The sequence below is a fragment of the Caretta caretta genome, chromosome 8 (genome assembly GCF_965140235.1).
Source record: "Caretta caretta isolate rCarCar2 chromosome 8, rCarCar1.hap1, whole genome shotgun sequence".
Classification (NCBI taxonomy): Eukaryota; Metazoa; Chordata; order Testudines; family Cheloniidae; genus Caretta; species Caretta caretta.
This window is the reverse complement of record NC_134213.1, coordinates 5828465-5899225: the sequence shown is the minus strand read 5'-3', so window position 1 is coordinate 5899225 and position 70761 is coordinate 5828465. Positions and strand designations below refer to the sequence as shown.

Here is a 70761-nt window from a genome sequence, read left to right as displayed (position 1 = left end):
GGTAGCTAGGTGCTGACCTCACAAGACTCACTGGGGCTCTCTATCCTACCTTGCAGCAGCCAGTTAACTCACTCGCTGTTCCAGTTCTGGGCTCCCGCACACAGCTTTGCTGATGGAACTCATCCAGTCCTGCAGCCTCTGCAGAGTAGCCCAAATAGCACATATCATCCCGTATGATGTTGATGAAGACACGTCTTGACTGTGGTTTAGTTAATTGTAGTCTAAACATTTTCAAGGAACAACAAAAATAAACCAGAGCCCCTCTGGATTTTCCAAGTCTTCTGTAGCTCCTGTGAACCGGAAGAGGCTACCGTGGAAATTCATTGACTCTGAATAGTCTGGCAGGATAGAGTTATTTCTAGTCACTTTATTATTTCTTTATGATTTTTCATAGGTCAAGAATCTACAGAGCTGAGCCAAGTCATGTTAGAGCTGTGTTAAGAACCTATGTTCTAGACAAAGCCTGTACTTAGACAAGGACACATTGGCCCAGTACAGTTTGACCCCCATTCCCACTGGCTGGCCACAGCATGGGAGTTCAGCCTCAATTCAGTTTATACCATCTTTAAATGACGAATCCAATTCTCAGCTGGTGCAAGCTGATTACAGTGGAGCGATGCCACCTTGTACCAGCTGAGGATTTGGCCCACTCATTTTAAAACATGGACTATTTTGCCAGCCTCTTATTGTATCCAAAACCTAACTTTGCACGTTAAGAGAGACTAATTAGGGAGGACACTAATGAATATGGCTAATAATAACCCTGAGGTGTAGTTTATCAGTTTGACTAGAGGTTAATTCCCTGAGCTAGGGAGGGAGTGGGAAGCGGGGGGAAAGCACCTGGTAAGGTCTCTCAAGTTCACACTCTGCTACAGATCTCTGGGGAAAGCAATCAGTGCTTAACTAAGCAAGCAGTAGCCTTGGGATCTTTACTGGTCTGGCAATGACTGACTAGCAGACAAAGGCACAATATGGTGTGGCAATATTGATTATCTTTCTGTTATAATCTTCTTCTTCTTGCTCCTTTCCTTTCCAACTTGTTCTATACACACAGACAATAAGAGCAGCAAGCTCAGGTGAGTAACTATAAAATATTCTGGGAGAGAAAATGCAGAGGTTAAGGGTACATTTAGCTCCAGCTCGCAAAGAAAGTGGTGGCTGCATGTAAAAAGAAAATCTAAAGAGATATCTCGGCTTAAGTATTAAACACTTTCTCGAAATTGAATCGGGACTTGCCTACACTGGAGCAAATTAGGTGTGTTAACCACTATTCCATCCCCGTAGGGTAGTACACCTCCAGCTCACATGCCCATGCACACAGATGGTCCCAGTGTTGCGCAGCATTCCAAGCACCATTTGGGTTAGACTTTCTTTGATCAGTATTAACCCCTGCGTCCTCCTCCACTGTGCTCATCTTCAGAGGGGAAGGATAGCTTTGTGATTAATGCACGGATCTGGGAGTCAGCAGATCTGGATATCCCAGAATGCCTAGCTCTTCCATAGACTTCCTGTGTGATGGAATGGGGCTGTGAAAGCAATGGGGCTACTCATGGTAATAAAGTTATGCACATGCTTAAGTTCTTGCAGGATCAGGGTCTTAATTCCTGTGCTGCAGCTTCCCAGCCGTAAAATGGGGAAAATAATGTTTCTCTGACCCTCTGTCTGGCTTGTCTCTCGATTATAAACTCTTCAGGTTAGGGACCGTCTCTTAGTGTAGATTTGAAGCTTTTAAGGCTGCTCACATCCAGTCTGACCTCTCGCGTAACACAGGCCATAGGAACTTCATCCAGTAATTCCTGCAATGGATGGAATTATTCATCATTCATACACATTCGCAAACGCTATCCAGCCCAAAGCCTTTGGATGAATTACAGCAAATCTTTTAAAAATATATTTTAAAGACTCCAAGTGTTACAGACTTAGCACTCCCCTTGGCAATCTGTTTCAATGGTTAATTACCCTCACCATTAAAATAGTTGCAGCTTATTTCCAACTTGAATTGTTCTATGTCTGTACAGCGCCTGGCGTAATGGGCCCCAATTTCAATTCGGGTCTCTAGGTGCTCACTGTAATGAAGATATTTAAGAAGAAGAAGAATTATGCAATGCTATCCTTTACAGGGATTGTTGGTGGAATACCTCCAGCGGTGCAAAGTGTTCCTGGTTCTATGCCACAGTGCACTTAATTTTCACTGTGTATGTTTGATATTTGCATTTCTCTCAGCTAAGAAGTAAAGTCTGTCTAACTTTTAGTTTAGTCCCTTTCAGAGACTGCAGAAAGTAGTTTATTTGTTTAGGTTGTTTTTAAAGAAGAAAAAATATAGAAGTATTTCTGTTGGTGTGAGGTTTAATAACAGCTTGGGGGTTTTTTTAGATGTAAAGCTAAGCCAAAATTCAGTAGACAATCTCTTTTAAAAAGAAGCAATAAAAATGACAGTAGGAGAAACATTGAAAATATACCTCCCACGGAGGCAGAGTTGTTTTTTGACTGCTTGTTTTTCAAAGTTTTCCAGTAGCTGCCCACCTGCTCTTCAAGACGCTCAGCTCTGGGTAACAGCTTCAACAATGCTGAGCTGTGCCCTGTTGTGTGACTAGATGCTATAGAGTGGACCTATTGTCTTGTAGTTCCAGGCATCTGTGGGTTTATCAAGGTGCAGTTCTTTTAAAGGAGAACTGAAAAGGGGTTGCTAAAAGAAATGTAAGAATAAACTTGTTTAAGATCCTGCATTGGTAAGGCTTCGATTCATCAAAGCACATAAGCACCTGCTTAAGTTGATCCCTGTGCAGCAAAACATTTAAGCACGTGCTTACCTTTAAGCACGTGCGTTGCTGAATCAGGGCCTAGTGTACTATAGGCATGTAAACTGAGAGACATGTTTTTCAAATTGGAGCCCAGAGGTGGTGCAATGTCTTCACTTTTTCACTGTCTGGCTGAATTAGGCTCTGGATGACAGCAAGCAGGACTAAGCTGAATCCAAATAAAACAAGAGATGATGCTGATTGGTTTGGGGAACAAACTGCAGAGCTTGACAGGGCTGGTTGGCTCCATTGGAGAGATGTGCCTTTCCCTTGGGATTTTACTGGTGAATCAAATACCCCCAGAGGCTGCAGATACAATTGCCCTCCAAGGAGTTAATGGGGTAATTGCATCCTTTTCTCTACAAATGCAGAAATTTCCGCCTCCTGGAGCCCTCCAGCTCATGATGGTCTGGCTCTCCCTGCAGACTACCTGGGAGTTTTAGCGAGCACTTAGCGTGGCAGCCTGCATGCTTGGCAAGGTTGAACAGTCCTTTCAAAAACGTGTTGACTTCACACGTTGAGACTGGCATAGTTTAGTTCCTAGCTGCCTGAGCTGTGGTCCCTCTCCCCACCCACAGCCTCTGATGCTCCGATCAGCTGACAAGCCCTAGATTAATGGCCAGGGCCTGGTGATAGTGCTTTCCCAGGGGATTTCCCCCATTGCCTTGGCAGAGCTGGAGTTTGTTCATAAGCACGGCACAGTGTAAAGTCCTCCTGTTTGCTCAGGCCAGGGCTGCTGCAACGATTTGTACAGTGGGGGTGCTGGGAGCCATTGTACTAAACTGTCAACCCTGTATATAATGGAATCCACTTCAAGATGGGGGTGCGGTAGCACCCCGAGTACTCCTAGTTCCAGCACCTATGGTTTAGGCTTTTGCCTGAGCCATATTAACACCGACGTGTAGCTGGGTTTTAGGATTGCTCAGGTAAGGGGGTTGGGATTGTTCCCCTGTGCCTAGGTATTCATTAATGCAGGGGGAGCTGGTGTCAATCCCTGGAATTTTGTTCTATTAATGAAAATATGAGCAGAAGCTTAGGCAGAGGGCATGCGCCTGTCAACTGAATTACACATAAAATGAACGGTGATAATATCTATGAATTTTTCACGTGTAGAACTTGCTCTCTGTCTTCTTAAAAAAATTGGTCCCTAAATGGTAAACAAATATTTTTTGGGGGGAGGGGACACTGGACTGGGACTCCAGAGACCGGATTTCTCCTTCTGGCTCTGCCACTGACCCGCTCTGTGACCTTGGACAAGTCACTTCTCTTCTCTGTGGCTGTTTCCCCTCCCAGCCTTTGTCTGTCTTGTCTATTCAGGCTATGTCCACATCACTCGCTGCTTTCATGGCATGCCGCGTACGTGCCCACGTAGCCCTGCTAGCATCAGGATCAAGAGCAGTGGAGTGGCAAGGCACTGTGTAGGTGGGTAAACACACATCTGAAGGGGGTGGGTATGTATGCGAGTACATACCCCACACGCTCTCTACTCGCCCAGATTGTGCCTCCCTGTCCACACCGCTACTTTGAGCAGTGTAGTGTCCCTCTACCTCCCCACTACGGGAGCCCTTCCCTGCTGCAGGGAAAGACTCCTCCTCTGCGGGGAAAGGCTCTGGCGGAGGGGAGCTGCAGAAGCCTTTCCCTGCTGCGTCCTCACTGCCAGAGCCTTTCACTGGCACGTGTAGCTACACACCTCAGTGTGGATGCAATCACGGCAGCCACACGGATCCTGCACACTGCTGAAAGTGGTGGGTGGTGTAGACGTAGCCATCAATTGTAAGCTCTTTGGGGCAAGGTCTAGCTTTCATTATGAGTTTATATCACACCTAGTGCAACTGGGTTCCAATCTTGATTCTGGCCTCTAGGTGCCTCTGGAATAATAATATCTTACAGCCAAATAGGTTTAAACAATCTCCTTTATGATGTGCATTGCCACTTAGCATCAATTAGAAGAGCCATGCCATCTTTCCGGTGCAGAAAGAGAGGATTCCATAATCTAATGTGACAGAGTAAAGCAAAGGAGGGGAAAAGAGAGACCGTAAACACATAGCCAGTGAGATGAATCTGATGTTTTTATGTTAAACTGTACTGCTGACTTTCAGCAAGGGAAAAAAATCCTTCAACTTTCTGGGTCTTGCCAGAGTGAGCAACCTCAATGCTCACTAATCAATTTTTTGTGGGCGTGTGTCAAGGTTCCTTCCCCACTCTGAACTCTAGGGTACAGATGTTGGGACCTGCATGAAAGACCCCCTAAGCTTATTCTTACCAGCTTAGGTTAAAAACTTCCCCAAGGTACAAACTTTGCCTTGTCCTTGAACCGTATGCTGTCGCCACCAAGCGTTTTAAACAAAGAACAGGGAAAGAGCCCACTTGGAGACGCCTTCCCCCAAAATATCCCCCCAAGCCCCACACCCCCTTTCCTGGGGAAGGCTTGATAAGAATCCTCACCAATTGGTACAGGTGGACACAGACCAAAACCCTTGGATCTTAAGAACAATGAAAAATCAATCAGGTTCTTACAAGAAGAATTTTAATTAAAGAAAAGGTAAAAAAATCACCTCTGTAAAATCAGGATGGTAAATACCTTACAGGGTAATCCGATTCAAAACATAGCGAATCCCTCTAGGCAAAACCTTAAGTTACAAAAAGACACAAAACGAGGAATATACATTCCATCCAGCACAGCTTATTTTACCAGCCATTAAACAAAAGGAAATCTAACGCATTTCTAGCTTGATTACTTACTAACTTAACAGGAGTTTTAAGTCTGCATTCCTGATCTGTTCCTGGCAAAAGCATCACACAGACAGACCAACCCTTTGTCCCCCCTCACCACTCCACATTTGAAAGTATGTTGTCCTCTCATTGGTCATTTTGGGTCAGGTGCCAGCTAGGTTATCTTAGCTTCTTAACCCTTTACAGGTGAAAGGGTTTTGCCTCTGGCCAGGAGGGATTTTATAGCACTGTATACAGAAAGGTGGTTACCCCTTCCTTTATATTTATGACAGCATGTCCTCTGTGATGGTTTGAACTTTTTTTTCCCTCCCCTTCCCCCCTTCCCCCGTCAGGGAGGATATGTCTCTTTTGGCAATGCTGGGGAGGTGGGAAAGATGTCAAAGGAAAGATGTAGATTTCATTTTAAAGTGAGCTCTTAGGAATTGGTCTGACATTTCTGACAAAGGGAAAGGTTACTGCACACAGCTTTTCCACTCCTGTCTCCTCATTCCTCTCTTGTCAATCACAACTAGGGCTGGTCGAATTACTCAGAGTAAATGGCTTACTCCCCACATACACTTATCCTGGCACAGAGGTCAGTGAGCCCTATCTCAGCATGGTGCACAGTTAGGATGACCAGAGAGCAAGTGTTTAAAAATCAGGGCAGGGGGTGGGAGGTAATAGATGACTATATAAGAAAAAGCCTCAAATATCGGGACTGTCCCTATAAAATCGGGACATCTGGTCACCCTATCACAGTCACCTGGTCACGGGCACAAATCAATCTGTGTCTCTTGGTTTTAGTGGAGCACACAACTTATGCCTGCATGCTGCGACAAGATCTAATGTTTGAACCACTTGGGGGCAAGGAGTTTCACTCCCAAAATGAAACTCAACTGAGAATTGTGTTGGTATCTCCTGGAGGGCCCTTTACACACCTTTGTGATGTATACACATTGCCTCAAAGCATCTTTTGCCTGCTTTTTCTTTACTTTAGGGTCTTGCTGGAGGTCTCTTTGGAAGATGAGTATGGAACGGTGACATCACCCTTAGCTGCTACTCCCTCAACTGAGGGCTAAGAAAGGTGACGGGGGGGGGGGGGGAAGTGATCAGCACCTGCTGTATCTAAGCTAATGAAAAAAGCAATGCAGGGCTGTGATGAGACTTAGATTGCTGAGGGCAACCTGTATTGATCCCTAAGGTGCAGAGGCTTGTAGGAACTATTTAAATACCAGTTTACGTTAGAGTGGGTAAAGAAGGGAGAACAGCCTGGGTGGTGATGGGAGCTCCAGGAGGAGATCTGCAGGTACAAAGCCAAAGAAAAGGAAGAGAATGATACAGTCTGTTCACCCTGTCAGGAAATGAATGCAGTTAAACCAATTGGTCCTCTAAACACTGCTGAAATGGCTCACGAGTTGTGCACTAACGGGAGCTTATTCCTCAGGGGCACGCTCTGTTGCCATCTGTTGAGAAACAGCTCTGAAGAGTGGTTTGATTCAGTTCAGGGAAAGAAAATCCATTGTGTCAAACCCATAAGTGGATGGAATTGGCATCCCTGGGAGCCAGGCCTGGCATATCAAAGGAGAAGAGGAGGGTTTATTTAGCCCTTTCAGAAGAACAACCGCAGAAAGGAATTTAGGCCCCTTTGGAAAGGCAAGGTTTGTTTTGTTTAGCTGTTTTCTTCCTCTCCTTGTTTGAAGATGCTCCAGCAGACACAAGTTAGGGGTTAGATCCCCCACTTGTACAAACCAGTTTTGCTCTATTGAAGTCAACAGGCCTACATTGACTTACACTGAGAACCTGGCCCATGGAATTGGGACAGCTTTTGTTTGGACACGTTCAAGGTGGGAAAGACTCAAACTTGGAGACTAAATTTTTTTTAAATTAATTAATTTCTTTATTTTATTGTGATTCTGAAGGGCCCAATTCTGACATCCTTATGAAAGCAAAAGCCCCATCCATTTTCATGGGACTTTTACCCAAGTAAAGAGTGAGCAAAAACTTCAGGATTTATCCCTAGATTCTTGAATAAAACAAACATTTCCAAGGTTCTTCTTTCTAAACAGATAAATGAAATGAGCCCCGGTAGCACATCACTCTCGACAGGTAACCTGCGCCATAAGGGATCGAGGGAACTGATCCAACTGATCTTACCAGCAAATGAGATCGGAAACTTCTCAGTGCTTTGAGCATGTCGAGGCTCTCTCAGTGAGTAAAGAAAGCAGCAGGTTTAAAGCAAGTAGCCTCCTTATACTATCGAGGAAATGGAGAGTTCTGGTGGATGAGACACTAAAAGAGGAAAAAGGCAAACAGCAATTTCTTTGTCTCTGTCACAGCCACATGCTTTAGGAACAAAAACATTCTGTTTGCTTGTATCAGACTTGAAGTGTGTTTCGTCCTGCATATAGCTTCCTTCCTTGCCACTTTTTGGTTACTGGTCCGCAATAAAACATGTTAGAGTGATGCAAAGCTAAGGGATGTCTAGATGCCATGGTTTATGGATTTAACGCCTCTGTCCTTCATGTACCTGGGGTTATCCCCCTCCCCGCCCCATTTAAAAACTATTCGCTTTCACTGGTTCTAACTCTGAAATAATTGAGGAGGGAAGGAAATAAGAAACTCACATCATCTCTTGTTTCTTATGCTTATTTTATAGCTGTGGATTAGGTTAGAGCCCGTCTGGTCCATTATGGACCTGATCCAAATTTATACAAACAACTGCCACTGACGTCAAATGGCTTTAGATCAGATCCTATATGCCATGTTGGATTACCATATGCCAGGAGAGACATTAATATCTTGGTCTCCAATCCAGCTTCCAAAGGGAGTCCTTTCATTGATTTAATGGAAGTTGGATCAGGTCCTTCGAAAAGATTTAGTGGAGGGCAACAAGGATTATACTGCCTTTCAGAATCAGAATTCGGAACCAAAGTTTGTGGGGAGAGCTGACTGGAAAATTTCCACTGAAATGAAATTTCAATTAAAACCAGGGGGAAAAAATGTCAGTGAAAATGTTTACAAATATTTTTTTCTTCCAGTTTTCTGACTAGCTGTGGTTATGAGGAAGAGACTTTAGGGTAGACAAATGGAAGCTTTCACCATTATGAAAAAGTTCACTGCACTTGATAAAAACATGCTTCACACGGCTAATGGGGGACAAGTTCAAAAATGTGGAGAATATAATTTAAAAATTAGGAGCAACAAGAATTTGGGCATACATATTTCACACAAGTAATGAAGCAGGTTCTGTTTAGATTGTAAATTCATCTGAACAAGAACCTTATCCTCATATTTTCTGCAGAGGAAGAGTTGAGTTCTAATCCTGACTGTGCCACTGACCCACTGTGAAGCTTTAGATAAGTCACTTCTCCTCTCGGTCTCAGTTTCACTGTCTATAAAATGGAGATAATAATACTTACCCACTGTATCAGGGCCATTGCACTTTAAGGGAGGCTATAGCCCATGCAGTGCCCAGCCCAGTCCCATTTCAGCACAGAACAAGGGAATTCTGGGAGCTGTAGTCCCCAGCAGGAATTTAGGAATTGTAGTCTGGAGCAAAGCATTCTGGGGAGGCGTGTCACAGTATATATGGATGATCCTTCGCTGAGAACACAGTGAGATCAGACTTGCTGTGGCGTTTTCTACAGAGAAGGGGAGGGGATAAAAGTGCATGAGCATCCATCTGTCGAAAAGGCAAGACTTTGGAGGGGCTCTTCTGGTTGAAAAGTAGAGAAGAAGGGAAGTGATGGTGTCCTTATCAGAGAGAAGGAGGTTTGAAGAGGCTGAAAAGGTAAGGAGCCCAGGGAGGTGTAAGTGTGTAGTGGAGTAAATGACTGAGCTCTTCTTCAGGGAGGGGTGAAGATTTAGATCTTGGGTGAAAGTGAGAGGAGGACTGTCTGGCAGGGATGAAAGAAGCAGTGTGTGCAGTTGCTCTTTTTAGGGGCTTAAGGCAGGGAAGAGATTGGGAGGAAACCCCAGTCTCTGTTCTCCTGCATCAATGGGAAAACTACATGGAGCCTGGGAAAATAATAATTGTGGCCGGGGAGGTGGGGAATATGTATTCAGGACTGTTTCCTTTTCCTCATTTGGCATCTTCCTGACTCTAGAAGGGTTGGCCTTTTACATGCCATAGGGTGCAGAGGAATTCAGAAATCAGATGGAGAAGCTGAGGCATGGCTGTACCCTGACACCAGTAAGGTAAGAGATCCACAGCAATCCTCTTAAGAGTGAGCTTAACTCATCAATGTCTATACAACGCTATGGACATGCAAAGTACAATATAAATGGCTGAGTGCTAATATTTTTGCATGATGTAAACAGCAATGAGAGAGAAAAAGTTGTCACCCAAGTAATAGTGGGAAAGAAAATGGGATTATGGTAAACCAAAAAATGGAAATGAGTGTTAGGTTTAGAGCTGAGTGACTAGTAGGAAAAAGTACTCACAACTGTGCTTGTGAATTCTCACTGTCATTTGATTTACATTGTTTTGCCGATTGTTTGCAAATACTTGTGCAAGTTATGTTCTGCCCTTGCAAACTAAAAGTGAATGCTGAGCCCTTGAACAAGATTTGTTTAATCAAGAAACTAAATTTCTGCTTCTTCCTAAATAAATAAATAAATGAATGAATGAAAACCTGTGATTCATTGCATGTCAAATGAGCTATAAAGGTCAAGCAGTCTAATCAGGGAACAGAAACAATACTATGTGACTTAAGTGACCAGTCACCCAACTCAAACACTAAACACTGAATAATCCAATGATCACCTACTATAAACTCTGTGTAAAAAAAAAAAAAAAAAAAAACCCAGAGGCTGAAATGGATTTACTTGAACTATTCACCAAGCGATTGTGTATGAAGAACATATGCTTAAAAGTCATGATCAGTTCATGGATTATTCAGGAATAGAAAAAATAGCTACATTTGAAAAATCAATTCAGTACCAAAAAATGACTAGCTCTAACTGGCCTTTTTTATTTGTTCCTAAGCCTTGTTATTGTGTCTGGTTAAACATTTTAGTCAATTTTTTTATGGAAAAATTAAATTTTGATAAAATGAAAAATTTCAATTTTTCATCAGAAAAGAAAAAACTGAAAATCTTTGGATGCAAACAGTTTTTAGCCAAAAGGTGGCAGAAACAGTATCTAGCCAAAGTATCTAGCTAAAATTAAAATAAAAAAAGTCTGCTGAAACTTTGACAAATTTTTTTTGTTTTATAGCAAAATTTTAAGCAGATTTTTCCCTAGCGATCGTTGTTTTTTATGTTTACATGTTCTTCACTCACTTCAGTGGGAGAAGGACAGGAGCCTTGAACTAAATTTGATGCTGAGTTCTTGGAATCATGTGATCTGTAGATTTGCAGCTCCTCGGTTTTGCTTTGAATCCATATGGTTCAAAACCATAGGAAAACATTCCCAGGAAAGCCTGCATCTGCTTGGCAGATTGCAAAGCAGAGCTGCTGAACTTCCTTATTAAGGGGGTGCTGCTCTTTGCGAAGATGAGACAATGGCTTGGTGGTGACGGGATGTTGCTGTTTCTTGCTTTTGGCCAGTTGTATCTTTTTTTCAGATTTTATAAGCCCCGTGAGACCCACCATACTTGGGCAGTAACTTCGCATCTCTCTGGGTATCAGTAGGAAACTTGCTTAGCTGGCAAGGAGTCATCTTTTCCAGCTGGGGGAAGGTTTCATTCTAAAAATAGTGGTGTTCTCAGCTTACCAAAAATACGACAACAGCCAGAAAGAAAATAATGCAGTGGCCATTCACTTTAGCCCCAGTACTTTCTGTCCAGCCAGCGTACCTTGGTATGTTGTGTGGTGAGCATGGAAGTGACTCACATCAGTGACAGTCCTGCATACCTCTGACAGCAACTGTTAATTCCTAAATTAGGAATGAAGAGAAGTCCATCTGAAAGGCTGTGTCGCCATAGATCAGACCAGTTCAAGCAGCTGCTGGGTTGGATCCGCTCTCCTCTTAATTCATTTTTTCCTTTTGATTTGCTTCCTCTGTTTCATCTGGAAGCAGCTTCAGTAAATGGCTTGGCGGCAGGGAGAGCCTCATGCTAGATGTGCTCTGAGCGCTGTACAGAACAATTCCTCCTCTTTCCGTATAGCAGACTACGGATCAGTGTGCACAAGCAGCTACAATAAACAGCGCTAGCCCTGCTTTATGAACAGCAAAACACAGCGATTTGCTACAGAAGGAAGAATTAGGGAAGGAGGCAGGGGCAGAAAGAGGTTTCAAAATTGCACAGTCTTTATTCCCAGTGTTTGCAGCTGACTAGCTGCACCCACCCTTGCTGGCTCCTGAGGTGAGGGAGTTCTGTCTGAGGCATGGGCTTGGTTAGACAGCCGAGAGCTGCACCCTGTGTAGTGGCCACGGGACGCGCTGTGAGGATAAATGCGCCAGAGAGCGCTCTGTTTTCCCCTCCCGCCTCTATCGCGGTGTGGCAGCTGAGTTTGTAGGCAGTTTAGACAGATAGTACGGCGAGGACCGGGCCTGATTGCCTCTGTCTGATTTCTGCCTTGGATGTTCTGTGTGCGCCACGCTGGGAGAGCAGCAGGTGAGGTGACAGGAGTGATATTTTTAAATAACAGGTTCCCTGTATATACTCAGTGCCTAGTCTAAAGCCCACTGAAGTCAGTGGGAAGGGATTTACCCCTCCCCCCCTTTTCTTACAATGGACTTTGAATCGGGCCCTTCACTTTGGTTTATTAATAGCAATACTTAGAACTTTTAAATCGCGGTAAAAGCATCTCCTGATTAATCTTCACTCCCTCCCCCCCAGTGAACCGCATACAGAAGAAGAATATCCCTATTTTGTAAGTGGGGAAACTGAGGCACGGAGCTGCTAAGTACTTTACCCAAGCTCACCGAGTCAGTAACAAGAGGCTGGACTTCCTGACTCCAACTCCTGTTTTCAATCTGCAAGACCACACTGCCTCTTAGTGTTGGGTGAAATCTGTTTCTGACCTGTCTTATGTAATGCCCATCTTGGATTTGTAAAAGGACAGCTAAGCCTCCATTTTGGATACCCTTCTCCTCAGATGGTTTAGTGCCCTTTCAGCCTTTTTCAAATCAAGGAGGGGAAAGGTCAGGGCAGCTAGAGTCATGTGACAGCCATAATCTGCCTAGCAAGGGCAGGTTATTTAGTGCGGGGCACGCCTGTCACTCAGGGCTGTCCATCTGAGCGGCAGCCAGTGCCCCACACCATTCAGCGAGCTACCAGGAGCCCCAGAGGGACCAGGGACTCATTGGACTTTGGAGTCTTGGTCTCTATTAACATACTTGCACTCAGCTGCTACACACTGTTAGTGAGCACATACTTGCACTGGACTACGAGTCAAGCAGAGACTGCGTGGGCAAGCACTGAAGACCTACCTGAGGGAGAAGATCTGCCCAAGAGGGAGAAGACCTGCCCAGAGGACCTGTCCAGAGGGAGAAGAATACCCAGTTCCTGAGTTCCTGTTTGGTGTCCAGCACCCCTGATTTTCACCACTCTACCTGTCGGTATCCTGAGTTTTTGTCATTGTGTCCCTGTCTTCAGGATATGGTATTGTAATACCCATTGTGGTTTTCCTCTGTTTTACATCCATAGGTTAAGGGCGTTTAAGGGTTCTGAGCTTCATGCTCTGGTGGTGACTGTTAACAGAGTGCCTTCCTTATGTTGTTTATTGTCTGAAGGGGGTTCTTGTCTAGTTTACTGACTAGTGGCATAATAAATATTTGTGTGTTACATCTTATTCTGCCTCTGTCTTAAGAAATCACCCGATGATAGATGCGGGAGGGGGTGAGATCTGCAGACAACCCATCTTCTGATCTGTGTAGACCATAGTTAAACTGTTTTGGGCTAACATGAGGGTACGTCTGTTCTGCAATCACTGCGTGTGATTGCTGCTCGAGTTGATGTACCTGAGAGAGCTTTAATCTCACTAGCTCAGGTACCAGAACAATGAAGCCCAGAACCTGGGTACTTCCACAGAGGCCTAGCCTAAGCTGAATTTCATGCTGCCACAGCTTCACTGCTCTGGGATCCAAGCAATCTAGATCAGGGATCTCAAACTCAAATCACCATGAGAGTCACATGAGGACTAGTACATTGGCCAGAGGGCCGCATCACTGAAACCTTTTCATACAAAGATACAAAAGTATAGTCAAAAATGAAGAGTAATATAGTATGCTATTAAAAGTCAATGTATTAACTTGTTAAAACCTGTAATGTGAAGAGGGGTTTTAATAAAATATAAACACCTGTAACTATTCCTTATGTGGTCCGTAACAGTGATGATGCTCTACACTAACAGTCTATCAACAAAGCTGTAATGGCAGGATCTTTTTGAAGTAATTATTCAAACAAAATACCTTGCCACTTTTAACTAACAATCTTCCCAACTACTCACAGCAAAGAATCATACATGCTGAACTTCATACCTCAGACTGCTCATCTAGTCCATGAGGCCAGGCCTCTTCCCACTCTTCCACGCCCCCATTCCAGCCCCTTCCCCAAATCCCTGCCCTGGCCCCGCCTTTTCTCCACCTCCTCCCCTGAGCATGCCGCGTCCCTGCTCCTCCCCTCTCCCTCCTGGAAAGTCCTAAGTGCTGCCAAACAGCTGTTTGGTGGTGGGAAGTGCTGGGAGGTAGCTGGAGGAGCAGGGATGTGGCACGGGCAGGGCGGGGAAGGGGAGCTTGGCTGCCAGTGGAGTTGGCGTCTATGGCAGGCCGCAGGAAATAATTCCGCGGGCGCATGTGGCCCGAGGGCCATGTGTTTGAGACCCCGATCTAGATTAAAGCTAGCTCCGGTATGTCAGCTCAGGCTGTAATCACATTCCATGACTGCCATGTAGATGTACCCTTCGTCCATTCAAGGTAAGCAAATATCAGTGAACTGGTAAATGTAAAGACAAACTGCTGTGTAGACCATGCCTTTAGATTAGTGGTGTTCAGTTTTTAGCAGCCACACAACCACTTGGTTAGAGAGGAGAGTCCCAGAAAGCCACACAAAAATAAAACCTGTTTAAAATGAGACCCTGTTTGTTGACACTATTAGAAAACAGACGTGAGTCCAAACCAAACACCTAGATCCAAACACGCTGCAAACCTGGGGGCGGGGCGGAGTTTGGATCCCGATTTGAACTTTGCCGCTTGAGGCCCAGGCTGCTGTAAATTAATCATGAACCCTGAACAAAGTAGCTAAGTCAAAGGTGCAAAGTGAACAGGAGTCATTGGAGCTGAGTGAGAGAGCTGCCATCCAAAGTCTGCTAATAGCCTGACGAGTCTTGTCCAGTTGCTGTCAATGTCATTCTGCATATTTAACCTGTCTGCCTATGTGTCCCTCTATTTTACCTTGTCATTTTGTTCCTGGGGCGATAGCTGCATTGTCATGGGAATGTTACACGGCAGATCATCCTATCCAAGAAAGGAGGAGGTGCAGAAGGGTTCTGACTAAGCACCTGTGGTTGAGAACTGTGGGTTAAGCATCACTGACAGAGAGTGTAGATAACATGTTACAGTAGTCAGTTGCTATTCTCTCTACGGTGACTTCTCTTAAAATCTTACATGTGGCTTCTAGAACTCCTGATTGAAAGTGGTGTGTGCTTTCAGGCTTCGGTGTTCTTTAGGGGTTCCAGTATTATCTGTTTTACGTATATTTCTGGGGAGTAGTATTTATTAATTAATAAAAACAGGCAGAGAAAACCTACCCCAATGTCTCTAAAGATCACAGCATTCTCATGCTTCTCAACCCTCCTCATGCGAGGCTCTGTATCGATCTTTGTCATAGACATACAATAATCCAGGGGGTCACTATGCAGCTCAAATAATAGACCTTGCTTTCTCATGGCGTTTTGGTTTCTGGATAGTGCAAATACTGTACAATGAGAAGACAAGAAATTCCAGTGTTTGGAATGGATAAATGGCCCCACAAGGTGCAAAAAAAACCCAACAACCAGGAAAACCACACAAATATCAGCACGGGCACTGACTTTCATTTTTTTGGGTGGGTGCTCCAAGGCCCTGCTTCCTGCCCCAACGCCCCACCCCTACTTCTCCCCTTTCCCCACCGTTCCACCCTTGCTCTGCCTCTTCCCACCCATGCTCTCCGCCCCCTTCCCAAGTGCCTCCTGCCACTGCTGAACAAAAACAAAATTTCAAAAAATCAAGACTTTTCATGGTTTCTGCCCAACCCTACAGTAGAATTACCGTGGAATCAAGAAAAGGAGTACTTGTGGCACCTTAGAGACTAACCAATTTATTTGAGCATGAGCTTTCGTGAGCTACAGCTCACTTCATCGGATGCATACCGTGGAAACTGCAGCAGACTTTATATACACACAGAGAATATGAAACAATACCTCCTCCCACCCCACTGTCCTGCTGGTAATAGCTTATCTAAAGTGATCATCAGGTTGGGCCATTTGCAGCACAAATCCAGGTTTTCTCACCCTCCACCCCCCCACACAAATTCACTCTCCTGCTGGTGATAGCCCATCCAAAGTGACAACTCTTTACACAATGTGCATGATAATCAAGTTGGGCCATTTCCTGCACAAATCCAGGTTCTCTCACCCCCTCACCCCCCTCCCAAAAAACCACACATACAAACTCACTATCCTGCTGGTAGTAGCTCATCCAAAGTGACCACTCTCCCTACAATGTGCATGATAATCAAGGTGGGCCATTTCCAGCACAAATCCAGGTTCCCCCCCCCCCCCCCATACACACACAAACTCACTCTCCTGCTGGTAATAGCTCATCCAAACTGACCACTCTCCAAGTTTAAATCCAAGTTAAACCAGAACATCGGGGGGGGGGGGGGGAACAGGTAGGCTACCTTGCATAATGACTTACCTTGCATAAATCCCAGTCTCTATTTAAGCCTAAATTAATAGTATCCAATTTGCAAATGAATTCCAATTCAGCAGTTTCTCGCTGGAGTCTGGATTTGAAGTTTTTTTGTTTTAAGATAGCGACCTTCATGTCTGTGATTGCGTGACCAGAGAGATTGAAGTGTTCTCCGACTGGTTTATGAATGTTATAATTCTTGACATCTGATTTGTGTCCATTTATTCTTTTACGTAGAGACTGTCCAGTTTGACCAATGTACATGGCAGAGGGGCATTGCTGGCACATGATCGCATATATCACATTGGTGGATGTGCAGGTGAACGAGCCTCTGATAGTGTGGCTGATGTTATTAGGCCCTGTGATGGTGTCCCCTGAATAGATATGTGGGCACAATTGGCAACGGGCTTTGTTGCAAGGATAAGTTCCTGGGTTAGTGGTTCTGTTGTGTGGTATGTGGTTGTTGGTGAGTATTTGCTTCAGGTTGCGGGGCTGTCTGTAGGCAAGGACTGGCCTGTCTCCCAAGATTTGTGAGAGTGTTGGGTCATCCTTTAGGAGAGGTTGTAGATCCTTAATAATGCGTTGGAGGGGTTTTAGTTGGGGGCTGAAGGTGACCGCTAGTGGCGTTCTGTTATTTTCTTTGTTAGGCCTGTCCTGTAGTAGGTAACTTCTGGGAATTCTTCTGGCTCTATCAATCTGTTTCTTTACTTCCGCAGGTGGGTATTGTAGTTGTAAGAAAGCTTGACAGAGATCTTGTAGACATCTTCATCATCTGGACCCATGGAAAAGAAGCCCTTGAGGAATTCCACCATGATTTCAACAATTTCCATCCCACCACCAACCTCAGCCTGGTCCAGTCCACACAAGAGATCCAGGGTATGTTCTGGTTTAACTTGGATTTAAACTTGGAGAGTGGTCAGTTTGGATGAGCTATTACCAGCAGGATAGTGAGTTTGTGTGTGTGGTTTTTGGGAGGGGGGTGAGGGGGTGAGAGAACCTGGATTTGTGCAGGAAATGGCCCAACTTGATTATCATGCACATTGTGTAAAGAGTTGTCACTTTGGATGGGCTATCACCAGCAGGAGAGTGAATTTGTGTGGGGGGGTGGAGGGTGAGAAAACCTGGATTTGTGCTGCAAATGGCCCAACCTGATGATCACTTTAGATAAGCTATTACCAGCAGGACAGTGGGGTGGGAGGAGGTATTGTTTCATATTCTCTGTGTGTATATAAAGTCTGCTGCAGTTTCCACGGTATGCATCCGATGAAGTGAGCTGTAGCTCACGAAAGCTCATGCTCAAATAAATTGGTTAGTCTCTAAGGTGCCACAAGTACTCCTTTTCTTTTTGCGAATACAGACTAACACGTCTGTTACTCTGAAACGTGGAATCAAGGTGGGCTTTCTCCAGTTGGTTACAATCCATTTGCATTGTATACGGTAGATGGGCTTTTAATTGTGTCCCTAACCTCCTGTCCTCATAACACCTGAGAGAAACTGAGCTCCTATGCTGTTAGGAAAGCCCAGGCACAGAATTTCCTAACCTCCAGCAGTGCATTTTTCCCAGAATTAGACATAATTCATTTGTCCTTTTGTTAGAATATTTCCTTTAGGCTCTCGATTTGGACAGCAGCATAATAGGAATCTTTTTGGAAGGATATCTCACATTTGGTCAAAAAGAAACCCTCCCCCACCCCCACCCCCCTTTTCCTCTAAAGGCTAATAATGGCTGATTCTGATGTTGGAAGGTTAACTGCATTGCTATCAAATGGCTTACTGTTTCTCCCCTGTGTGCCCAGAAGTTGAGGGTTTTGAGAGATACTATTAAACATACGAAAGAACTATCTAATTCAGGCTGGTCTGCATCTCGGTGAATAGTCTAGGTACATGGCAAGAATGAGAAGAAAAGTAATGGCAGCCAATGGCACACTGTGAGACCCCACTTCCCATAGCTGTGAAGGTTACATGTGTCCATAAGTCAGTGGTGTCATCAGAAAGGTAATTGGAGTGTTACCATCTGTCCATTACTGGTGGATAAAGATGAGCACAAGTCATCACCCAGACCCCGCTCCTGCAAAGATTGGAGTATGGCCATAACCGACTGGGCCTACTCGGGTGCATCGAGTCAGGCAGGTTCACAAGCCTTTGCCTGAAATGGTGCCTGCAGAACAAGCCAAGTTACAGCGGCCCACACCCCATTCTCAAACGCAGAGAAGCTTCTAATCTTAATTGTGTTTTCCAAAATATTAGTCCCAGTTGGAAAACTGAATAAATGAGAGTTCCTGCTAAGTACAGCCTTAGAGTTTCTGTAACATGTGAAATGCGCAGGGAAAGGGGCCTGCCTTGGGATGTCAGAATACACAAGTTAAGCCTTGTTAAAGGAACATGTCAAAAAATGTAGATAGGTCTTACTTTAGTCTCTACTGACTGGAGATATCTTAACATTTATTATTAACACAGAATGATGAGCAAGAGTCCCAACCTTGCCGCCTTACACTTGGGAACCAGCTGTTCAGGTCTTCTCAAGATAGAATGGAACCAGTCACAAAAAACACTACCAACCACAGAGCTTTAAAGGTACCATTACCAAAACCATGAGTGACTCCACAACCTCCCTCCTCACAATGCAAACAACAATCCAAAATCAGGATCCATCTACAACAAAAAAATAAATCATGTATAAATGGAGCACCCTACCCAGAAGGGCTCTGGGAGGAAGTTTTGGCTTTTAAAGACAAGGCCACTTGAATAAGAGGGTAGGGCAGTGCCATTTGGCAGCAGCTCCTGGAGGTACACTGAAGACATTATTTCCAACCCAGTTGTACATTGTGAGCTTTCATTGCCAAACACCTGTAGTTCCTCACGTAGGCACCAACTTCTGGAGTTCACAGGGGGTGCTCGACCCCAGCTCTGCCCCAGGCCATGCCCCCACTCCACCCCTTCCACCCCGCCTCTTCCCACCCCATTCTGCCCCTCCCCTGCCTCTTTCTGCTCCCACTCCTCCCCCACCCAGTGCCTCCTGCACACCACTGAAGAGCTGGTCTATGGAGGGCAGGAGGCGCTGGGAGGGAGGGGGAGGAGCTGATCTGTGGGGCTGCCGGTGGGTGCCGAGCACCCATATTTTTTTTCCCTGTTGGGTTCTCCATTCTGAAAAATGACCATTTATTCTTACCATGTGTTTCCTACCTATTAACCAGTTACGGATCCATGAGAGGACCTTCCCTCTTATCCCATCACTGCCAAATTGGGGGTGGGCTTTTGCCTCCCTACCCACCCCCATGGACCCATAATCCCCTGTCTGGGACATCACAGTTGCTCACTGTGGGAATGACTATGCCAGCACCAGTAAGATGGTGGCTTCCAGCAGGATAATAACTGGCAGGAGGCAGATGAACCTGAAGAAACAAACAAACATTTGGCTTTTTTAAATCCAAACCCGTGTTTTCATGTCAAAAGTCCCTAGAGAACACCAATAGGGAGTGAGTGTGGCACACGACCCGAGACAAGTGAGAGCGTGTGTTGAAGAACGTTTTTCAGAGATTTCAAAGAGTTGTCAGCTGCTCTTTAAAGCTGTAGGCGTTGCTGCTCCCCCCAGCGGCTGGGGGTGCTGGTGGGGGGATTAATCAGTCTTACAGGGTTGGACTGGCAGGATCTGGGGGGGTTTTATTGGTTTTTGTTTTTTAAATGTCAGGGAGCGTGTCTGCTGATTCCTCATGCATACGCTGAGTGACTGGTACATTTCCGAGGGGAAATGGTTTTGTATTACATGTCACAGACCGTGTGTGTCGTGCTGCAGCATGTGCAGTCCGGGCTTATTTGGCACTTCCCGGGACGTGCTTCTGGCCTGTCTCTGTAAATCTGATTCCAAATGAATCAGCATCAAAGATGTTGGACCCTTCTGTTGCAATGAAATCATCCTGAGGTTTTAGAGGGATATAGAATGGAACCTCCAGGTGGCTTTTCATAATTGTAGGGCTTCCCCCTGCCAAGTTCCTCATGTCAATAGCCTACTATAGCCGCCTGGGGAGGAGAATAAGGTGAGACTGTACGTTGCCCCAATTTTTGATTAACCTAGTTACACCACCTCCACTCACTGGGCTGCAGCTGTTCCATGCAGCCTCATGCCAAATCCACCCATCCACCTCCAAGTTTTGGTCTAGCTGGCAGCACATCTTGAAAGCCCCAAATTGAAATCTTCGATCCTTCTGTTGTTTGTTTTATTCCCCCCCCCCACCCCCCCCCACACAGGGGTTCAAGTTGCTTCGATGATATCAGATTGTTCTTGAGAACTGTACTGGTGGTTTATTATCTTAGTCTTTCTCATGAGTACTGGCTTCTGGCACTGTTGCAAGGTAACTTGTTTTCTACCTCTTGCTTTTATTGCTCAAGTTTCTAAACAAATTCTTTTGGGCTCAAACTTTCCATGCTTGGTCTCAGCCCTAAGGTCAATTATTGTGGGAAGCTAGTACTTTCCATCTATGCCGCACACAGCAGGTCAGTATGGCTAGCCCCATTTTACATATGGGGAAACTGACTCACAGAGAAGGGGAGTGATTTGCCAGCAGACCAGTGGCAGAGCCAGGAATACAGCCCAAATCTGCTGAGTAACATGCCATGTCCACTGGGCCTCACTGGTTCCCCTCAGCCATTTCTGAATTATCCCTGGGGTCATGGGGCATATACACTTTTTGTACACGGATAACTCAAATGCCATTGAACTTCATATGTGGCCTAAACGAGGATGTGGTCTGTGAAAGTAAAAACAATCAATTTGCTAAGAAATAGAGCGTGTGTACATGCTGCAATTTTTTTTAAAGTGTATCTAGCATAAGAGACTATGGAGTTGTGCTGAAAATCATGTAAGTGTTGTGTCGTGTTGAGCTAGGAAGATCACCTGCCTCGCGGTCAAGCTGAAAACCGATGGAGCTGCATGAAACACACCTGAGCATCTCCACAGTGTCACAACCAATTTGTTCCTCTTTCTTTTCTTTTCTGTCTTGTAAGCGGGGTTCAAAAAAGAACTAGATAAATTCATGGAGGATAGGTCCATCAATGGATATTAGCCAGGATGTGCAAGGATGGTGTCCCTAGCCTCTGTTTGTCAGAAGCTGGGAATGGGCAACAAGAGATGGATTTCTTGATGATTCCTGTTCTGTTTATTCCCTCTGGGGCATCTGTTGGAAGACAGGATACTGGGCTAGATGGACCTTTGGTCTGACCCAGAACGGCCATTCTTATGGTCTTTAAAAATAAAGTAATTTGGAGACTGGAATCTACATAAATGTGCAAAGCCAACACTGTGCATGAAAACACTAAAGGTTGAGGAGGTGAAAGTGTATGAGTTCTCATTGCACTGCTAACGTACCCTCATTGCATGCACGTGCATGTATTCACAACAGTCTAACTATGGTAGCAATGTGTAGCTAAGTATACTTGTGGGCTGGTTTCACTCCATACCCCAGCACTGGCGCCCTGGTGGCAGACCACCGCCCTGCTTGTTGACACACAGTTCCTGCAGCCTCCCCTCTATTAAGGGGCCCACAACCAGCCCCAATTTAGCAGTACTATCTGAGCAGCAGGTCCTGGATTCAGGGGAGGCCCAGGCGTTCCCTGGTAGCAAGGCTCCTGGCAGAGATAAAGGCTCAAACTGCATTCAGGCATTGCCTCAGCTTGGTCATGCCAGCCTTGTGCTGGGTGCATGACACAGGGCAGGGAGATGTGGTCACAATTTAGCCCCATTGATGCCCTGGCCAAGCCCAGATCTCAGGGGCTGGTTCTCTGTGTTTCTTATCACACTACGCAGGCACCTAGCACAAGAAAACACACACACACAAATGGTATCTCTAGTGAAGCTGAAGAGACAGCTAGAAACATAAACTTTGCCCTGTCCCTAATGCCCCTGGCCTTCCTCAAAGTGGCTAGGATGTCTGTAGGAGCCCCTGATACAGTGACGAGATGCTGATTCCTTTTGAAGTGATAATTCCCCAGTGGCATGGGTTAATTGAATGGACATATTTCATTAAACAAAGCTTCGCCATCTGGTCTGCCCCAATTATGAATGTGAAAAAGAACAAATTTCGCAATTACAACAGTGCAAAAGATGTCAGTGGTTTTAAATGCATGTAAATAGCCTTTCCAGGAGGCAGACCCCCAGCCGCGAAGGTCTTGCTTGCATGCTGGGCACAGATCTCCCTTGCCACCCACTTCTCCCCATGCAATAACATCTCGGCTGGCAAGAGAGATTGATAACCGGGGCTGTTTTATAGGACTGTGTCTGACCTGTGTGTAATGCAGCAAAACAAGGGAGATGGATTGCGGTCTGTTGTGCTCAAGTAGATGGATGTTACAACAAGCGCTCCTTTATGAGTTGCGTTTGCTTGTGAGGTGTCGCGGTTCTTCATTCCAGGGAAGGTTGGTTCCATGTAAATATATCACCTAAGCATTTACTGTGTGTGTGTCTCAGAAGGAGACCATCTCTGAATCTCAGGTTGAAGTGGTGATCAGGAGAAGATGTAATGGATGAGCCCCGACTCCTCTTGCTTTACTGTTGCCCTGGCAGATGTTCAGTCACTTTGCTTTACTCTCCTTCCCTATTTTCTTTGTCTGTCTCTGCAGGAGGAAATAATTTAAGGAGTTCTTCCTTGTCGTTCCATTATCACTTTTTCCTAACTCATTGGTGTGCAGACACCAACTGAACCCCATGCAAACTCAGTGCCTGCTGACAGGCCAGCTTGACCAAATTTGGAACTCAGGGTTGTTCACCTGCACCACCTCTTTGCTGACGTCTCCTAGCGTTTGCTCAGTTAAATTAATTTAGTGGTGGTGGAAGGTGCTGGCTTGAGGGCCCTTGCGTCTGAGAGCCTCTGTGCACAGAGTCAGCAGCCACAGTGCAAGGTAATCCTAGGTCCCTCCTTACTAATGTACCTCAACCTTGATCTATAAGGGCCACCTCTAGATGTGAGATGGAGCTTCAGTCTCCATGGTTCATTCAATAGTTAGTTTGTGAGTGTGTGTTTTGGAGGGGGGGGGGTGAGAAAACCTGGATTTGTGCTGGAAATGGCCCACCTTGATTATCATACACATTGTAAAGAGAGTGGTCACTTTGGATGGGCTATTACCAGCAGGAGAGTGAGTTTGTGTGTGGGGGGGCGGAGGGTGAGAAAACCTGGATTTGTGCTGGAAATGGCCCAACTTGATTATCATACACATTGTAAAGAGAGTGATCACTTTAGATAAGCTATTACCAGCAGGAGAGTGGGGTGGGAGGAGGTATTGTTTCATGGTCTCTGTGTATATAATGTCTTCTGCAGTTTCCACAGTATGCATCCGATGAAGTGAGCTGTAGCTCACGAAAGCTTATGCTCAAATAAATTGGTTAGTCTCTAAGGTGCCACAAGTACTCCTTTTCTTTATTCAATAGTTAGTCTCTCTGCCAAGGCAGCCGACAAGGTTGCTAGTTAGCACACATTGGGGTTGTGTTGCTGAGACACTTGCCTGCTGAGAACAAGTCTGAGAGGCCTTTACATGGCTTTGCTATTGTGATTTCTTGTGTGTCTCCTCCATGCGCATCCTGACAGCCACAGAACCAATTCTATGATGCCTGCGGAGTCACTCTGGATTCACACCAGGGTTGCACACATTGTGGGTTTGATCCTGCTCTTAGTTGTTACACTGGTGCAACTCCATTCACTTCTTGATTTATACCAGCCGGAGATCAGAATAAGGATTCTAAAGCTGTTATCAGTGTGGCATTAGATATAGTTATTTGGATTACACTAGCACCCAGAAGCTGGATCAGAATTGGAGGCTTCACATGGCACAGGAGGACAGGCCTTGTCAATCCAAATTAATTATAATCACTTTTATTTTTGATGATGAAAGTTAAATTGAAAGTGACAGGGTGGCAGCAGTGAGGTGGTGGAGGGGAGATGGTTACCACAAAACTGGGTGCAAGGAAGAGGCTAGGAGGGAAGATTATGTTTAACAGAAAATCAAAAATAATAAATTAAAGAATTTTTAAAGTACAGGGAACAGGTTTTCCAGTGCTTTAACTCTGTGCTGTTAACTCTTTGCTTCCTGATGAACCTATTTGTGGTTGAGGAAGAAGACTTTTCTAAAATGGGAGGGGGAGCTTTGTTTCAGAATTGTTTATAAACTGTAAGATTAAAGAGCCATGCTTTCATGCCTTCAGCCATCCACACAGTGAACTAATGGTCAACTGAAAGCCACCCAGTGTTCGTTGATTACCTAGGGGTGGTGAAGGGTGAGTTTTTTCCCTTTATTCCCCGGACAGGTTAGAGGAAAGTTGGCAAAAGTATATGCAAAAAGTGGGGCCTGATCCAACTCCCATTAAAGTAAAGGAAAAACTGCCCCATGAATCCGAACTTACAGAAGGAACCACTATGTGGACCACTATTCTGCTGATGTCTGTGAGACCCTGGCTGGCAGTAGGCTTCCATGCTTGCACAGCTCTTTGCAGGATAAGGTCCTATGCTCCCAGATGTTCTCTCTTTAATTAATATTTCTTAATTAGTTTAGGTCACTGCACATCAGGTGGCTACAACCAAAATCAAGCTAAAAAGTAAAACGCTAGTTAGAGGGACATGTAGATAAACATCCCTGGTAATTTGCAGCATCTCTGGCTGACACAGTATTTTTGGTTACCAATTTGTCCAATAACCCAAGACGCTGTAGAACAAGGGGAGAGAAAACTACAAACCAACAAACCCCAAGTGGCTTGCCCTACACTGCAATAGGAGACCCTTTCCCAAGGCACTAGATGGGTTTGTCATGACCCTTTGGATGCTGAGCAGATTAGTTCTTCTGTCACCATATCACTGCTATTCTCTGTGTTCCCACCAATGATTTTAATTGAAGTGAACCTCACACACACATAATGAGCAGAGTGCTTGTCACCAACCTCCTTATTATTTTTTTATTTATTTTCTGTCTTGCAAGCCAGTGGAAGTGAGTCTGTTAAACAATTAGCTTTTCATTTCCCACATTTACTGTCGCCCTCAGGTAAAATTGCACTGCAGCTAAATAAAACCTCTGGAAATGAATTGTAGACTCGATGGCCCTTAAGCCCTAGAGGCATTTAAATTCTGGATTAAGAAGTAGGATTATTGCTTTGAAGAAGCAGTTAAGCAGAATTGCCTACAATAGGCCGCTTTTATTCCTGAGCTCTTTTAGGATGGGCACAGAGGAAATAACTCTTTTGTTGTAGCTTTTTCAAACTGGTCCTTGGATCAAATGTCCCTCACTAGTTAAAATGCACACTTCAAAGTTTTATCCCATCCCTCAATCACTTTGCCTCTGGCTCCTTCTGTGTAGCATATAGCAAATGCTTGACTGGGGCATCCCCAGGGGAGCTACCTGAAGGCAAAGATCTCCCTGGTGGTTGTTGTTGATTTGCTTTTCTAAATGGAAGAGCGCTACAGGGTTTTTATTTTATTTTATTTTTTGTTCTTGCTGCTGTTTCAATGCTCTGCTGTGGTTGGCAGGTCCATCTGCCATGGTGCAGGGGCACACAACATTGTCCTGCATGGAATGGTTGTGAATGGGCACCAATTTGGTGTTGTAGTGACCCTACTATTGGTAGAAAAGATATAGGTCCAAGGGAGGTCAGGTTCTATTCTCACTTAGACTGGGATCCTGGCCCATGAACTGAGAACCAAGAAAAGCTCTTGCAGGAAATAAGGCGTGAAAGAGGACGGGAAGAGGAAGGCATAGTAAAGAGTCGGGGAACAGGGATTTTTTCCCTTTTATTAACTCTTCAATAATACTGAGGCTATACTCCAATGCTTTCTCCGTTCAGACTCAAACCTCCTAGGTTAGTCCGGGCTGCCCTCCTGAGATAACAGCAGGCCAGGCACTGTGTCTGCAGTTGAGCTAGAGACCAAGGAAGCACGTCCCCAGTTAACTCTGCTGTAGGAACAATGGCCATGTCTTTGACTGTGCCAGGGAAACAAGGGAAGTTACAGCCAGCAAGAAGGTACTGTGCTGATGTACTGCTGGACATAAATGTGACCAGAACAAGTTGTGCAAAGACTAAGAATAAAGTTAGGCTTCAGACAGGACCGTCTGGCATCTGAAAGTTCCTGGAGGAAAGAGCTCCCTCTATCTGGGCAGAAAAGAAATTTAATGGCCTTTTGATTGCATCCCTGCAGAAAACCATAAGTGGCATTAGCCCTCAGCACTGAGGGAACCCCCCTGGGATCACTGACGAATTAATGACCATGATAAGTTTTCTCCATGAGTTTTAAATCTGGAATGGGGAATTTCTGGCATGTTGAGCCCACTCCATACTGTATAGGGGGAGCCATGACACCCAAGTGGTGATATTTTCAAAGTCAGGCTGCTTTTTTTCTAAGCTCCAAAGCTTTTGAGACACCATCAATGTCAGTAAGAAGAAGAAAAAAATCTGATTCTGTTCAGAGCCCGTCACTTCTGAAAAGAGGCAAAGCCGATTTCTTTCCTTATTTCTTGACTTTATTGATCTGTATTGTGCCTACCACTGCAGCAGTGAGATATGTACAGAGCTATAATATGTTCAGATTAGTAACTTCGCTTGAGGACAGATCTTAATCTACTGTAAAGTGGTGTAGGTGTACTGGCCTATTTCTACAGTTTAACAGGAAGCAGGACCGTATAGTAGTCAGAGTGTGGGATCATAGAATCATAGAATATCAGGGTTGGAAGGGACCTCAGGAGGTCATCTAGTCCAACCCCCTGCTCAAAGCAGGACCGAATCCCCGCCACTGGGATTAGATGTTGGCCAACCCTGAACTCTGCCACTTGCTCGCTGTCTGGTGACACTCAGTGGGGCAGGCTATGTGTAGTTAGTCTGGGAGTTGGAGAAGCAATCAGAACAGGGTTTGGCTTGTGTCCAGTGGCCGCATCTCAATAAAGAATCCCCTTGATATTATTACACCTGAATTCTGACTCTTCTCTCCCACGAGGGACACTGCGCCACCCAGGTATCGATCAGAGATTCTCAAAATGTGCTTCAGATCTTAGACTGTAAAGTACTTCTATGTTTGTACAGTGTCTAGCACAACTGGACTCCAAGCCCAATCAAAGCCTCTGGGTGCTACTGTAATAATAATAAATGCCTACCCTCTGACTCACAGATGTTAGAGAAGGATGGTTGGCCAACTTCCCCTGAAGTTCTTCTGCTGTAGTCATGCACATAAAGCTCCAGATATCAAACCCTTTGGGGTAGCTCAGTCTGACGCATGCAATGATTAATAGCTACGGTGGGGAGGAGCAGTGCTGAACGGACACAGGGTTCATGGTTGTCTGATCAGTTGTCTGATCAGTTGGCAAGAGCAAAGGAGACAAATGCCCAGTTTTGTCAAAGAAGTCGGGACAGGGCCTAAAAAGGGGACTATCCCAGCCAAAACGGGATGTATGGTCACCCTATCTCTCTGAGACAGTCAGCCAAGGTGCCTGTTAACAGCAGCTGTGGTAGTATTTCCTTGTAAACTGGGGGGGGGGGGGTCTGTCCACTGGGAACTCAATGGGGAACACTGAGTGATTTCCCATAGGCAGCCGAACACCCAGTAGTGATTTCTGATCTCTGCTCATCTGGGTAATAATCTAGCCAGTCACCAGGAGACCAAATTCTTGGTACCATGCTACCTACCACTTCAGCCATTTGTGTCTCTTGTTTGCGCATGCTCCAGTTTTTCAATGTCCTTTTTAAAATGCAGACGCCAGAGCTGGCTGCAGTATTCTGAGGTACTTTAGAAAATGTTACCTCTGGGTTGAGCCCATCTGGCCCACAAAAACTGAGCCCTGGCATATTCTACTTGTCACAATAGTTCCACTGCCTCTCATGTAAGCACGCTCTGGGCCAGCTCTTCAGCTGGTATGAACTGGCATTGCTCCGTGGATCTGGCGCTCACAGAGTAGAAGCATTCTATGGAGAAGGGGAGCAATTTCAGCAAGACTTTCTGGCCACCGGAGATGGTTTCAAGGTGCTCCTCACCCAGGCATCCAAAGAAATCCCCACAAATTTACATTTTGCTACTGTTTTCAAAGTCATCCTCCATCCAGCTGGAGCAGGCTGGTATACTGGGGCTGATAGAATTTCACACAAACTCCACCTGCTTCTTATAGGTGTTCAGTGCAAGTACGTGGCGGTGATGTCATATGGGCACCGGCATTTACTGTGTGTTTTTCACACAGTGTGTTGCTCAAGACTCAGCCGGGCTGTGTCAGAGAAGCAGCACCAAGTCTCCTTTTCATATTGATTTGTTTCTTTTCTGCAGAGCAGAAGGAAGCCTGAAACATCAGTCCCACTTCTCAGGAGGCAGGGTTAACAGAAGGTCTAGTCAGATGGTGTGTTGGACAGATGGCTCAAGGCTAACCCCTCAGGCATTGCTCACTGAAGGACGAAAACAGCGCTGGGAAATCTCCAGCCTGGGCTGATGTCTGCAAAAGAGAGAAGAGAGTGATTTATGAGCAGGCAGGCCTGGAGCCTGCATGTGATTTGTACTCCAATGAGATGAATCCGTCACAGACTGCTCAGTAACTAGCTACAGTTCTGGACCCCTCAGACCATATCCTCTTGTGTGATGCTCACAGCAGCCTATAATGGTGAGTGTTCATGAAGAGGTCAGAGTCCCTAGTAGCAAGCAGTCTGACAGGGTTTAGCATGTCCTAGCTGAATTGGTGTATTGGCCTAGTCCAGTCTGGCTTGGAACAGCTGTGACAGTCTCAATACTTGGAATTGAGGGATTCCTGAAAGGAAGGGAAATATGTGATGGTCTTTCTCTCTGCTGGTTGGAGGACTGGCAGGATACATATTTATTATAGCTACCAGTGACTGGCAATAGAGGTGTTTCTTTAGCTCAAGTTACAATGCTACAGGTTTTGGGAGCTAAAGGACTGTTTGGATCCTAGCACACTAGCTACCATATAGTTGAACCTGTGATTATAGTTTATAGGTTATATGCAATGTTTATAAAGATGAACATTAGATTATACCGCTTGTCCTTTTGAGTAAATGCATATACCCGGGGGGGGGGAGAGGAAGGGGGGGGAGAATTGTCCTGTCCTATGGTTTTGCATATGCAACAGACTGTTTCTGCGCACACAGAAAAAGGAGGGGGCCACCAGGCTATTGTGTACGGAGGGAGGATAATTAGTTGCCCAGCACCTCAACCTGTGCTGCTATGGTGTGCTTTCTTGAACCATATTACTCAGCTGCTAGATGTCTCTGTGCATGGTATAGAGTTCAAGGCAGACTACGGCCCCTGGTAAACGAGGGAGACTGAGTTGGAGCTCACGCTGTGTGGGAGCTTGTTTGCTGCTCTGCAGTTTGCTGCATTCTTTAATAAATGCCTCCTGTTTAAAATGTTCTATGATTCCATATATCATGACAGTGCTTCTGAAAGAGACACGAAATTGGGAATGGAAGAAGAAGTGGGTGGGACTGAAATTATAACCCAGGCCTTCACGATAACACAAACGATAAAACTACCTAAGTAATCACCATGCAAACTCATGGAATTCATTCTGTAATGACACTGTCAATAATGAATGAAGTCAGAAATGATCAGGGTAATTTCCTACCTCATTCATTATTATTTGTATTGCGGTGGTGCATGAACAGTGTGTTCATGGGGTAATCAAAGATCAGGACCTCATTCGACTAGGTGTAACCCACACACCTTCTGCGTGTGGTGTTCTGTCCAGCTAGTAGCACCAAGACCACTTAAACAGACAGAGATTGAGTCTGCTCTACATCCTTAGCTAACAGGTGGCTTTTAGCTCAGGCTATAGAGACTCAAGCACTAAGCTCAAGAGGTCCCTGGTTCAATCCTGCCCACCGATGATCGGGGTCTGTCAGCATTACATAGATACTGTACAAGCCCAGTACAAAAAGATGTCCCTGCTCCAAAAAGCTTACCATCTAAGTACCCCTGTGGAAACCTGTTGACACAACGTATGGAAAAAAAGTTCTGTTTGGAAGTGAAATGGAAATATTCCTGGGTGGCACATAATCTTTTAGCAAAACTGTATAAATATTGCTTAGATTTCTAGAGTGGGATTATTTTTCTCTTGCATTATCCTACCCTTGGCTTTACTATAACTTTTCCTGCCTTCTTCAGGACCGCCTGAGCTCAGATTCTGAGGGATCAGTAGTGTTTTCCTCGAAAAGACCCTGATGACATTTGTAGTTCTTTTGCACTAGTGACAACAATTTCCAGAGCTGCTGTGATTTGCCGTCCTTTGTACAGCAGTGAGTGGAACATTCTGCTGATGGTAAAGCCGATTTAATGTTCCGTGGGCCTCTTATTCTTACAGTGGTTGAACATAGTAATAGCAATGGTAATGTAATGTTCCTCCTCGGCTAGAAAAAAAGAGTGCAAAACGACCTTTCATCTATGAAAGTGAATGGAAATGAATAGGAGGTGTGTGCCTAGAATCCAACAAGCAAAAGGAAACCCACTGAATCTCTATCGTTGACCAGGTCTCTCCCAGTGGTAAACTGGGAGTGGATGTCTGAGAAAAGGCCTCGACCTCTGAGCTTCAAAATTTCAGCCCTGGTCTACACTACAGAGTTAGGTTGATGTAAGCTGCCTTACATCAACCTAACTCTGTAAGCGTCTACACTAAAATGTAGCTCCTACCAATGTAATTTGCCCAATACACTGACTTCACCTCTGTGAGAGGCGTAGTGCTTAGGTTGATGTAGTTAGGTCGACGCAGCATCAGTGTAGACATCGTGTTGATTACATCAACTGTTGCTGCCTTTCAGAAGCCGTCCCACAATGCCTCACACTGACAGTGCAAGCCCTCCTGGTGAGGACACGCACCGCCGACACAAGGAGTGTAGTGTGGACGTGTAAAACCAATTCAATTACTGCGGAGGCTGTATGTTGACGTAACTTAGGTCGACTTAATTTTGTTGTGTAGATTGGCCCTCAGTGTGTGTGTGTGTGCGTGTGCACACCCAGGGACCACTGACATTTTCCTTTTACCTTTCCTCTTCCTTCTTAGGCGTTCTAACCTAAAGCTGGAGGACAAGGAAGATACTCCCCCCTAGGTGCAGTGTACTGTAACTGTAGTTACACATGCCTGTGTCTACACAGAGGGGACCAAATATTCTAAAAGGTCACCTGCGACCCACTAGTGGGTACTGCAGGTAGCTCTATGTTATGTTATACTCAGGAAAGCAATGTTAATTTTTAATAAGACGTGCAGCCTTTCATCTTTAAGATCGCTGATTTCAATCAAGGCTGGCACAGTTTTACCTGAAAGTTATTACCATCTAATGATTTTTCCGTGGCCCATCTGAAATGAGGTAGGTGGTCTCTGCTCCATTTCTAGAGGACGTGTGTTCATATCACAAACCCTCCACCACAACTGGCCCCCAGAGAGGCCACGAGCTGAATGAGCTTGGACAATCAACTACCCTCTGAACACCAGAGGCCATCCCCCCGAATCGGGCTTGAAGCATCTTTGTAGAGCATTGGTAAGGAAGCTTTCCCTGCTGCTGCTCATACTGTATCCAGTCTGAGAATAAATCAATGCTGCAAGTCCCCAGGACTGTCAATCTGGCATCCTTCACCGGTATGTAACACACTCCCTTAAAAAATAAAAGAGGGGGAAAAAGTCATTCAATTTTCCATGTATTGGTAATCTCTCCAAAGAAGACACGTCAAGACTACAGCTTTACAATCTGACCCGAACCCAACAGGACCCAACCGTGAGTGTCAGTTTCAGATTAGGTCATAAAACAACCAGACCGTTTTGAGCTTGGGTCTGCTCCCCTCCTCCTGCCCAGGGGGTCAACACAGCAGCAGTTGCATGCCCTGCTCCCTGCTGCCACCTCAACGCTTTGTGTGTGCTGTAGCGAGAATTTGCTACCAGCCCATGCAGCCATCACCGTGTCGACCCCATGGGCAGGAGATGGTGGCATCGTCTCCAGTTTGGGAGGCAGGGTCGGGTCAGAAAGCAACTCAACTCTCTCGGGCTTGGGCTCAATTTGGGCTTTAAAATGAGGCCTGAGCAGGCCACTAGTCAAGATTAGGAGGCCAGCTCATTTGCTCCAATTCTGAACGTAACCAACCTTTTTGGCATTCTTTTCCCTTGGACACGCTGACCCCAGGGAAGCGAGAAAAGACGAAACAGGGAGCCTGAAGGTATGTATATTTTTTAAAACTGACCAATGGCAAAACGCAAGGCAACCCTAACCTCTGTTCAGCTGAGGGTGAGAAGCGTGATCGCTTAATTAAGGAGAAGGTGTCACATGCTCGTTTCTTAAATCCTGCTAAATACCTGCTTAGCAGCATTATTGATGGGCTTTCCCCATGCACATTGAGCTGCTAAGCTGCTCCTAGTTTCCAGCAAGAGGTTAAAGGATTTATCAAAGCTCCCAATGAAAGCCATACTAACTGGATTAGCTGTTAACATGGATTTAGGCTTTGAGTCGGATTAACCCCAATTGCTCAAAGTAGGTTCCTGGTGTTCCTCTTTTCTCTTCTTTTTCCATTTTCTGTTTGTCGAGCTGATCAGGATGACAAAGCGAGGTACCCTTTTGTGCTTGGCTGGGAACAGGAGGGTGCAATGCTCTCACAACGCTGGAAGGAAGTGGGCTGTTGTCCTCTGTGATGTAAGGAGTAAAGTCCGGGAGGCAACAGGTTACTTTGAATTGCAAGACAATGTATCCCATTATAATATGATTACTTATTTCTTTATATGGCTCCGTAAGTGTGTGTGTCAATAGACATGAGATAAAGGCAGGTGGTGTGGCCTAATAGATGGCTCATTGAACTGGAGCTCAAGAGAGCTGGGCTCTATTCCAGGCTCTGCTGCTGGGGGGCCTTGGGCAAATGACTGTGCCTCAGTTTACCCATATGTAAATAGAGACGATACTGACTTCCTCTGTAAAGCACTTTGAGATCTACTGATGAAAAGTGCTCTGTAAGAGTGAGATGTTATTATTATTATTTATTAAAATGAGGGCAAGCAAATAAATAGGCCCTGCCCCAAAGACCTTAGAATGTAGAGGAATCAACAGGATGAGCTGTGGTCTTAGCGATACCCAGAAGCTTGAAGATAACATAACCAACTTAGAGAGATCAAGAGGGCAAAGATGCATCTGTTTGTTTCTGTTGGGTGAGTAACCACCCTGAGGGAAAGATTCTGCCACCCACATACCTGGGGTTAGTCCCACCGAGAAAGGCTGGCAGGATCTGGTCTCGATCATTTCATGCATTCAAAGCTGGAGAACCTATTTCGGCAAACACTCCGCAATCTACATGTGAGAATACTGCAGAGAAAATAAAGGGTAGGTCTGGGGTGGCAAATGCACCGTATTGCAAGCCCAGCCACATCAACTGATCACCAGTCCAGTAGAAATAGCTAGGGAAGCGAACCAAATACTCTCCAAGCAATTATTTGCCAGTGGGCTGCTTTCTCAGTTTTTCTATAACACCCTCCAAGAGCCACTAGTAGCTAGGGCCCTTTGTCTTCATACCCACATGCTTTCCCCCTTGCTCTCCCTAGATGTCTCCTGATCCAGTCGGGGCAGACATACTACCCTGATCCTTTCTCATCTCCTTTAAACACAGATCAGCTCCTCTGTACCTTTTAGATCCCACGCTCCTTTTAATCACATCTCCTCTTACTTCCCCGCAGCTGACTCTATGCCAGTCTAATCCATTTTTATCTTAATCACCTTGCTTCAGTTCTGACCTTCCCCACACCTGTCCCCTCCCACTCTCCTCCTGTCACTCTAATCTCCCAGCCCGCTAACCCCTCCCCTAGAAGTCCCCTTCTGCCCCATCACATCTCTTCTTCCCTCCCCTTGTTCTCTGTCACCCATTTCCCAGCTTTCCTGTGTTTGCCTGAGACCTTCCCCATTTGCCAGCATCTCTGCATTCCCCTCACTCCCATCTCTGACTCTTACCAGTCCCCTCTCTCATGTCCCTCTCACTCGTCTCCCAACCCCAGGGGAAACTGCAGATACTGCAATGTGGTAACTGCTGGCAAATGCTGACTTTTTAAAGGCAACCACTCTATCTGTCCCGCACACCTAGTACCACAGCATTTAGGCACTGGTTCCCTTTAAGAGGCCTGCCAAACAGAGTTTGATATGGAAACACTGCTCATGGCTTAACTCTGGCAGGGTTCTCTGGTACCTCAGACAATGGAATAAAGCACAAAGGTGCCTCTTGTAACCACTGAAAACCTAGCACCCTAGTGCAGATTTATGCCAAGTGCAAATGCACATCTCTGTGTGGCGTGGGGCTGCGGTTAGCAATGCACTTGGGCACCATCCGTATTTTTGCTTTCCCTTTTGGACATCTGAAATATTATTTACAGACTTCCTTGTGATTTGGCACTTGGCATTTTACAGCACGGTGCTGTCAGATCCCTTTTATATCCCATGTTAAAAATAACATCTCCCAGCCCTGCAGTGAGATCAGCAAAAACAGGAGAAAAAAAATAAATCTGAAAAACAAAAGGGCCGGAGCAAGCAGAGGTAGCTGTGGTGGACTAGGCAAGGTCACCTTGTGTGACCTAGTACTGAAGACCGGAAAGGATTCTGGGTAGATGATGGTTTGCAGCTGTTGCTGTAGCTCAGGGATATTTAACATTTGTCACTCTTGCTGTGGTCTGTAAGCCCAGTTCTCAGTTACTCGGGGACAGTAGTAAGATGGGGGTGGGCCTTGGGCCACCTTTATGCTTCCACATATTCTGAAGCTGTTCAGAACCCTGTTTAGTCTTTGGTGTGAGTTAGAGCAGCCCTAGGGCTGCTCTAGCTTACACTCTTCTTCCTGTGCCTCCTAGTTCCCTGTGGGCCATGGGAAGCAGAGAACAGCTGTAGCGTGGTGCGCTATGCCACAGCCTCACACATGTGCCCCCTACACAAAGTGCTGGGAGTAGGGCTGGTGAAGAGCCCTTACCTCAGCTCCACAGCAGCTGGGAAGCCCCCTGAACAGGAGCTATTCTCAGGGGGTTGTTGCTTCCCTCTTTAAGGCCACTTCACGCAGCCAGGGTGGCTGAAAAGCACGTTTGTGTCTGAGAATCGGGCCTTGTCGGTTTGGCTAGGTCTCCTACCATGCGCCTCTTTGTGGTGCCTGAGCTACTCTGCTGGTTAGTTCCCTTGAATGGATTATTTTAGCTCAGGGACATCGAGATTTCCTGGTGCAAGTCATGAAATGGAAGCTTGCCCTCCCTCCCGCTTTATAGATAGGGTCGTGCAGGTACCAGCTGATTTCACAGTCGCTGGCTTATTTGAGCCCTCAGTCTCTGGAGCCTAGCCATGCCTTCCACTGACCTATGCCCCATGCGTTCTTCTCTGGGGCACCGCTCATTCCCAAATTTGAGCCGCCACCTGGCTAGGCGATGCCTGGCCTGGCTCTTAGGCTTTGTACATGACAGTCCTCTGAAGATGAGCCGAGGGCTCCTGTAAAAATCTCTTCATTCTGTGGGAGCTCAGCTGTGCCTTTAAGAAGCCAGACTGCGTGGGTGAGCAGCGTGGAACAGAACTGCTCCAGCCAGAGTGCTGGGGACGTGGAGCCTCTGGGAACATGCTACCTACCTCTTATTGCTGCAGATGGGGAGTATAACCCCTCCTATGCCCCGTAAGGATGGGTAGCCTAAGCGTTCTTTGCTGGACAGTCAGCTATGTGAAGTGTTTTGGAACCATGCCCACCCCCTCATCACTGCTAATAGTGCTAGCCAGGAGCAGTCCTGGCACGGGGGCATTGAACAGACAGCAATTCTAAGCTGTTGCTGCATTGGGACCATGAAGGAGGCTCCTTGTTCCCTCCCCCTCTCCCCAGCCCTTCATTTTCACCTGCTCTTTATGATTGTCAAACCTCTGCATTACACTCTATTCAGAACCCGAGCAGGGTTTTATCTGCTTGTTTTACAGCAACCTGATGGGCAGGGCAGCGAATGCTGTGATTGGTTCTCTCGCCCGACCATTTCCAGCAGTCACCTTGCCAGCTTCTTGCTGACACAGCTCTTCAGAGTGATTAATGAGTTGGCACGTCACTGTCGATGAATTAATCTCGGCACGGAGGGAGCAACAGGGTCCGTTAGTCTTCTCCGGCAAACAGGAGAGCAGAGACCCCTCCAAGTAGGGGGGAGGAAAGGGTCTTTGCAAGAACCACAAGCCTCCGTTCTATTTTTTCCCTTTCTCTTCTTTCCTTTCCAGAAAGGGAGAGAGGGTGAAAGCCATTTCTCCTTTGTGTTTCCACATCCCTAATTAGAGTTCTGAGGTGAGGAGTCTATCTATCAGGCTCGGGAGGTTGGCTCATTTTTAAACTTGGAGCCAAAGGACCACAGGGTGTCTTCAAACCCTGTCTGGTATATGAAGGTGCCCGGTGTGAATGCGCCTTGGACAAATGAGCAAAGAAAGGTGAAGTCTAAAGAAAAGCTCATCTCAGGGCCTGGGGCATAAATGACATCTCACTTGTCCAGCTTTAGGGCTGAGGTTGGAGGTGGAACAACGTAGGCCCTTCTACACCAAACATAGGACCAGTCACAGGTTCTCCCCACACAGGGGTTAGGGAGTTCACGTTCCTCCTTCTATTGAGGGCGGTAGGGAGTTCGGTCCCCAAACCCACCAGATCGCAGGATCGTAACCTCACATAGGCACCCTGCTGGCCTGTCTTCCCGTGCAGCACCTGAAGGTCCAGCATTCTCCCAGCATCCTAACAGGGCTTCTCTGGCCTTAGCTGGAAGCAGCATCTACCTGAATTTCCAATGAGCGGACGGCCTGCCAGAGAATGAGTTCCTGAGCCCCCACCCCAGAATGCTTAGACACTGGTCACTGCTGAGCTACACCATCTGGCTTTCAAGGAGCCCCAAGACAGGAGGAGCACAAGTCAGGTGTGTTTGCGAGATCCTCTCCATTGTGTGGACAAAGCTCAAGATACCAGAGTGATGGCAATGCTGTCTATCCTAAAACATTTATAATGGGTTACACAAGGCCCTCTAGTGGCCTGTTCAAGGTAGGGACTGTAAACAGGTATGTTAAATGTGAGGTATGGGATCCTGGGTCTGCTTCTCCACTGCCTTGCACCTTGCCTTAGGGCTAGACTGCGGCTTTTCAACAAACCGTGTGTGGACAGTACGTAGCTGCACCATCCAAGGAGCAGTGCAGGGGATGAGTCCCTTCTCTTCTGAATCTCTTCCCAAATCAGAAAGTTTTCCACTTGCATTGCAGAGTTGTCAAAGTTGCAGAGTTACTTGCAAGGGGTGGGGGGCAACAGGAGGTGTGGGAGAGGAGTCAGGCCCAGGCTTTGATATTACTTGTTTGTGGCCTAAGCAATTCCTTTAAAGATAGTACTTCAACAAGTGCCTGGCTAGAGAGGGGGAGTCATAGAGGTGACAGGAAACACAGATCTCGGCTGGATGCGTGTTGGGCTTCAGTGAATAATTTGGAGTCAGTTGATTATTATTTTAGTTGCTATACTGGAATTTTTTTGAAGTGAACCCTGGATTAATGCTGAGATATCCAAGTCTTGCTCTTTGGTTGGAAATATCTTGGTAAAAGGGCTAAACTTTTGAGTGTCGGAGCAGCTAGTTTCTCTGGAGCATAGTAGTTAATTGAAAGAACTGGTTCTACAGTTAATGGTTTATTATGAAACCCAGAGTGGCTTGTATTGATTCATGTCTGTTCAAAGGTACTGTTGGGTGCACAGAGGATTGTGTATTTGCTTATGGAGCAAGGTGGCCAGGAGAGCTGAGAAGCTAATCCTTTGCTTGTGTCTTTCTTGCTGTGGCTGGAAGTGTGTGTGTGTCTGGGGGGTTGTATACCTGGGAGAGTCGACTGAACTTTGACTTTATATATCAATTCATTTATTTTTATATATCTGTGAGGTAAGAGCCCCTGCCACATATGGGACAAACCTTTAATGCCAAACAGAGCTCATCGGCAGTGATTTTGGAGGGCCCAAGACTGGAAGAGCAGGGCACGCTTCAGGTTGACTGGGGTGCCTGGTGATTGCCTCCAGCCCCTCACCATATCCATACAGAGAGTGGACATGGATGGAACAGAGAGGGTTGCTGCAGGTCGATACTGAAGTGCATTTATCGAGTTCTCAGGAGACAGTTTGATCACTGCCCGCTCCTGTTGTTCTCCCATGTGCTGTGAATTTCTCACGTCCATTGATAACACATTCACTTGCAAGGATACAAACAAAAGACAATAGCAACACGGCTGCTTTTCATAAAAGCACATTTCCATTCAGGTTGGAAAGGGAACCCTCAGGCCTGTCCCTGACAAAAATCAAGCAGGTGCATCTGAGCATTTCCAAGGCAATTTGTTGTTCTTTCAAAGATCGATTGCCCATAATATCAGAGAGGACAATGCAATTGGGTCCCATGCCTTTCATGTATAGATCTGTATTAGTCCATCTGCAGTCAGCATATACCAGAGGGTTTTTCACAATGTCCCTCCAGCCTGACTGTTTAAACTGGGCTAGATTCTGCAGTGATTTTCACTGATTTACACGAGAACATCAATTGGAAAAGCACATGAGCCCCTCACTAATACCCAAGGACATTATTATGATCAGTGATGCATCTAACACACACCTGTCCAGTCCAGCATGGATGCAATGATTGTCTTGCTCTATTGAACTGCTAAAGCATTTCTGGCTTTCAGAAGTACTTAGATACTACAGTGATATACACTTTGGAAATGCTGACAGAAAGCCAGAGAGAAAGAGAGAAAGCTAGAGAGAAAGAGAGAAATGAATGCTCATTCTATGGTCTGTGCAGGTTAAAGATTAAGTTCACAAAGTAATATGGAAATTTAAATTTCTCAATTGCTTTTCAAATCAAAGGAATTGCTAGTTAAGGTAACATTTTTTTTTGCCATCATACTATTCACTCCTTCTCCCACACAGCTAATTAATATAGTCAATAACGCCACTCCTAGCTACAGGTCATTGAATGCCCACTGCTTTCTTTCATGTTGAAGGTTGACCGCATGTAACCTGGCTTAATGCAACATGGCTCTTTGTCCCCCTCTAGTGGCTGGAGATTTGACTCTACTACGGCCTTAAAGCTAATGGACATAGGGTGGGATTCTCCTCTCCACTATAGCCATTTTATGCAGCTGCAGCATTGTGAGAAGAGCCATTAGAGCCCCGAACCTGGCCTGAGGAGAGTTCTTGCCTGAGGAGTTGTGGAGGCAGTTTATATTGCCTTGGGAGGCCCAGGCAAAGGAGGCAAGTCAGAGTTGGAAGTTTCAGAGTAGCAGCCGTGTTAGTCTGTATTCGCAAAAAGAAAAGGAGGACTTGTGGCACAAATTTATTTGAGCATAAGCTTTCGTGAGCTACAGCTCACTTCATCGGATGCATTCAGTGGAAAATACAGTGGAGAGATTTATATACACAGAGAACATGAAACAATGGGTGTTATCATACACACTGTAAGGAGAGTGATCACTTAAGATGAGCTATTACCAGCAGGAGAGCGGGGGGGTGGAGGAAAAAAACTTTTGTAGTAATAATCAAGATGGGCCATTTCCAGCAGTTGACAAGAACATCTGAGGAACAGTGGGGGGTGGGGTGGGGAATAAACATGGGGAAATAGTTTTACTTTGTGTAATGACCCATCCACTCCCAGTCTCTATTCAAGCCTAAGTTAATCGTATCCAGTTTGCAAATAAATTCCAATTCAGCAGTCTCTCGTTGGAGTCTGTTTTTGAAATTTTTTTGTTGAAGAATTGCCACTTTTAGGTCTGTAATTGAGTGACCAGAGAGACTGAAGTGTTCTCCGACTGGTTTTTGAATGTTATAATTCTTGATGTCTGATTTGTGTCCATTTATTCTTTTACGTAGAGACTGTCCAGTTTGACCAATGTACATGGCAGAGGGGCATTGCTGGCACATGATGGCATATATCACATTGGTAGATGTGCAGGTGAACGAGCCTCTGATAGTGTGGCTGATGTGATTAGGCCCTATGATGGTGTCCCCTGAATAGATATGTGGACACAGTTGGCAACGGGCTTTGTTGCAAGGATAGGTTCCTGGGTTAGTGGTTCTGTTGTATGTTTGCTGGGGAGTATTTGCTTCAGGTTGGGGGGCTGTCTGTGAGCAAGGACTGGCCTGTCTCCCAAGATCTGTGAGAGTGATGGGACATCCTTCAGGATAGGATGTAGATCCTTGATAATGCATTGGAGAGGTTTTAGTTGGGGGCTGAAGGTGATGGCTAGTGGCGTTCTGTTATTTTCTTTGTTGGGCCTGTCCTGTAGTAGGTGACTTCTGGGTACTCTTTTGGCTCTGTCAATCTGTTTCTTCACTTCAGCAGGTAGGTATTGTAGTTGTAAGAATGCTTGATAGAGATCTTGTAGGTGTTTGTCTGAGGCGTTGGAGCAAATGCGGTTGTATCGAAGAGCTTGGCTGTAGACAATGGATCGTGTGGTGTGGTCTGGATGAAAGCTGGAGGCATGTAGGTAGGAATAGCAGTCAGTAGGTTTCCGGTATAGGGTGGTGTTTATGTGACCATCGCTTATTAGCACTGTAGTGTCCAGGAAGTGGATCTCTTGTGTGGACTGGTCCAGGCTGAGGTTGATGGTGGGATGGAAATTGTTGAAATCATGGTGGAATTCCTCAAGGGCTTGTTTTCCATGGGTCCAGATGATGAAGGTGTCATCAATGTAGCACAAGTAGAGTAGGGGCATTAGGGGACGAGAGCTGAGGAACTGTTGTTCTAAGTCAGCCATAAAAATGTTGGCATACTGTGGGGCCAAGCGGGTACCCATAGCAGTGCCGCTGATTTGAAGAAAGAAAAGGAGTACTTGTGGCACCTTAGAGACTAACTGCTACTCTGAAAGCTGATTTGAAGGTATACATTGTCCCCAAATGTGAATTGGGAAGTGAATCTCTGTGGGCCCAAACTTCCAGGTAGCACTTCCACCTGTAGGCAGCTGGGAACAGGCTGTGATAATTTAAGCAGTCCTCCAGTGCTAAATTATTCTCAGGTAAGGCTGCCACCTGGCCAGGTTTCCCCAGAATCGACCCTTTTGTGAAGTCGCTGTCCTGGGAAATCTGTAAGGATGCTCAGCCAAGCTGCAGCTGTCCAGTCTAACTCCCATGGATTTCAATAGGAATTAGACATCTAAATACCTTTGAGGATCTGGGTCAAAGTAACTAGAGAAAAGGTTCTCAATGGAAGCAAGCAGATGGGTATCCCATGTCATATAATCATAGAATAGAATATCAGGGTTGGAAGGGACCTCAGGAGGTCATCTAGTCCAATCCCCAACTAAATCATCCCAGCCAGGACTTTGTCAAGCCTAACCTTAAAAACCAAAAAGGAAGAAGATTCCACCACCTCCCTAGGTAACCCATTCCAGTGCTTCACCACCCTCCTAGTGAAAAAGTTTTTCCTAATATCCAACCTAAACCTCCCCCACTGCAACTTGAGACCATTACTCCTCGTTCTGTCATCTGCTACCACTGAGAACAGCTTAGATCCATCCTCTTTGGAACCCCCTTTCAGGTTGGTGAAAGCAGCTATCAAATCCCCCCTCATTCTTCTCTTCTGCAGGCTAAACAATCCCAGTTCCCTCAGTCTCTCCTCATAAATCATGTGCTCCAGCCCCCTAATAATTTTTGTTGCCCTCCACTGGACTCTTTTTCCACATCCTTCTTGTAGTGTGGGGCCCAAAACTGGACACAGTACTCCAGATGAGGCCTCATCAATGCTGAATAGAGGGGAGTGATCACGTCCCTCAATCTGCTGGTAATGCTCCTACTTATACAGCCCAAAAGGCCGTTAGCCTTCTTGGCAACAAGGGCACACTGTTGACTCATATCCAGCTTCTCGTGCACTGTAACCCCTAGGTCCTTTTCTGCAGAACTGCTACCTAGCCGCTCAGTCACTAATCTGTAGCAGTGCATGGGATTCTTCTGTCCTAAGTGTAAGACTCTGCACTTGTCCTTGTTGAACCTCGTCAGATTTCTTTTGGCCCAATCTTCTAATTTGTCTAGGCCCCTCTGTATCCTATCCCTACACTCCAGCGTTTAGTGTAATCTGCAAACTTGCTGAGGGTGCAATCCACGCCATCCTCCAGATCATTAATAAAGATATTGAACAAAACTGGCCCCAGGACCGACCCCTGGGGCATTCCGCTTGATACCGGCTGCCAACTAGACATGTCAGTAACCTAACTCCTGAGAGAGGGACTGTGTACACCTGAAGCCAGAGAGTTGTCCGGAATTTCTGAGCGCAATGGCCAACATCTCTGGCCTGAGCATCAATATTCTGATATTCTGGCCTGAATTTCCATTTCAGCCTCGTCCTCAGACACGGGCAGGTCTGGGACCAGGAGTGGGCCAGAGCCGGGAATGGAGCTGCGGACAGGGGCTGAGGCTGGGGGCAGGACTGGGTGCAGAGCAGCAGCTGGGCTGCAGTCGGGGCTGAGGCTGGGTGTGAGGCTGGGAGCCAGGGTCGGAGCAGATCTGGGAGCGAAGCGGTGCTGGGTAGAGCTCTCTCCCTGCACCCTGTGGGAGCTGGCCTGGGCCCCTCTGCACCCCACAAACGTTCCTTTGGAGGGGGGCACGCCCCACAGTTTGGGGACCTCTGCAATAATCCATGCTTGTGTAGTCCTTTCCCCTGCTCTGTTCAATTGTATTGTTTTCCCATAGATGGCAATGCTGGGGCACACCAGATGTCAAGAGAGCTTTGAGGGAAGGATCACAAATCCTGCTCCAGTGAGGGATATTTGAAGTCTTTGTTAAGTTTTGGTAATTAAATAGCAGGGGACTGGGGAATCTGCAGCCTTGGCTTGGTGAAGGACTATCCAGCAGTGCAACAAAGAGCCTGCTGAGCTACTTATCCCATGAGTGGTGAGGAGCAAAGACGGATCAGGTGTTTCACTAGTGAAAGGCAGCTCTGTGTCCCCTAGATGTCTTAAATCAATCACATGCTCAGCAGCGACATTTGTTTGGTTCCTTTGTCTTGACCTGCATCCTTATTTCTTTTATGACCCCTCAGACCTGGTCTATGCTAGGGAACATTTTTCCAAACTCCCCAGCCTTTGCTAACATCACTTCATCACTTTGGGAGCCCTAGTGTAGATGAGTCTCCGGTTGGCATCAGTGTTCTAAGCAGTGTTGATTAGACCGGCTTGGAGCAGGCTAGGAGACATTGTGGCTAAAACAATGGGACCTGCTGGGGCCTCATCTACACGACGACTCCTAACATGCGTGAAGCAGAATCAGTGTCGGCAAAGGTGGGGAATCTTATAAAAAGCTTTCCTTAAGAACACAAGAACGGCCCTACTGGGTCAGACCAAAGGTCCATCAAGCCCAGTATCCTGTCCTCTGACAGTGGCCAATGGCAGGTACCTCAGAGGGAATGAACAGACAGGTTATCATCAAGTGATCCATGCCCTGCCACCCAATCCCAGCTTCCGCCAAACAGAGGCTAGGGACACCATCCCTGCCCATCCTGGCTAATAGCCATTGATGGACCTATCCTCCATGAATCTATCTATCTCCCTTTTGAACCCCTTTATAGTCTTGGCCTTCACAGACAGGAAAGTTCTCTTCACCTTTGTGGGAACAGTCCACAGAGCTAGCTGTCCTCTCTTCCGTATCCGCTTCTGCCTCACCTCCTTTTGCAACTTGGGATGAAATAATAATGCGGCTTTCCCAGCCTCCCAATTCCAGTCTGTCACTCCTGCCTGCGAGCTTTTGAAATACACATCAGCCTGCAATAAAGCGTGAGTGCAGCCAGCATGGAAAGAATATTGGCAGAGCTGTAATGGAGACAGGAATTTATGACTGCGGCCAGGTGGAGTGCTGAGGAATTGTACCTGGGTTAATAATACCTCACTGCCAGCACCCTGTGTTTCGGACAAGCAAATCTCTTGGCGCTATTCAGCTGAATGACCATTGTTGCATCCTCTTTCTTTGCAAGACTAATGTTTTATTTTTAATTGAGATGGATGTTAGTCGCTCGTTTCATATTTTAAAACGTGGCAGCTTTAAGGAGAATAAATGAAATGAAATAGAAAATACCATTTTTTTCATTGTTTTATATAAAAATTCAAAGGTTTCAAACACCTGGATTTAGGCCAAACCATGCTGGCAAATCAGGCAGTGAGCGCACAGCTGGAAGAGCCAGCCATGGCTTAGAACTCAGCCAGTCACTACTAGAGGAGATTCTTGCTGTTCTTCTAATGTTCTTTCTTTAAATGGACATAGTAACTCCTAGTGATGGTGACAGTGAGGGACAGAGAGCAATGCCAGGAGCCAGGCAAACTGAGGGTATCATAGAATCATAGAATATCAGGGTTGGAAGGGACCTCAGGAGGTCATCTAGTGCAACCCCCTGCTCAGAGCAGGACTAACCCCCAACTAAATGCTATAGAGCAGTGGTTCCCAAATTAGGGGCACTGCTTGTTCAGGGAAAGTGCCTGGCAGGCCGGGCCAGTTTGTTTACCTGCCGCGTTCACAGGTTCAGCCGATCGCGGCTCCCACTAGCCCCGGTTCACCGCTCCAGGCCAATGGGGGCTGCAGGAAGGGTGGCCAGCACATCCCTCGGCCCGCACCCCTTCCCACAGCCCCCATTGGCCGAGAACGGTGAACCGTGGCCACTGGGAGCTGTGATCGGGTGAACCTGCGGACACGGCAGGTAAAAAAACTGGCCCAGCCCGCCAGGGGCTTTCCCTGAACAAGCAGTGCCCCTAGTTGGTGAACCACTGCTATAGATGCTATAGTCTTGAGTTCAGAGACTAGTTTGAAACTCGACAGTGGTTAGATAGCTCCCATGCTGAGCCCACAGCTTATCATGATGACCAACGCAATCTCCTTGCTCCCTTGTGCTCCACCATCCGCCAGCGTCCACTTGTTGTCTCATGTCTTATACTTGACTGTAAGCTTACTTACAAACCTGGGCAGTAGGCAGGGCTCGGGACTGCTGCAGCCACACTGCTTCCCATCCCCATTATTTCCACTCATCCCAACCACTCCCTGGAATGCCTCCAGCGTTGGAGGCTCCTACCGGGTGTATTCCTCAGCGAGGGCCTTACAGCTGCTTTCCAGTGCTTTTGTGGCAGCGTGGCACACTGGGGGAGTCTATCCTGTCAGCAAACTGCAGGAGGGCAAGAAGTTTGTGCCAAGGGCAGGGCCAGGTCTGTCTGCGGTGAAGGGGCAGCTAGAACTTTGGGCAGCCTCAAAATGAGGCCCAGCCACAAGGACGGGTCATACCAATGCCTCCTCTGGGCAGAGATAATTACTTTTGAGCTGTGATAGCCAGATTTATTTTCCTCAGCAGAGCTGGGGTTGGAGGTGCCTGGTGCCATGCTGTCTCTTGTCTGACTTTCTCCTGCTGGCAGGCCTGAAAAAGATGGGCTGAACCAAGTCCTATAGCTCTCTTCAAACAATTCTGACAATGCGCCTCACTTTTACTCAGGAGTGCTTCCTGCTGTTACAGTCTTAGTGCATTGGCATTCCTCTGCCAAAGCACCTGGATTCTGGTTTCTAATAGCAACCTCTGCTAACCCAGTCCTACGCCATCAGGTATGCTTAGTTTGGCTCGCAGGTGGATAGTATCAGATACCCAACATGCACTGGGGTGGGGCAGGCCAAGAGTATCCACCTCATTACATGTGTGACTTCAGCCATATTTAAAAGCAGAACTCCAGCAGGAAGACGGTCATGCCATGATTCACTCAGGAAACTGTCGATATGGGGTGGCAAATGTCTGGCATTGTAATAGAGACACTGCCCTACCCTTTGTGGGGGGGTGTCACCAACCTTTTTAAGGTGAGGTAGAAAAGCAAACTAACCTCCCCCGATCCCCAAGAACCAGGAGTCTGAGCTCTTTTCCTCCTGGGAGGCGTCAGTCTCTTATAACTTCCTTTCTAGCAGGGTGACCTAACTAAACCAAGCTCTAAAGGGCCCCCTCACAGCAGAACAGTAGCTTAGCCCTATTCCTCCGCCATGGCTGGGTGAAGAGGAGTAAAGAAGGGAGCTTTGGTATCTTCTTCTGGCTCAGGGCTGCTCCTGCTTTCCAGGAACATGCCCCCTCCCCATCCCACCAAAAGTCTTACCCTTTTGACTTCCTGTTTTGGAGCCACAGCTACTCAATGGGTCACAGTTAGCAGCCCCCCACCCCCCATCTGGGCATGGCCACCAAAGAAGCCTCTAAATGTGGGCTTTCCTTAGCTCAATGAAGGAGGCTCAACTCCTTTATGGTTCAGCCAAGGACGGGGTAAATGCTTTGCACAGGGTTCAAACAGACATGTTAAGAGTAACCAGTGCATGCAGCTGTGCATGAATGCTCGCCGACGTCCCCAGTGATGCCCTGGGGACCACAAGCCATGGGAACAAGGTGGATGCTTCATTGACGCAGTAGGCTCAACAACATTGCGTGTGGGAACAGCTAGAAATAGATAAGAGAAAGCTCTTGCCCAAGGTGCTTTTGTGTGTACTCTGGAAACCTTTGCATTGCTGTGAGTTCAGAACTAAAAGGGTGTATTAGGATTTTGCAACTAAAACAAAACAGGACATATGGTCACCTCAGCCAAAGTCCCCGTCTGCTCAGCTGAAGGCCACCCCAGGCAAGACGTAACCTCAGTGGTTCTCAACCTATTTATCATTGTGGGCTGCACATGCTGCTCTCTGCATATTATGTGGACCGCATCCACACAACATATCCCTGTGGATGTCACATGGGCCGCAGCTGTGCGCTGATTGGGCCACAAGCGGCCTACGGGCCGTGGGTTGAGAACCACTGCTCTGGAGACTCCCTGTATTTCAAAGGTGAAGCCGATATTTCTGTCAGGATTTTGTTTCAAAACAATAATAGACTCTACATAAAAAACCCTTTCGGCAAAGGCTTCCATTGTGCCATGTTTGTAGCTTTGTCTGAGACGTTGTTGCATACACCTTGCCTCACCTTCTTGTACCCTGTGAGGAGGGAGGCGCATGTACGGGGACCGATGTGCTAAAAAGGAGCCATTGTTCTGTGCGTTCTCCCCTCCCCCGCTCATGCCCTCTATCCTGTAACCAGATGGTAGCCGTGGTTTAAGGCCTCACCTGTCACGCTGAAGACCCACATCCAAACCAAGCTGAGATTGTTGACGTCAGTGTGCTGCTCTGACTTCAATGGGAATGACACCAGAACAACCTGCATCATGCACACTGCCCCCCACTTCACTGAAGCTGGGGTGGGAAGGAGGTGATGGGGGAGGGAAGCAGGGGGGTCACCCAAAGCCCAGAGTTCTTAGCATAATATGTATGGATTCAAAGAGACAGAGCCTCAGTCCGTGTACGGGCCCCTTACTCCATTGAAGACAAAGGAGCAATGTGGATTTACATCAGCTGAGGATCTGCACTCAGCTGTGCAATCCATCCACCCCCAGCTTACCCAAGACAAGATGGTGTGTGCTAACAAGAACAAACTGAACTAGGCCTTAGGAGTGGCATGGTGCAGAGGGCAACTTCAGAGCGCTAAGTTTTGCACCTTGGAGAGGCTTCCGACGGTGCTTTTGCCTTAAAGGGACACTTGCTCCTTCTCAGACAAGAATTCACTCAGTTGTTCTGTGTGCAGAACCCCTGAGAAAGGGGAATGTAGAGGAGAACAGAAGTACCATGGGTGATTACAGCGGCAAGGTCAGGGACTCTGCTCTCAGTTACACCTATGTAACCCATAGGGCTAGCCCCCATCACAGAACGGGAGGGGAGCCTGGAACTTGTGCAAAGTGAAAGGGAACCTCCCCACCCTCCGAGCAACACTGTCAGAAACCTGGGCATGCCTCTGCTGGAGGTTGTTGACGCCGGTATTTTTATGCAAACAAGTTTATCATCCTCTTTGGCTAAAGTCTCCGTCAGCTTCTATGGCATCATTTTCTGTTTATCTCCTTGCAGGCTGCAGCTCCAGTGGAGCTGCAAAATTAACATTGTGCTGAGCAAAATGGTCTGTGTAAAACAAGGGCAATTTACATAGAAATATCCATAATCCTTTTACATTATAATTTTGCTTTTAAAATCCTGGCACTTCTCAGAGGTCACTCTAACCTAATTAAGTTCCTTTTTTGCTGTGGATCAGTGCATTTGTCTCACAATATGTTCTCCTCTGGCTGATAGGCTAGCAAGTCCCCCCCTCCCCCAGTCTCCTCCTCCTGCTTTAAAAATGCATTGTGTTTGGTCACGCATTATTTAAGTTTAGGCTTAAGTAGCTGGACACCAATAAAAATATTAAATGGTGGGCTGAATTTTCTCCCTGCACATTTTAATTTGTTACTGCTTTCTGTTTTCCTCTGTAGACTGCATTTGCAGAGAGGGCTTCCTGTCTTGGTTTGCTACCTCTGAGAGTGACCGTAACCTATAAAAAGTCATCATTATCATCCAGCAGGCGAAGTAGCATGGAGAGGGCCTGATTCAGATATCACTGGTGTAACTCTATTAACTTAAATGGAGTTACGCCTATTTATATGGGTGTGGATGTACATGACTCCGACCCACACTTATTAAAATGTTGGAGGCATTACACCCCAAACTGCCAGTTTCCTCTTACTTTTGGTGACAGGTATTGCAATTTCCTGCAATATCTTTTGGGAATCTCATTAAGGTTCAATAGCTTTGGAGTGCATTGTCTTATAAATGCAAAGTATATATATTATTGTGGGATTGTATGTGGAGATGTGGCCAGTGTAAACACTGGGAAGTGTTCTGAGCTTCAATGGACTATTTGAAATGATGCACCAGGCAAGATGGAAATTTTGGGACAAACATGGTAAGTGGGTTTCCTAGGAAATACCTGGAGAGAGATGAATGCAAATTTTCATCTCCAGACCCAACCTTTTAAGGCGTTGCCTGAGGAGGAAATCCATTTTCCGCTGATTACCTGTTCCTGGAATGTGAAGATCAACACACTGAGCTGCAGAAAAGAGGGACTCGCATTTCTGTGGGTGTTCTTGTGCTGAGAAAAAGCTGCTATAAACTTGTGACCCCAGAAAAACCCATTGGTGGGGTTTGAAAGACTGAATCCTACCAGAGCCCCTGCTGGAATTGGAGGGTAGTAATCTCTGGTAACCTTATTAGCATGTTTGTAGGTTCTTTTATTGTTTTTAATGTTTTCTCTGTAACACTTTCCCCTTAAGAATAAATGTACTTGCTTAGAAAGGGCTGAGTTGTATCTTCTAACTATGGGCAATTACTCTGGTTATAGCTTTTGAGGAGACACCAAAGCAGTCCCGCTTCATTGCTGGGGATTATAACAGTGTAGGCAGGGAAATGTGCAGCCTGGAAAACCCCCCATCAGGAAGGCAATAGGGTGGTTCTCCATCCTAGAAAAGTGATGGCTGAGGAGCTGGGAACCTAGAATGGGTGCCTTTGCTGGACCATGGAGGGGAAATACAGGTACCGTAGCCCTGAACTGTGACACTGTCTTCAAAGATCCCCTGTCTTGGGAAGTGAGTAATAAACCTGGATCTTCAGGAGGCATTTTCCTATTTCATATGCACAAGGCAAAGTTTTCCTGATCCAGGACAGATGGGCATTATCAGAAGAGACATGATGTGTGGCACACCTTGAACTGTCCAAGATCACCTTCCAAGGAAACCTGTTCTATAGATGGTGGTGTCTTCTAGTCCAGAATGGTGGAGAATTCCAAAGTGATTCAGACGGCAGTCATGCTGCAGTCACTTAAAAGCATGGGGACATTTTTTCTTTGGGAACTCAAAAGATGTTGCAAACTGCTCATGATTCAGTTCCTCCAACTCCCTGTCAAGTAGCAAGATCAGCCATTTCCTGAAAAAACCATGGAACTGATGCATCTCCATGATTTGCTTTGGAAGCCCAACTATTGCTGTGTAAGGTAAAAAGAAAAGGAGTACTTGTTGCACCTTAGAGACTAACCAATTTATTTGAGCATAAGCTTTCATGAGCTACAGCTCACTTCATCGGATGCATACTGTGGAAACTGCAGAAGAATTCTGCACTTCATCGGATGCATACTGTGGAAACTGCAGAATTCTGCAGTTTCCACAGTATGCATCCGATGAAGTGAGCTGTAGCTCACGAAAGCGCATGCTCAAATAAATTGGTTAGTCTCTAAGGTGCCACAAGTTCTCCTTTTCTTTTTGCGAATACAGACTAACACGGCTGTTACTCTGAAACCTGTGTAAGGTAAGGAAAACACTTGCTCCTTTTTCATTGGGCAAACAAGAGTGACACCAAGTGGCTGGTTGAAGTAATCTCAGGTGTGAATTCCACAGGGACACCTGGATTCTGGTGGCAAGTACACAAAGAAGATCCTTGTTTCTCATTTTGGTGGAGGAAGCCTGACTTCTGCAGGAGTTCTGGATCAGGCTTCACTTGGCAGAACTCAGAGTGCAATCCCCATTTGTTTTAATACAGATAAAAGGGACTAATTTAAAGCTGCAGACAAGAGCAGCGTTGAATGAAAGGAAATCTCTTCCCAATGTATAAAGAAAAGTAATTATTTTCGGCGCACCCTGGAGATTTACTATCTTTACCACTGATAGCAGGAAACAGACTGCTTAGAGGTCAGTTTCACAAACAATGATATATTTATACAGCAATAATCAAAAGGCTGCAGGCTTTGTGCCTTGGACTGTTGCCTTCTTCATTCAGGGGCCATTATCTGATAATGATAGCACTGGTTGTCAGTATTTTAGATTGTAAGCCAGCTCTGCAGTGTGGGTATATAAAAGTTTTCTCGTTGGAAGGTTTTCTCTTCCTTGCCACTGGCAGCAGAACCCATTTCATTTGGGGGAGGGCAGGTTGCCTCAAGGGGAACTGTGTAGGCCCTGATTCAGCAAGCTATGTCAGCCTCAATTTAAGCACCCCAGTAGTCCTACTGGAGTCAGTGGGATCCCTCGGGTTGCTGATGCTAGAAACATGAATAAATACCCTGCTGAATGAGGGCCATAAGGGGAAGGCTGTGCTATCAGTTTGGGTAGAGAGACCTATAGTCCCCTGGCCTACCCCTTCTTTACTCCTTCTGGGTGCAAAATGCTACAGATAGCAGCACCGAGACAGCATCACAGCTTGATATCTGTCACTTGCTAACGAGCTGGGTGCTGCTTCTGATTTTAATTTCTCTCTGCGTCAAGCTTCACTCTGACTCACTGAAAACATCCATTTGATGATGTCCTTGGGATTTTCAAGATGGCTGTGTTGAGTGGCCTTTCCCATCTTTATTGCAGGCCTTGTGAGAGGAATAAGCTACTCGTGACTTCCATGCACAGAGGGTTCCCGTCCCCTTGATACACTCTCATGACAAAGATTGTGACTAAAACAGAAAATGGTAGAAAATTCATTCCTCTTTGTAGCAATTTAGACTGCTATCTGGTCTTCCTCAGAAGATGTTATTAAGTTTGATTACAGCTCAGGTTCTTTCTTCAAATCATTAAATCACCAGGATGGTTAAAGCTGATAAAATGTCTGGTTCTTACATTAGTTCTTTCCCTGCATGTTGACGTTTGAGTTCCTACCATGGATGCTGATCGTTGTGCTCTGGGAACTGTTGTCAACACTCAGGGCTCAAAGTGGTTTGGGTTGCCCAGGCTCACAGACCTGGCCAAAGAAAACTAGGGTGTGTCTACCCTGCAGTTAAAACCCCACAGCGCTGGTGTGTGCCAGCGGACTTGGGCTGCGGGGCTGTTTCATGGCAGTGCTAGGCTTCGGGGCTCAGGCTGCAACCCAAGCTCTGGGACCCTCCCACCTCGCAGAGTCCTGGAGCCTGGGCTGGAGCCTGAGCCCATATGTCTACACTGCAATTAAATAGTCCTGCAGCCCAAGCCCTGCGAGCCCGAGTCCGCAGGCGTGGTTTTGATTGCAGCATAGACACCGCCAGAGATCTCAATGGTGGGTTTGGGGTTTGAAATTGCACTTTGGGACTGGCAAACGGAGGACTCAGGGTCAGCTGTCTGCAACACTGCACTACCTGGGGTATCTTCCTGTAAGTCTTCTGCTTTTTTCAGGGCACAGTGCTACTAGCAACGGTGCTGTAATATATGTGCAATAGCATAAGAGACCATTGGGTCTAGACTCCACCTGTTTGCCACTTGGAGAATGTCATCTTCAAATCTGCCGGCTCGCTGTGTTTGGCCCATTCCTGGTCAGCCTGTGCACATGTGGACACAGTCATGCAGGGCTCCCCAACTAGTAAATTATTCAGACCATTTCACCTCAGCCACCCTCTCCCATCCCAGGGAGGAATGCTGTTAGATATGGATTTAAGGAGCTGTTTGAGCCCTGAACTCCCACCATCAGCCTGTGATGGACCCATCCCTTCTTGGAGGCCAGTTCAGTATTAGCCTTGGCAGGGGTTGTGGGATTCGTGGCTGTGCCTTTAAGGACTGAGCGTCCTAGACACAGAGTCTGCACAGGACACTGTGAAACACTTATTGTTATGCACAGCTAGTTGGAACTGGACACAGAATAAATCAGAGCTCCTGGAAACACCTTAAGCACTGAGTGATCACTGAACACCACAGTGGTCATGGCTTTGGCATCTGAGCCCTTGCCATGGGTGCTGGTAGTCATGTGCCTAGCATCTACATTGACACTGCTTGGGCTGTGTATTGTGATATTTATGCCCGTAGTGGTAATTTCTGCCTGGAGTTATCCCCCTGCAACACTACTGCAGAAAATTTTCCAATCCTGTTTCCCAGAACAGAGCTGACCCATGGAGAGGGGAGGCCAGATTGGCCTATCATGTCAACATCCCCAAAGCCTGAAGATGGGGGAGAAGCTGGCTGACTGCTCATTGAAATGCTTAAGGTGAGGGCATGGCCATCCCACAAAGACACTGGAGGTGAGGATGGGTTTCATACTGTCCCTGCAGAGAAGCAATAGAGAAGAGTGGGGGAAGTTTTCTTGGAGCATGAGTGTGGGCAGTTGAAGGCAAGGAAGGATCTGCAGGTGTTTTTTAGCCTACAATTAGCAAAGTTTGCTTATGGCTGGAGGAGTGCTGGGGTATTCAAACCCCAGCTAAAAGTGAAACTCAAGGGGCCTGATTCTCCAGTGTCTTGCTCTTCGTGTAGTCATTTACCCCAGTGCACCGAGAGTGTCAAACATTACCAAATTAGAATGGTAGCCCTTAGTGCTCAGTTTGCACAGATGTAATCGATGGGACAAGGTGCGGGATAATGGAGAAATGAGCCAAAGTGTGCAAAACCTCACGGGCTGAAACCAAATGCCCTGTAGTGTCTGCCAAGTTCCCTGTGATTGCAGGGTTTCACCAAGCTTTGATGTAAAGAGGGAAGAAAGTCCCCTTCCTGTTTTACCCCCAAGCAGAACTAAACAGAGAGGACTTTGCATTGCACATGTGGCTGGCACAGATCAATACCAGTCTGTACTTACTTCACTTGACAAATAGAATTGGCCCTGATGTGCAATCATCTCCCAACATCTCTCTCCTCCCGTTTGTGGAACTTCCCTGCACTTCTGCAAGTGGAACTGCCCCCCGAAAACATCCACACTGGACACTTTCAAAGAAAGCCAGACTTGGAGACTTTACTTGCTGCTGGGTCAGCACTAGCTGTCTGCCTCCGTTACAAATGATTATGATAATACTGCCCAAATGCGGAAGGAGGTGAGAGAAGAAGCAGGACCTCCTCCTGGCTCGCAGAGCCCCACAATTTATCAGCACCCTCTCGGTGGGGCCCAGATGAACCTTTCAGTCAGAGCTCTGAGGAGAAGCTGAGAAAGAGCAACCAAAGTCCAGCTCTAGACAGACATTGTTGTGAAGGCAAAGAAGTGGGTCATGTTCCATCTCTGATGGGTAAGAAAGAGGGAGAATTTGTTATTCTGAGGGGTGGGGGTGGCAAGGTGGAAACTTCTTCCCGCAAAGAATCTCATTGAAGCCCTGACTGCTCCTGTTGATTTTAGAGGTGCAGGGAGGGGTCTGTGGAGAGCTGCTGCTATGAACATCGGGTAGGAAGCTCGGCAATATAGTCTGTTTACCGGTGGCTTGACTCACTTCTCTCAGAGATGTTTGCACAAAAACAGAGCCCTGCTTTTGTCATGCTGCAGGGTTTAGGCCAATGTCTGAATACTAGAGGGAGAACTTTGGAGGGAGGGAAATTCTCCCACAACTGCCAGCTGATGAGCCCCTTCCTCAGCAATGTCTGGTGCTAGCCATAATGTGAGACAGGGTGCTGGACTAGATGGAGCGTGGGGCTGATTCAGCCTGGCAATTCCTGTGTTTCCGTCTGCTCCAGCTGTCATTCTTCAACGTGATGCCGAAGGAGCAGTCTGGCAGGTTGCCCTGCATTTTTCAGAGTTCTCACTAGACAATGTCTTAGGCTCTTTATTCAGAGCAGATTTTGTCCTAGGCTTTGTTTGGGAACCACAGGGCCAGCGATGTGGTATACCTCCCCAGCCCCAGTGCTTACCTGGGGGCTGTCTGACCTTTCTCTTTCACATGAAAGGGAATTACAACTCCTTCACAGGACATGGAGCTCCAAGCTCTGCATGTGTGTTTTAAATAATACAATAGATGGAGATGCTAGAAGTGGTCGGATTTGATATTCTCGAAGAGACTCCTAAAGGGACATGCAGCAGAATAATTCTGCTACAGCATCCCACCCCCCCCCCCCCCACTTGCAGCAGGAAGAAAGCAAGTGTGTTATTTCCCACTGCTCCTTCTTTGGGGAGTTCTGGTGTGTTTCAATAGAAACTTTCCCCTTCTCGCCTATTCCTCATTCTCTACTCCTGTGCTCACTTCACTGGGCAGGAACCTCAGAGCCTCGGAGACTTTCAAAGAAACCAAAGTGACAAGAAGACATTTTCCCACCACAAGGAATTTCCCCACAACTCTCAGGTCAGGAGTTCAGCTCTTCTGTCAAACAATGCAAATGCACAGCAGAGCCCGCCCATCAATGTCACCCGAGCTAAGTGCTGGTTACATTTTCTGAACAAAAGCCTGTTTTTCAAGGGCTTACAACTCAACTTGATGACAATTTACTCCAAGCTCCATCCCACCCCGAAGTGGATGTGTCTCCTTTATTCCCTTGAATAAAATCCCCGCTGAACTGATCAGGATCTGGGTCAATTGCACTGTCCCCATGCCACTGCTTGTCTGAAACAGGAGACCTTTTGCCCATTTCACTAGGGGGATCCTGTTTGAAGAAGCATGCACACAACAGTTTCAATTGATTACATCGACATTTCCTAGTTGAAGCCATTAATCCCTGTGACGGGGACATGAACTAGGCTCTGGGGAGCCGGACCAGGGGATATCTGACTAGCTCCTCCTCAGCTTAGGTTGACTTGGTTTGAATTTGGGCTGTAGACATTCACCTTTGAAGAAAACCCTTGCTGACTACAGCTGCGTGTTGTATTATCCAAGCTGGTTGGTTCACAGATTTAGTCCCTCGTATCAGATATTCTGACATTAGATATTTTTTTTCAAACAAAAGCTGCAGACTGTGGCTGTGATTATGGTTTTTAAAAGATGTGCATTTGCCAGTAATACTATCTTACTTGTAGAGTACGTCTACACAGCAAAGGCTGTGTGTTGGCCAGCCTACCTGAGCTAGCTTGAATCTAGCCAGTGGGGATAACAATAGGAGTGAAGACAATGCAGCGTGGCTTCAGAATAGGTACACAGGCCCTGGGTATGTACTTGGCTTGATAGCCCATGCTGTGCTGTGTGGGTAACAATAGCTAACTCATGCCCAGCTTTTGCAGTGTAGACAGACCCTTAGCGCCAAACCCTGGTCTCATTTGCACCTGTGCATTCTCAGTGACTTCAGTGGGACTGTCTGCAACTGAGAGCAGAATTTAGCCCAGAGAATCAAGAAGGCCAACATGATGAAACCCATCGGTATTAGAAGCTATTACAGTTGTGAGAATTGTTTGCAAGGAAACTTCAAACCAAGTGATGCTTTTCCTGGTTTCAGGTTTTGTTACAAATTCCAAATTCAGATCTTGTTCCTCAAAGACAGAGATGGACCTGTGAGGCTCCCATCCATTAACCCCATCCTGCAGCTGGATTAGGGCAGGTAGGCTCTTTGGGGAAGACACTCACTGGATTCTATTGCAGGAGTGGGGCCTTTTGGATCTTCTGCTCTGGAAAGCAGCCATTGTAAAAAAGGTGTGTGTTTGTGGGGGTGGGGGGGGGGGAGGAGTGTGGAGAATGGCAGAGCTGATTTTGCATAAATGTTTCACACACTGAAAACCAGGAAAATTTGGACCCATTTTTTTTTCTTAGAATTTTTATCCCTCTCGACTTTTTGAGATTTCAGTAAATCCTCAAATCAATCCTGAGTACTGAGTACAGTGTGATTTTGGCAGGGGTGGGGGACATTCCTTGCAAACAATCACACAGCTCCAAAACCTACCAATACTATTGCTTAGAAATATTTTGGGATCCCATCACAGCAACTTACGTAAGTCTTCTCTCCCATCTCCCCACTCTTTCTCTGTAGCAGCAAGGTAGGACGCCCTCCTCACGCTAGAGCCCTTGGCTGTCAATTGTGCTGAGTGGAACACCCCAGCCCCAAGAGCATGTAGCTTAGGAGGCATGGCCAGCCACCCTGTTGGCTAGTATATTTAGGGCCAACTATAACATGTTTGCTACTTCTGTGCCTAGAAGCATGTTCTCCAGCTATGTCTGCCTCACTGTGGCTTGGACTTCAGACAAGTAGGATGGTCATTATAATTAGTTCATGAGCAGCACTCCACCTCACCCCCATCCCAGCCACTACCAGTAAACAGCAAATTTTGCCCATACTTTGTATAGCACCATCCTTAGGTGAAAGCAGGTGAGCTAAAGACAGGTTTTTAAGCCTTATCTCACTGAATTCCCTTGCTTTGTAGGTTGCATTTATATTCCAAATCTTATTTGGAGACAATCTTCAAGGGTTTAATTAGATTTATGGAGAGAATGGAACACTAGAAAATAAAGAAAGAGGTATAAGGCAGACCAGCTATGCAGTCATATTTGGCATAAAGAATGAAGCTTAGGAATTCAGGTTTTGGATGTTATAAGGCTTTCACATGGGACAGGCTTACTATCTGGCTCTATTTCTCAGTATACACAGTGTGTGTGTATATATATATATTTATTTTAGAAAAACATTTAGCCAGAGGGAAAAGAATATGTTGTGAAAGATAAATTATGCAGATAATGTTCCATTATGCGCACACAATAAAAAGTACAAGGGACATGTATTTCCCCAGGGATGCACCTCTGAGATGAGAGGCCGGGGCAAAACAAAACAAAACAAAAAAATAAAAAGAAGAAGAAAAAGAATCAAATCAAAACTACAGCCAGTTCTAGCAGATTTTGCTTGGAGGTGGAACAAGACTGAATGGGCAAAAAATTGTACCAGGGGCTGTTCCTTCTGACCAAAGTTCTGAACAATGGCCGTGTCAGTTTTCGAGGTCTCCACTCAAACTCGTTAGGACAACGTTTGGACCCTGGAGATATTTATGCCACTCTCTGTTGGGCTAGAGAGAGGGTGACTGGAGAGTGTGAAAAGAATCAATGCAGAAAATAATTGGCAGCTTCTTTTCCCTCCAGTGCTCCCCTTGCTCAAATCTGTGAACTTTTCAGGAACAATACTGGCTCTTGGACATCTGCCATACCAGATTGCCGTAAACGCATGGCATATCATATATGTTGCGTGACATTGCAAGGTCACGTAGCAAGCAAGGCTTGCCTGGATCTTCTACGAATTGCAGAAAATGTCATCACAGGTGGAAGACTAATCAGAAATGTTTGAACTGCAGGACACGGAAACAATCTAAGTGGGCTTTGTGCTCATGTCAATGGCCACTGCAGGTGAGTGCAAAGACAATATATATCTATAGTTCTGCCTTTCCTCTCTTCCCACAATGTGGTTCTATCTTGTAATAGAAGAACCTCAAAAATATGAAGGTTTGGATAAGACCCTTATGTTCCAGTGCTCCTCCAAACCTATTACTGTGCTCACCGACCCCCCCTTAAACTGATCCCCCAGCAATCCTTCTGATGCCCCCCACATCTTCCTTTTCCCCAGTAGGCTGCATTATCCATCTAGCTAAACAAATCAGGTGAAACATCTTAGTTTTTCTACCACCTCACCCTCCCAACAGACTCTGCTAATGCAGGGAGGCATTCCTGAGCTTTCACCTCCTGTGACTCATAAACAGCAGGAAGCCACTTGCTGTCATCTCTCAGCAGATCTGCCCCAGATTCTCTTCTCTGGCTCTTGCAGGGCTTGAGAGGAGGCACTTCAGGGATACAGTGGGTTCTGGGATGGTATATGCAGCTTCAGTAAGATGCTTTAATGCTAAGAGGAGCTGTGGAACCTGTGTAAGCTCTTAACCCTCTGTGCCTCCGTCTCTTCTTGGACAATTGCTGCTTACCACCATGCAGATGGCTCTCAGGTCTGCTGGGCACTGGCCAGCTGCTGCCCTATTCAAATTCTGCATGCTCCAGGACATCCTGGAATTAGAGACCCCCGAGGAAGTATTTTCCCTCCTCTCTGAAATCTGGGGTTGCAGTTAGGCAAAACAAGGGTGGATGCTGGGGAGTGGGGATGTGGGGGAGAGCACAGCCCCCTGCTAAAAACAGAGGAGCTCCACCTCAATGCCCCCCATTCTCCTTTGTCAGTGCAGTGAGAGCTCCCCCTCCTTTTTCAATCTACTCTACCCGCTGCTGGGAAGCTCCAGAACTCATGAGCTTTGAAGACTGTAGCAAACCCAGTAGAGTTTATGGTCAGAGCTGGACTGGCAAAGGTAGGTTTGGTCACTTGGAGGAGAGGGCAGCTTAACAAGTCTTCTTCTCACCTGGGAAAAGGTTCCGTTTTGGTTTCAGGTTCAAGACTGAACCAGCTGCCTCATCCTAATTTGGTTTCTAGAGTTGGCTAAAAATTTTCAGATGGAACACTTTTCTGTCGGAAATGCTGATCCGATTACATGGAAACATTTTGTGGGAAAGTGTTGATTTCATCAAAATATTAGATGAAAAATGTATCGAAGCCTTTTGTTCTGATAAGGTCAGATCACTTTGATTTGACTTTTATATTTTAAATTATATTATATATTTGATTATAATTTATAAGTCAAAATAATGCAATTAAACTGAAGCACTTCAGTACAGTCAGCTTGAGATTCCCAAAACTAACTTTCTTTTGAATGTTTGTGTTGTGTGGATTTCCAAAATCTTTCACGTTGAGTCAGACTGAAAGCAAATTTTGAAATGTCAGAGTTCCCCCTGGACTGGAAAATCCAACTTTTGTCCAGCTCTGCTGATTTCCCACAGGCTATTATTTCTTTTCCTCTGTATAAAGGAGAAGAGCTCAAGAAATCAACTCAGTGCTAACTCAATCCAGCTACAGTGGAACATGTTAGTAGGTTCTATTGCCTTTTTCCCATTTAGAACAGCAGAGATGTGTAAAATTGTGGCACATTTCTGTAACAGTGTTACCACCTCTTGTGATGTTATCGTGAATCTCACAATAATAGGTGTTTCTCTTAAAATCCATGCTCCTGAAGTCATGTGAATATCTGAGAATATCAGCATTTGTCTATTTTTTAAAAAGTTTTTTGTAGCCCTGGTAGTTGCATAGGAAAGCACTGAAATGTGACCACAGTGTGCCCTAAAAAGGCTCAAAATGTACAAAGGCAAACCCAAGAGGTGTTGTTTATTTATGATTTTCAAGTCGATCTTATAAGTCATCCACATGTAGCCAAGTCCATAGTGTGTGGGGAAATGTGTGCAAACCGTCAATATAAAATAGATGCCAGATGGCACAAATCAAACTTGCTAGTACCCATAGTATTTAATAAATAAGGTATTTTGTTTCATAGCAATCAAAATATGCTAGAGAATGGGAAAAGTTTTGCAGGGTTTGCCACGCTGAAGCGACTTAGCTACTGCAGGTGAGTCAGGTTCCTCACTCCGGACTTCAGCTCTTGGCCTGACCTTGCTCACGGCAGAATTTATAGGGGTTGACTTCCAAACATTCCTCCATCTCGGTAAGAAGGCAGCTTGCCATGCTGCTGCTCCACAGACGGACTTTTATGAGTCCAACCCACGTTGTTCCATTTATGATTCAGCCCAGCAGTAAATAGCATCCAGGGTGTTCCTGAGCTATACCATCCAAACCACTCCGCTTCTGGAGGGTGAACGCTTTACCTTACCCCATTTGTTCTCATTGTGAAACCTCATTCAAGCTGTTGTAATAAACTGGCTGCTGCCAATCTGTTTATGGGAAAAACCTGGCAAACCACTGGCCTTACAATGGATAGAACATGTACTGAACAGCAGGCTCCCCAGTCGCTGTAAATTATTAAAGGACAGGATTTTGCTACCTTAGTCCTGGTGGAAGAGAAATCTCCCTTGCTTCGTGTTATACCCTTGTACAAGTAACTTATATCATGGTGAATACCCATCTGCTTCCAGTGTCCTATCTATGGAACCAGTGAACTCCCACCACAGATTCATGCTACTATTTACTATCAACGAATATTTTCTTTTGGCCTACGTTATAGGCATTCCTGTTGCTGTTTATAAGTGAGTCTTCCCATGCTGTCGTTTAGTGATACTTGAAAAAGCAGCTGGTGCCTCAGGGAAAAACTTTGAACAACATCCTATTTAGACAAAAGTCTACTTCAACAGCAAATGGTGTCATCTGCATTTTTCTTCCCTTGTTTTTATTTGTAATTACAAAAGTGCTTTTGCATTTTAAACGAGTCTTTATTTCGTAAGAGTTGCTAAGAGGGATACTAGCCAAATGGCCTCTTTATATTCCCCTGTCTGATATGCCTCAATTGCCACAGTGGTTTCACTTGGATAAATTACATACTTAGAACATTTCATTTTGCAGCCATGGCACATTGGGGCACATCCTGTAGCCCTTACTCTTGCGAGTAGCCGATGCATTTCAACAGCTCAAGGGAGTGGGGGGTGGAGCGGGGGCGGGGGGGCGGCTGGGGGGGAGGGGGCGGAGCAGAGGCTGGAGCAGCACGCAGCTGCACAGGGCACCAGGAAATGTGGTGCCCCAAATTTCTTGGTGCCCTGCTCAGCTGCGTACTTTGTGTATGGGTAAGGACGGCCCTGCATGCCCCCCGTCCTCTACAACAGCTAGTAGAAATACAGGACAGGCTGTACGAGAGAGACCTGAATTTCACTAGAGGGTGAAGATATATAATATTGTACGTACTGCAGGCTGCATGTCTTCCATGAATAAACAGAGGATCTCCCTTTCCTGTACTGTTAGTCCAGCCTGGTTCAGACCTGCTCCACTGAAAACTAAAACAAAAGAACCCAGAGGTTTTAAAAGGGAAAAAAGCCACGATTGAGAATTTGAGAGTGATTCCTCTTGGTGGTTTAACAAAGGACGTGTTAGGTAATGTAATCTGATAGAGTGGTATCAAGGTGGATTTTACTGTTTTATGGCTCCAGTGCTGGAAAGAAATGAACAACTATCTGGAATTAGCAGGTGTGTGTATCTTCCAATACAGAGACGTCGCCTGGGCAAAACCGCTGTTCAGTGGAAATTTCATCTGGACAAGGACTTTGGGAATGGGCCAAATGCCCACCCACACGCGTTCCAATGTATGTGCACGTATATATTTATACTGTAGAGTATTAAATTATATTGGAAAGGTGTTAGTGCTCTCTCTCTCTCTCTCTACCTTGTACTCTTGGGAAGGGAGGAGAGAAATCACTAATATTTCTGGTTTCTCATCTTCCCCATTCCACAGCCCCAGGATAAAATTCACAGAACAGAGCTCAGTGTTTCTATGTTGCCTTTGATATCCTTGAAGAGCGCTGTGGTGGGTAGTTTTCTACATTTCCATCCTGGCACTTTCCAATCCTTCCGAGTATGGCAGGAGTGTCTCTCGTTAGGATAAAAGTCAATGGGAACACTAGCTGCCTCAACTCTGTATGTCATTCCCTGAAACTTTGTTATGCACGTTCCGAAATCCCACTCATTAAAAACGAGTCACATAAATAGATGGGCCTGTTGCTCGTCTAAGCACAGCACACATGGGAGGACATTATTGTAATTTGTCACCTACTGTCACTCGTGTCTGCGCCCTGGCAGGGAGAAGCGCTAGCAGCCGCAGAAAGCTGGCAAAGGCCCAGATGACTCCTGCAAAGGCAAAGGAAGTGGCTAAATCCCAATGCCCTCTGTCTGGGGAGGGAGCTTCTGAGTGCAGGGGATTGCTCCTGAGCAGCCCCCCCCCCCCCGTCTCGTGTGATTGAGCATGATTCCCACGCGTCACTCTCCTGAGTTTCTGCTCCTGCCGAATAAAGCCTTTAAAATTCCCTTGCTCCTGAATCTGCCCCCACTCCATAGGCTACTTCAGCTCTAGGAGCCCAGAATCAAATTTGCCACCTAACCCCCTTGCCTCCCTCACACACCCCATGAAGGCTGCTACCGAAAAGGATTCCCCTGCGAAAGGTGCTCCCCAAAGACCTTATCCTACTGCAGGCAGAGGGCTAAGAAGTTGCTCCTTCTCCCCTTTCCTGAGGGAGTGACGACTGTCTCCCAACAGGTAAGCTAGGGAGGTGGGGAGAAACCCCCCTCCCCTGCAACATTAATCAAATAAATAGCAAGTGTGCAGGGATCTCCAGCCTCCACTGTGTATCTTAACTCAGTAACTAATGTTCCTGTAACACTTTAGAAATACAAAGCACGGTAAAAGCTCAGCATTATTCCTGCTGCTGCATTGCATTGCCTGCAGATCCAGCGTATACACAGAAGGGTATGTGCGTCTGCGTATGTATATATATATATATATAATGTGCATGAATAGGGGAGTGCAGTGGGGGCCTGGCTGGAGCACACTGCACTCTGGCAATCCTCAGCTGGCACACTGGTCCCCAAGAGGCCATTACAAGCCAGCGCGTTATGCCAGGGGTTCAGTTGCCCCCGATTTCCCCCCACCACCCAGCCCCAGTATTGGGGAGGATAGAGATGGCTTAAAGCCTTTCTCCTTCTTTCACTGAGTGGAGGGTTAGGGGCCAGTGTATATTACATACATACACACACACACTCTCTCTCTATTAATTGGAACATGCTCTTTTTTTGAAGCTGCCTCTTTCTTGAAAAATTTAAGAAGTTAAAGAGGAGGCATAAATCACTGTATACACTTGTCACCCTAACACTGGCAAGACCAGCAAAGGCATTTAAATACAGCTAAACTGGTGTGTTTCCTGTAAATAAACTCTCAAGTGCTCAAAATAAATTGCTTGTCCTTGTTTCATTACTCACTCCTGGAATGATTTATAAGCCAGTTACATAGAGAATTTGCGTCTCTTTCACCAGCTTTATAGATTATGGGTCAATTATGTATTTTTCTCCTGCAGGATGCATCCTAGTTCTGCCCTGAATGTCTGAGCTGGAAGATTGGTGCTCGGGAGCTGTATACTCCCTCTTGCAAATGCCCATGGTCTCATGGAAAACTTTTTGAATAATTCTGTGTAGTTACAACTCTGTCCATGTATCATGCTTGCTTTATTGCTGATCTCTTTTTGTTTATTCCCGAGGATATCTGCACGAAAACTGAAGGTTCCTTTCTGGTGAGTGTGCTTCTGCTAATCCTTCCCCACCTGGCCTCATCCTCCTTTGTCTATGAGCTCCTCAAATTTAGAATCCACAGAGAAAAACTTTAAGATACAGATAATTTGTACATAGTTATTCAGTAAGGGCCAGATTCTGAGCTGGCATAAATCAGCATAGCTCTACTGATGTAATTTGTTCCACTTTGACAGTGCAAAGCAGCTATTAACACATAACTAACTAGCTGATTAATCTGGGTTTCTGGATGCTTTGTGTCATTGGATCAATATAGAGCAATCAGAATTTTATGCTGAATCTGGTCCAAGGTTCCTACATCACGTTAACTCTGCTTTTCCTTCCTTATTGCAAATATGAATTACAATGCCACAGGTTTTCATAGCACTGTATTTTCTGATTGCATGAACATGATTTACTGAGTTAAGATGCACAATGGAGACTGGAGACCCGTGAAAAAGAAATGGAAACATTTTGTTCTGCCATTTTTTATATGAAAAAATTTTTTTTTTGGCTGAGAAATGACTTTTCATTTCAAAATGGCCTTTAATTTTAGTTTTCAGCAAGTTCAAAAACATTTAAGAATGGTCAAAACTGAAGTGAAGTATTTTGATCTTTGTCAGAATGAAATGTTTTGTTCAGCCCAAACTTTTTGATTTGCCAACAACTTCAAATTTTCCTGTTTTCAGTCTGAGCCAAAACGTTAAACGGCCTTAGTTTCTTCTACTTGAAAAACATCCTTCCCCTCCTCCTGCCCCAACAGAAGAATTTGAAGGAAACTCCACAAAGATGGAACTTGGGATGTTTCTGCTTCCCTACATGGGTTATGGCCGCCTAGAAGAGAACGCAGCCTAGACTTAGAACATCAGGTCTGCTAATCAGTACATTCTATTGTAAAGCCAAGTGTTCTCTGCTGCTCAGACATCATAAACCAGCTGCTAAAACAGTCATGCCTTGCAGCTGCACCATTCAAAGGCAAATCTTAAATCTTAGTGGTATAAGCAATGCTTTTTAAACCAATATGAACTTTTAGGTACCTCTTTATTTTATAGGGCAACTGTGCCCCTTCCTATTTCTTTGTCACATCACTGTTAATATAAGGCTACATTTCCAAGCATTGCAGGCTTGTATAATCTGTTTGTCCAGTTACCACCACTATGCAAAAATAATACATGCTCTTTTTTTTGCACTCTGGGTTATGTAGCAGCAAGTCTGAAAATCTGCTCCATAGATTGGACACAAAAGGTAAAATAACAAAAAAGAAAAAAAAGGGAAATGCAAAAATTACTATTCCAACAGGTTAACACAGTGCAGTTGCTCTTCCAGCAGGTTCAATAGCAAACATTTTACAGTGGAAAGAAAAAAAAAAAGCTTTTTATTTCTAACCCTCACACTCAGCAAAACTCGGTAAGGACTAAATCATTCCGCTCCTTGCCCGGTCCTCTCCTGTAGCCCTCTCCAGAAAGGAGTAACTCGAGTTTGCTTACAACAGGAAGTAGATCTGGTCAAAATGTTTCATTGAAATATTTTCTTTTTGGACAAAAATGCCTTTTTTAAATTTCAAAATGGAAATTTCTGTGGGAATTTTCCCCTTTCACCATTTTTTGTTGGTGGATTAACTGAAAAACAAACTTTTTTTTGGTCATCAGCAACTGCAGAAAAACCCCAAATCCCAAACCGTTTGCTCACCCAGGGGAGGTTTTCTCAATCAACTGAAATTTTTCAGTGCTCAGTTACCAACAACCAGAATATATTAAATTAACTGCAATGAACATCGTCCAGTTTTGTTAAAATTTTTCATAGGGGAAGTGGCTGCAGCCTGGTTATTCTAACTTACACACCAGCTTTGTCATTCTGCTGAATCATGTTCTAAATCATCTGTGCAACGGCTGCCGATTATTATAATACATGTTTATTCCGCATCAAATGTGTGCTCGGCACTTTAAAGACTGGTAAACAGGGTCAGCAGCTAACGGAGCACAGAGGATTTCAAAGCACTCTGCATATACTACTTAAATCCTACCATGCCCCATGAGATAGGGAAGTATTATGAATTGGGAAACTGAGCCACAGGTAAGTAACTCCCCCAAGATCACACAGCAAGTCGGTCTCGGAGTTGGGATTAGAACCCAGATCTGCTGAGGCCCAGTCTGCCTGCTGTTTTAACCTCTAAATTCTACCTTGCCTAGTATCTTATTAGGCACTGCAGGTGAATAAGGATGGGGCCAGGGAGAAATTTCTGGCTATCCAGTTGCAAGTCTGACCTGTGACGTATTCAAATAACAGGTAATTAGATGGGGGACAGCTGGGAGCACTTGGTAGATTTAGAACAGGACCTTGAGTTATTTTTCAGTACAGTGACTGCATAGACAAATGTGCTTGCACATGACGCTGGATATTAGAAGAGGTTTCACTGGGAGTGGGGATGCTGGTGTGACTAGTAGAATTGACGCCTTCCACGCCTCCCCCCCCCGCCCCGTTTCATGCAGTGATTGAACTCATGCTGTAGCTGGACAATCTCTAAAGATGTGCAGAAGGGTGTTGGGGGGGGGGTAACATCTTCTGCAAAGGCGGGCACCTCTGCTGGTGCAGTACCCAGCCCCTCTGCTGCACTGCAGTGTCAGCAACGGGAATGAAATGAGAAGCTTGTCAAAGAAATATTGGTTTGAACTGCATTGGCAGCCTTTGGGTGGTTATAGCTGTTTCAATCAAATGCCTCTCATATAAAATTCAATCTTTTGGAAAGGGAGGCTATAATACATTCCATCCCAACCAAGGAGATGGCAAAGGGAGAAACAACCTTTTCCATGCCTAATTTCTGTCTCCTTCCCACTGTTTTTCTTACCATGCAGCACCTGTCTCACTGATCTGCCTCTGCAGGGAAGGGGATTATCACAGAAGTGAGGCTGAATGGGAGAAAGCATTGATAAGGGGATGCTAGGTCTCTGGTTGAAATCTGGATCAGCTGGGTTTTGCCTGAAAGCGGTGCCATCTGTTAGGTGTGGTTTACATGAAATGAGCCAGTGCCGTCATGTCAGTCCCCCATTTGGACAGGTGTCCACATCACTGTGAGTACTCTGGTGAATGGCCTCCACCAGGAAGATGAATGAACATGCAAGAAGATTGTGATCACTAGGGTTCCTCCGCCCCATCAAGGCAAATCCTGAAGGGGCACAGCTTCCTGGCACATCAAGCCCCACCTAAGTCCCTAAGGGCTTGTCTTCACTGTGGAGGTAAATCGACCTAAGTTACGGTACTCCAGCTATGTTATTCACACAGGTGGAGTCGACGCAGTTTAGGTTGACTTACCCCGGTGTCATCACTGTGTCAATGGGAGACGCCCTCCGGCCGACTTCCCTTACGCGTCTCGGAGACCTGGAGTACTGGGATTGACCAGAGAGCGCTTTGTCGTCAATTTAGACCTGCTAAATCGATCCCTGCTGCATCAAGTGCAGCGGCATCAATCTCCCTGTAGTGAAGACTAGCCCTAAAATAGTCTGGCGGGATGTTCAGTCTAGGTCCATCATTGGTGATCTTATTGCAGCACCGAGGCTTTTAGCAGCCATGTGAATACTGGCCGTGAGGTGCATTCCTTGGTAAATGCGCTTCGTAATGCATTGGTCTTCCATCCTAATACTAATAACAAGATAATATTATTATTTATTATCATTATTGTATTACAAGATGATAAGGAGAGGGCTAGGATTGGTGTCTCCTGACGTCACATTTGAGCCCCATTGGTATGTGTTTGGGCTAGACTGGCATCTCTGAAGAATGTTTAACCACAGCATGGTTGCAGTGTGAGCTTCCAGCCCTGGCCCACCAACACACAACTCACCTTGAAAGGCGAACCTGTAACTTGTAACGGGGATAGAATGACGAGCCAGGTCCTTTCACATGTGTCGTCACTAGACTTAAACCTGAGGAATATTTAAAAATTTAAAAAAAAATATTAAAGAAATTCTTTCTGCCCTCCAAACACAGAGCTTAGAACAGGCTGCTTAATTCCAGAGGGGGTGAAATAAAAAAATGTAACTCTGTGATTAATATGTGTTAAAACTAGGAGTGACATGGTAATAAAACAATGAAGGTTTGGGGGGGCCTCCAGGGAAAGGCAGCTGAGCTCACTCTGCTGTTGGAATAATGAGGCCTCTACTGTGCGGTCATGGAGTTAAAGCATTTGATGCAGGTAGAATAATTAACAAGTTGTAGCCACCTGTTGGGAGGCCGCTTGAAAAGTTTTCTTGCTTTTTCTCCCAAAGACAAAGGGCCTGTGTGTGTAGAGGACACATGTTTATTATGTAATATCTCCATTGTTCAGAAAATAATGAGACACTATGAATGACCCTGCTACTTTCTGGTGCTTACACAGTAAATATCCTACCATTCCACGGTAATCCGTTTATAACATATGACAAGTACCCTTGATCAGTGATGAGCTGACAAAATCTTAACAACCGGTTCCCACCTCACCCCACGAGGGGGTCGTTGCCCCCCCCGGGACTCCTGCCCCATCCACCCCCCTCCCCTGTCCCCTGACTACCCCCAGAACTGGGCAGGAGGATCTCATGGGCCACCATAGAGGGTGCCCACCCCACCCCTAAGAACCAGAGGGACCTGCTGGAGGGGCGAGTTGGGGAGTCCTGGCAGTGCTTACCTGGGGCAGCTCCCAGGAAGCATCCGGCAGGTCCCTCTGGCTCCTAGGGGCGCGGGAGCGTAGCTGGAGGGGAGCAGGGGGAGCGGCCGCTCCCGCACTGATCACATCATAAGTGGTGCCTTAGGTGCCGACTCCGTGGGTGCTCCGGGGCTGGAGCACCCACGGGGAAAATTTGGTGGGTGCAGAGCCCCCACCGGCAGCTCCCCGCGCCCGGCCCCAGCTCACCTCACCTCTGCTCCGCCTCCACCCCTGAACACACCGCCCCTCTCTGCTTCTCCGCCACCCTCCTCCCCCCCCACCCGGCTTCCTGCCCAACAGCTGATTTGCGGGAAGCCGGGGGGGGCTGAGAAGCAGGCGGTGGCTTCGTGCTCATGCCCAGGGTGGCAGAGGTGAGCTGGGGTGGGAAACGGTTCCCCTGCGCGCCCCCCGGGTTACCTGCTGCGGCACGGGCGGCCCTCCTCACGCCCCCCAGCCCCAGCTCACCTCCGCCTCCCTGGGCCTGAGCGGGAAGCCGCTGCCTGCTTCTCAGCCCTCCCCGGCTTCCCGCACGAACAGCTGATTCGCGGAAAGCCGGGGGGGTGGGATGGGGCGGAGAAGCAGAGCGGGGCAGCGTGTTCAGGCGAGGAGGCGGAGCGGAGGTGAGCTGGGGCCAGGGGCAGGGAGGGGAGCTGCTGGTGGGTGCTCTGCACCCACCAAATTTTCCCCTCGGGTGCTCCAGCCCTGGAGCACCCATGGAGTCGGCGCCTAAGGCGCCACTTTTGGCCAGTTGTTAAATTTAGAAACCCTTTTAGAACCGGTTGTCCCTCGTGGAACAACCGGTTCTAAAAGGGCTTCTAAATTTAACAACCGGTTCCAGCAAACCGGTGTGAATCAGCTCCAGCTCACCACTGCCCTTGATGCTGCATGCCATTTTCTTCAATGTAGATATAATGCAAGAAGTTGGCGCATATGATCGTATTTCCCTGGGGTTGCTTATCCCAGCAAGGTCAGTACTTAGCAAGAATTAATTCAGGTAGTAGGGATTCATGCTGTTGACCAGACCCGAGACCTCAGCACCATCAGTGATGACTACAGATAGATGCAGCTACAGCTTGTTACAATGAAGCCCCAGAAGCATGTTTGCTGGTCCACAGGGATAGAAGTGAGTGGACTTCCATTGTATCCACTTCCTATTCATTATCGACTTATTTGTTCCCATCATTCTGTTTTTTGTCCATCCTGCAAGCACTGACTCATAGGTCTGAGCATGTCATCATCATGCATAACTGGCTCATTTTCTGAAGGCAAGTTCCTGGGATGGTTGCCTCTACTTTGGAAGAGTGTGGAGGCAAGGTGGATTTTGGCCAAAGGAGAGGTAAAGCTGGGTGTGGGGAGTTGCTCCCCGTGATGGACAATTGAAATCACACTGAGCTATATGCCAGAAAGGGGAAAACAAAGGACAGCAAGGAAAATAAACTGAGCCAGAGGGTACCCAATCGTGTGCAATGGGGCAGAGCAGCAGCTCGCCACTAGGGAAGATTGTACACCTCTCTCAGACAGTGCTTAGTTATGGTAACTCTCTTTCCAGGGTTGGAATCCGGTGTCCCTCTTTGGAACGTGTTCAGCTGACATCAGTGTTCGAGGGGATGGAATACACCAAATCGTGCGATCTTTAGTTAGTGTGTCAATTGCATTATTCTGACAGCAAGGCGGGGAGAGGGGAGAAAAATTGGGATGTTCACCTGGCACATAAAGGCCAAACATTGTGAAATCTTAGAAAAATATCAGCTCAATTTGTCAGATGTACAGTACATCAGTTACATCCTTTGGTAAGATGCTAGTATGGCTATATGGGCAAAGAACCAGTTGGGCTAATGCAGGGGTGGGCAAACTTTTTGGCCTGAGGGCCACATGGGGGTTCTGAAACTGTATGGAGGGCCGGGTAGGGAAGGCTGTGCCTCCCCAAACAGCCTGGCCCCTGCCCCCTAACTGCCCCCCTCAGAACTTCCCCCCTCATCCACCACCACCCCGCTCCTTGTCCCCTGACCGCCCCCTCCCGGGACCTTACCCCCTATCCAACCCCCCTGCTCCCTGTCCCCTGACTCCCCCGACCCCTATCCACACCCCCGCCCCCTGACAGGCCCCGCAGGACTCGTACGCCTATCCAACCCGCCTGGTTCCTCGCCCCCTGACCGCTCCCCCATCACAACCTCTGCCCCATCCAACCACCCCCTGTCCCCTGACTGTCCCCCGGGACCTCCTGACCCTTACCCAACCCCCCCTC

At 46.4% G+C, this 70761-nt stretch overlaps 1 long non-coding RNA gene across 1 annotated transcript; it reads left to right on the top strand.

The window, feature by feature from the left end:
* The first annotated feature begins 16597 nt into the window (after window positions 1-16597).
* LOC142072939 (uncharacterized) lies at window positions 16598-49459 on the top strand. The gene is made up of 4 exons (XR_012669555.1): window positions 16598-16666; window positions 17064-17223; window positions 18805-18921; window positions 48614-49459. It is a non-coding gene; the product is annotated as an uncharacterized LOC142072939 (long non-coding RNA).
* Window positions 49460-70761: the final 21302 nt, after the last annotated feature.